Source organism: Plecotus auritus, assembly GCF_963455305.1.
Source record: "Plecotus auritus genome assembly, chromosome: 9".
NCBI lineage: Eukaryota > Metazoa > Chordata > Mammalia > Chiroptera > Vespertilionidae > Plecotus > Plecotus auritus.
In genome coordinates, this window is record NC_137783.1 from 109,878,470 (window position 1) to 109,950,558 (window position 72,089).

A 72,089-nucleotide genomic window follows, 5' to 3' on the forward strand; every position below is an offset into this window, starting at 1 on the left:
CAAAACTACAACTAAAAGACAGAACGGACACCATCCAGAACCACAGGAAAGCTGGCTGAGTGGAAATTCTACAACTAGAAGGAAAGAGAAAAGCTCACAGAGTATTGGAGGTATGGCAAAGGGTCTTTGTGCGCGCAGAGAGGAAGGGCGGCTGAGAGCCTGGCTGACTTTCTCTGGCGGAAGGGGGAAGGAAGCCCCCGACGGCACTGAACCCCAGGTCCAACTGCACTGAACCCCAGTTCCGGGCAAAACCCCATGGACCCAGGCTCATACAGGGGGAGTCTGGACTGTCAGCTAGAGAAAAAGGCACCCGGAGACTCCGAGACCCGGGGGAGCCCCAGCAGGCAGGGGTCTGGAGGCGCACGTGCCAGTGTGCACAAAGCCTGCGGAGGTTGCCACAGGCTTTCCCTAGCAGAAGGGAGTCAGAAGCTCCTGACTGCACTAAACCCCCATTCTGACTGCACTGAACTCCAGTTCCAGGCGAGCCCCTGGGGACCCACGCTCTTACGGGGGAATCTGGACTCTCGGGCGGAGACTCGGGAGCCAGGGAAGGCAGAGGTCTGGAGGCACATGCGTGCCAGTGCACACAAAGATTGCGGAGCTTGCCACAGGCTTTCCCTAGTGGAAAGAGTCAGAAGCTCCTGACTGCACTGAGCCCCAGTTCTGACTGCACTGAACCCCAGTTCCAGGCGAGCTCCTGGGGACCCACGCTCTTGCGGGGGGGTGGGAATCTGGACTTTTGGGCGGAGGCTCGGGAGCCGCGGAAGGCAGAGGTCTGGTGGCGCGTGCGTGCAAGGGCAAGGCTGACGGGAAGCCAAGACTGTCTGCTCCGCCCTGAGACTCCACCCCATCCAAGCTGAGCACAGAGGCTTTTGCAATTTGGCAAGTCTAATCCTATAAGGCTGTCTCCAGCACCAAACTTCTCCCAGCATAGACACAGCTGATCCTCACAGCCAGCTGGCCTGGAGGTCAATTCCTCCCAGTGATACCAACAACAATTAAGACTTAACTACAACAAGGCTGTACACACAGTCCACAAAGGGGTGCACCAAGAGTATCCACCTCAGGTTAACTGGGGAGGCCGACCCACTGGGCCATATAGGAAACCTAGCACACAAAGCTACCCTACCAACTCAGGGAAGCAGTGAAAATGTGGCAACAAAGAAACAGATCACAAACAAAATAAGTGGAGGAAAACAAACGACTGGATATAGAATTTAAAACCACAGTTATAAGGCTTTTCAAGAATATCCTAGAAAAGGCCGATAAATATAACGAGACCCTCGAAGATATGAAAAAGGACCAACTAGAAATTAAACATACACTGACTGAAGTAAAAAATATTATACAGAGACCCAACAACAGACTAGAGGAACACAAGAATCAAGTCAAAGAATTGAAATACAAAGAAGCAAAAAACACTCAACCGAAAAAGCAAAAAGAAAAAAAAAATCCAAAAAGTTGAAGATAGTGTAAGAAGCCTCTGGGACAACTTCAAGTGTACCAACATCAGAATTATGGGGGTGCCAGAAGAAGAGAGAGAGCAAGATACTGAAAACCTATTTGAAGAAATAATGACCGAAAACTTCCCCCACATGGTGAAAGAAATAGACTTACAAGTCCAGGAAGTGTACAGAACCCCAAACAAAAGGAATCCAAAGAGGACCACACCAAGACACATCATAATTAAAATGCCAAGAGCAAAAGACAAAGAGAGAATATTAAAAGCAGCAAGAGAAAAACAATTAATTACCTACAAGGGAGCACCCATACGATTGTCAGCTGATTTCTCAACAGAAACTATGCAGGCCAGATGGGAGTGGCAAGAAATTTTCAAAGTGATGAACAGCAAGAACCTACAACCAAGATTACTCTACCCAGCAAAGCTATCATTCAGAATTGAAGGTCATATAAAGAGCTTCACAGATAAGAAAAAGCTAAAGGAGTTCATCACCACCAAACCAGTATTATATGAAATGCTGAAAGGTATTCTTAAAGAAGAGGAAGAAGAAAAAAGTAAAGATAAAAATTATGAACAACAAATACATATCTATCAACAAGTGAACCTAAAAATCAAGTGAATTAAAAACCTGAGGAACAGAATAATCTGGTGAATATAATAGAATCAGGGGCATAGAAAGGGAGTGGACTGATAATTCTTAGGGGGAAAAGGGTATGGGGGGATTCAGGAAGAGACTGGACAAAAATCATACACCTGTGGATGAGGACAGTTGCGGGGAGGTAAAGGCAGAAGGTGGGATGGGAACCAGGTGGAGGGGAGCTATGGGGGGAAAAAGGAGAAACAATTGTAATAATCTGAATAAAGATTTATAAAAAAAAAAATAAAAAGAAAGAAAAAAGAATTTCCCAAATAATAGGAGTGTCTTTGTTATCATGTGCTATTTACATCATAAACATGAATTTCTGCTAAGAGATGAGATGACTCAGGATAGGGACTGGTCACCAGAAAGACCAACCCCACAATTAGAGGGTTGGGGCTTTGAGCCAGCCTGACCTTCAGGGAGAGGAGGACTAGAGGCTGAGTTCAATAACATGGCTAATGATTCAATCAATCATGCCTATTTGATTAAATCCCAATAAAAACTCCTGACACCAGCATTCAGTAGAGCTTCCTGGTTGGAGGAGACATCTGATGTGCCAGAGGGTGATATACCCTAATTTTACAGGGAGAGGTCAAGGAAGCTCTGCATTCAGAACGCTCCCAGACCCCAACAGTGAGTCTCTTCATATAACTGCTCCTGATTTGTATCCTTTATAACACAGTAATTGTAAATATAGTGATTTCCTGAGTTCTAGCAAATTATTGAACCCAAGGGATCATGGGAACCCAAGAATTTGTAGCCAGTTGACAGAAATTCAGGTAGCTAGGGGACCCCCCAAAGTTCAGGTGGCACCTGAAATGAGGACAGTCTTGTTGGGAACTAACGGATATGTACCAAACAACAGAACTGCAAAATATGCGAAACAAAAACTGATAGAACTTAAAAGAGAAATAGCGAAATCCACAATTATGATTAGAGACCTCAACACCCTCCCTTCTATGAACAATTGGTAGAACAACTAGAGAGAAAATCAGCAAGTATGTAGAACTCACCAACACCATCAACCGACATATTCTAATTAACATTTCTTGAACACTGCACCAAACAACAGCAGAATACACATTCATTTAAAGTGTTCACAGCCCGGCCGAAACCGGTTTGGCTCAGTGGATAGACCGTCGGCCTGCGGACTGAAGGGTCCCGGGTTCGATTCCGGTGAAGGGCATGTACCTTGGTTGCAGGCACATCCCCAGCAGGGGGTGTGCAGGAGGCAGCTGATCGATGTTTCTCTCTCATCGATGTTTCTAGCTCTCTATCCCTCTCTCTTCCTCTCTGTAAAAAATCAATAAGATATATTTAAAAAAATAAATAAATAAAGTGTTCACAGCCCAGCCAGTGTGGCTCGGTGGCTGAGCACTGACCCATTAACCAAGAGGTCCCCTGTTTGATTCCCAGTCAGAGCACATGCCCAGGTTGGGGGCTCGATCCCCAGCGGGGGCATGCAGGAGACAGCTGATTAATGTTTCTCTCTCATCCATGTTTCTAGCTCTCTATCCCTCTCCCTTCTTCTCTCTAAAATCAATAAAAAACATTTTAAAAAATAAATAAAGTATTCACAGTACATATACCAAGATAAACCATATACTGAGCCATTAAAAAAAAAACAAATTTAAGAGAATTGAAATCAAATAGAGTGTATTTTCAAACTAGAACTCAGTTTGAAATAAAAAATACAACATACTTAAAAATAATCCAAGGGTCAAAGAGAAAATCTTGAGGGAAATAAAAAATACATTAATTAAATGTAAACTCAGAACATATCAAACTTTGTGGTATACAGATAAAGTCATACTGAGCAGGAAAATTTTATGGCACTAAATACATACACTAGCAAAGAGTAAATATCGCAAATCAATTATCTAAGCTGCCACCTAGAAAACATAGATAAAGAAAAACAAAATAAACTCAAAGCAAGCAGAAGGAAATAATAAAGATAGGAACAGATATTAAAAACATTAAAACAAGAAGAACAATGGCCCTGTCTGGTTTGGCTCAGTGGATAGAGCGTTGGCCTGTGGACTAAGGGTCCCGGGTTCGATTCCGGTCAAGGGCATGTACCTTGGTTGCGGACACATCTCCAGTAGGGGGTGTGAAGGAGGCAGCTGATAGATGTTTCTCTCTCATTGATGTTTCTAACTCTCTATCCCTCTACCTTCCTCTCTGTAAAAAATCAATAAAAAAATATATATAAAAAAAAAAGACAGAGAGAGAGATAAAAATAAGCAACATCAGGAATAACAAAAAGGACATTGCCACAGACAATGTAAACATCAAGAGGATAATAAGTGAATACTATAAACAGCTCTTTTTTTTTTTTTTTTTTTTTAGTTTGGTGATGACTTGTTTAAAATTTTTTTAAATGTATCTTTATTGTTTTTTAAAAAATATATTTTATTAATTTCTACAGAGAGGAAGGGAGAGGGATAGAGAGTTAGAAACATCGATGAGAGAGAAACATCGATCAGCTGCCTCCTGCACACCCACTACTGGGGATGTGCCCGCAACCAAGGTACATGCCCTTGACTGGAATCGAACCTGGGACCCTTTAGTTCGCAGGCCGACACTCTGTCCACTGAGCCAAACCAGTTAGGGCTCTTTATTGTTGATAGTATTATAGGTGTCGCCTCTGTTTTTGTTTTTTCCCCATTGATACCCTCCACCTTGCCCCGCCCCTCCCAAACCTTCACCAGACAGTTGTCTGTGTCCCTGGGCTATGCATATCTATATATATAAAAGGCTAAGTGACCGACCATCGGGCCAACCAACTGGCTGGCTGGTACATATGACGTGAACTGGCAATTTAAAAATAAACATTGACTCACGCATGCGCAATACATATAAAGTTCTCACTGGTGCCAATCTCATGTATACAGGGAGCTATTAGAATAAGTTTAATCAATTTATCAGACATTGTTTTTATCAATGTTGTTTTTATATAATGTTTTTATTGTTTTTATATCATGTCTTTGTTGTTGTTATATCATGTTGTTATTGTTTATTTATTAATCAATTTATATATTATTTTCATATACATTTTACTATTTTTTTTTATCTCTGACACTTCTATTATGGAGAAAGGGTGAACAGCGATATTAAAATATTTCTTCTAATTAATTTCCTTTCAATGTGCATGAATCCGTTCACTGTGCCACTAGTATGCATATAAATTCCCCGGTAAATCTCTCCCTCCCATCTCCCCACCCCGCCTTTCCTCTGAAATTCATCAGTCTGTTCCATACTCTATACACATAAACTTGACAATTTAGACATAATGAACCAATTCCTTGAAAAGCACAAACTACTACAACTCATCCAATATGAAATGATTTAAATAGCCCTGTAATTGTTAAGAAATTGAATATATAATTTTAAAACTCCCAAGAAAGAAATCTCCAGGCCCAGATGATTTCACAAAGAATTCTACCAAATGTTTTAAAGGATGAAAACAATCAACACAATCTCTTCCAGAAAATAAAAGACAAATACTTCCTAATTCAATTTATGAATGTATTATTACCCTATACCAGAACTAAAGAAGCACAAAAACAGAAAACTATAAAACAGTATCTCTCATAAACTTAGATCCTCAACAAAATTTAGCAAGCCAAATACAACAATGTATAAAAAGAATTATATACCATTACCAAGTGGGATTTATCCAATTCCACTATGCAAGGCTAGTCAACATTCAAAAATCAATTAATGTAAGTTACCACATTAACAGGCTAAAGAAGAAAAATCACATGATCATATCAATGACTGCAAAAAAACCCCATGTTTTTGACAAGATTCAATACCCTTCATGATAAAAACTCTCAGGAAAACAGGAATAGAGGGAAACTTCCTCAACTTGATAAAGCTCATCTACAAAAACCTACAACTAACTTAACAGCAGTGAAAGACTGAAAGCTTTCCTCCTAAGCTTGGAAAAAGACAAGGATGTCTGCTCTTACTACTGTTATTCCACATAGTATTGGAAGTTCTATTCAGTGTAATAAGGCAAAACGAGGGAATTAAATGCATACCCATCAGAAAGGGAGAAATTAGAACTATCTCTCTTTGCAGATGACAAGATGGCCTGTGTAGAAAATTCTAAGGAATCAGAAAAAACACTCCCAGAACTAGGAAGTGAATTTAGCAAGGTATATTATAGGATGCAGGATGAATATGCAAATATCAGTTCCATTTCTATATATTTGCAATGAACATATGGAACAGAAATTAAAAATGCAACACCATTTAGAATCACTCAAAAAGAAATACTTACATATAAATGTAACAAAATATGTGTAGATTTTATGCTGAAAGCTACAAAACACTAATGAAAGAAGTCAATGAAGATATCAATAAATGGTGAGATATACCATATTCATCAATTGAAAGACCCAATGTGGCAAATATGTCAATTCTCTACAAACTGATATAGAGGTTTAATGCAATTCCTATCAAAATCCCAAGATTTTTAGATATAGACAAGACTTGATCTAAAATTTATATGGAAAAGCAAATAACTAAAACAATTTAGAATAACCAAAACAATTTTGGAAAAAAAGAATAAAGTGGGGGAAATAAAACTACCTGCTTTTAAGATTTATTATTTAGTTACAGCAATCAGAATTTGTGATATTGGTGGAGAGAAAGACACAATGGAAGAGAATCCTGAGATTGGTCCACACAAATATGCTCAACTGGTTTTTGACAAAGGTGTAAAAGCAATTAAACAGAGAAAACACAGCCTTTTGAACAAATGGTACTGGAGCAAAGGGACATCCATGGGAGAAAAAAAAAAAAAAAAAAAGAGCAAAGTCTCAGAACTTAGGGAAAAACACAGGAGAAAGTCTTCAGGATCTAAGGTGAGGCAAAGACTTCTTAGACCAAAAGCATGATCCATAAAAGCAAAAGTGAATAAATTAGACTTGATCAAAATTACAAACTTTTGCTCTGCAAAAGACCCTGTTAAGAGGATAGAAATACAAGCCATTGAGTGGGAGAAACTATTTACAAACCACATGTCTGACAAAGGACTAGGATTTAGAATATAACTCTCAAAATTAGTAAAAAAAAACAAACCAAAAAAACAAACAAAACAAAAAAACACACACCACACAATCAATTAGAAAACTGACATGAACAGACATTTCACTGAAGAGGATACACAAATGGAAAATAAGCACATGAAAAGATATTCAACAGATTACCCATTAGGGAAATACAAATTAAAATAACAATAAAACATCACTATACACCTATCAGAATGTCTAAAATAAAATAAAAAAAATGACAATGCCAAATGCTGGTGAGAATGCAGAGAAACTGGATCATATATATGGGCATATATGTACATTGCTGGTGGGAATGTAAAATGGTACAGCTATTCTAGAGAGCAGTTTGGCTGGTTTTTGAAAAACTAAACATGCAGTTACTATATGACCCTATTATATACAATAGAATAAATGCACTCCTGGGCATTCATTTCAGAAAAATAAAAATGCATGTTCATACAAAATACCTGTACATGAATGTTCGTTTATTCAGAATATTTGAAAACTGGAAGTAACCTAATTATTTTTCAGTGGATGCACATTTAAACAAATTGTGGCAAATCCATACCATAGAACACTACTCATCAATAGTTAAAAATAAATTAACTATTAATACGTGTGACAACTGGATGAGTCTACAGAAAATTATGCTGAGTAAAAAAATTCCAATTCCGAAAGTATACATACTGCATAATTCAATTTATATAATAGAGGTAGGTGTTTGCCAGGAGTTAAGTAGGAGTGTAGATATAAAAGAGCAACAAGAGGGATGCTTGTGATGGTATCAACGTTCTGTGTCTTGACTGTATCAACATCAATATCTAATTGTGGCATTGGCAAGACACTACCCAGGGGAACCTGGGTAAAGGGTACACAAGATTTCTCTGTATTATTTCTTATAATTGCAATGTGAGTCTACAATTTTCTCAAAATAAAAAATTTAATTTAAAAAAATTATCTATATGTATGCCCGTGGTTTGGCTCAGTGGATAGAGTGTCGGCCTGGGGACTAAAGGGTCCTGGGTTCAATTCTGGTCAAGGGCACATGCCCAGGTTGTGGGCTCTGTCATCATGATGTCTCTCTCTCTATCTCTCTCTCTCTCTCTCTCTTCCTCTCTGAAATCAATAAAAAATAATTTTTAAAAAATAAAATAAAATGAATATACTTAAAAAAATTACCTATATAGTTTCTCTCTCATCTGAAGCCTGATTGATGTAATATCCTTCATCACATTTGCTGAGAGTTTTAGTCAGAGTAGGTGTTGGTTTTTAGCAACTGCGTTTTCTGCATCTATGGAAAATAGTCATATGGTTTTTCTCCTTTATGATGAATTATATATTTTTTTAATATATTTTATTGATTTTTTTTTTGTTTTTGTTTTTTTTTTACATAGAGGAAGAGAGAGAGATAGAGAGTTAGAAACATCGATGAGAGAGAAACATCAACTGCTTCCTGCACACCTCCTACTGGGGATGTGCCCACAACCAAGGTACATGCCCTTGACCGGAATCGAACCTGGGACCTTTCAGTCCGTAGGCCGACGCTCTATCCACTGAGCCAAAGCGGTTAGGGCGATGAATTATATTTTTTATTTTAGAATGTTAAACCAACTTTGCATTCCTAGGATAAATACTACTTCATCATGATTTATTAATCCTTTTATACAGTGCTGGATTCAATTTGCTAATATTTGCTTAGGATTTCTCTTTTTCTTTTTGTTAATTCTCACTTGAGAATATTTTTTTTTCCCTTTGATTTTTAAGAAGAGAGAGAGACAGAAAGAGAGAGAGTGAAACATCAATGTGAGAAAGACACATCTACCTGTTGCCTCCTGCCCACACCCCTCTGGGGCCAGGGTGGAACCTGCAACTCAGGTAGTGCCCTTGGCAGGGAATGGAACCTGAGATCCTTCCGTGCTGAGCAACACCGGCCAGGGCTGCTTAGGATTTTTATGTATACATTAATGAAATGTCTTTCATATACCTGTAGGAGTGATCAATGTTACTAGTTTCTAAAATTGTAAAAGACATGAGCAAACATTTTTAAAGTATTAAAATTTGGCAAGTCTAGATGGTGAGTAAACAGTAATTTGTTAAGTTATTCTCCATACTTTTCTGCTTTCTTCATTATTCTTTCTTTTCAATTGAATGATCCTTGGCTGCAGCTTGGAAGACTGATACAGAAGATACACTGAGGACATAAAAACTGGGTTCTAGCTCTAACTGGTTTGGCTCAGTGGATAGAGTGTCAGCCTGCAGACTGAAAGGTCCCAGGTTCGATTCCAGTCAAGGGCACATCCTGGGGTTGCAGGCTCGATCCCCAGTGGAGGACGTGCAGGAGGCAGTCGATCAATAATTCTCTCTCATCATTGATGTTTCTATCTCTCTCTCTATCTCTCTCCTTCCTTCCTCTCTGAAATGAATAAAAATATATTTTAAAAAACACATAAAAAATAAAAATAAAAACACATGCAGTGACTCTTTAAAAAAAACACAACAACTGGGTTCTATTAGGATTACAGGGGTGGGATGGCCTTGTGTATCCTCTTCACCTAGCAATGGGCCTCACACATCGTTGGTACTCAGTAAGTTATTGAGTGAATTTAGACCTGTCATTTAAAATAGCACTCCAATACATCATGAATACTGTGGTCCACATCTACCTTCAGGACTTAGCCAGTCCTTTCCCCAGTTTCTGGGAGTAGATTGCTCATGGTTCATAACTCCTTTCTGGGAATTGTCCTCCACGGAAGGAAACAGCCTTCCTCAATTACAGCGCCTCTCCAGATACAGCCTCTATCTATCACTGGTCAGTACAAGAATATAAATTTCTGGCCCCTTCTTTAAGTTGGAACAGCTCTGGAAGGTCCTCCCAGGCTCAGAGCATACTTTGGGATTGGCTGAAGCCTATGCTGAGATTGTGTGTGTGTGTTTTTTTAAAATATGTCCTTATTGACTTTTAGAGGGAGTGGAAGGGAGAGTGAAAGAGAGATAGAAACACTTACGAAAGAGGAACATCATCAATGCACAACCCTTACTGGGGATCAAGCCTGACATTCGGGCATGTGCCCTGACCAAGAATCAAACACTGACCTCTTGGTTCCTGGGTCGCTCAATCCCTGAGCCACACCCTCTGGGCCCCTGCTGAGATTGTTTAGCTTCTCCCTCGGCCTGATTCTGCTTCTATACGCTCTTCACAGGCGTGGTCTTGAAAGTATCTCCCCCATTCCCCACTCCACCCCCAAAAAATACCTCCTGTACATTAACCTTCTTTTGAGACTCTTTCTCAGGAATGACACATTACCCTATTTTGTGTGGGGTTTTTTCATGCTTTAATGCTTGCTTATTGTCTGCTGCAAGAATGTAAGCTTCCCAAGACAGTTCTTTTCTTTTCTCCTTGTACACTGTGCAACCAATGTACCAAGCGCCTATTGCACACGCGGGCCCTAAATATTGGTTTCTGAAATGAATGAATGGAAGAGACACACCTTATTGGATCTTGGGATCACAGCCTCTCAAGAGCCTGTTAAAAGCACTTTGGAGTTGCAGCTCGACTTGCTCCCTAGGCCCCGCCCCCCGGCACGCCCCGAACCTAGGCAAGAGGCGGGGCCGCGCGGGCGCCGGCGGGCACCATGCTACTACCCGCAGTAAGGCTGGTGCGGCTGGGTCGGGTGCCGTATTCCGAGCTACTGGCGCTGCAGGAGCGCTGGCTACGGCGGCTGCAGGCGGAGCCAGGCACCGAGGACCCGTCGAGGACTGAGGCGGGCGCGCTCCTGCTCTGCGAGCCCGCGGGGCCCGTGTACACGGCCGGGCTGCGCGGCGGCCTGACGCCCGAGGAGGCGGCGCGGCTGCGAGCCTTGGGCGCCGAGGTGCACACTACAGGCCGCGGCGGCCTGGCCACCTTCCACGGCCCGGGCCAGCTGCTCTGCCACCCGCTACTCGACCTGCGGCGCCTGCGCTTGCGCCTGCGCACCCACGTGGCGGCGCTGGAGGCGTGCGCCGTGCGCCTGTGCGGGCTCCAGGGCCTGCGGGGCGCCCGCGCGCGGCCGGCGCCCTACACCGGCGTCTGGCTGGGGGAGCGCAAGATCTGCGCGATCGGTGAGCGTCGCGGGACCGGGCCTGGCGGGGCGGGGCGGGACCCATGGAGGTGCATCTGGCGCGGGCTTTGAATCGAACTACCCGCTTCGCTGAAGAGTTTTTAAGCCTCTTCACTGATGTAGTGTATTCAGAGCCAGAAGGGCCCTTAGAAGTCATCTTGTACAACTTTCCAAATGGAGAGACACGAGAAGTGAATTGCCAGGTTACTTCACAGTGTCAGGACAATAAAGGGCACTTAAGTAGTTATCACGCCTTTTTTTTTTAAGCAACAATCTCTGTGTTGAAGACATTTTCTGTAATCGCCATAATAAGTGCAGCATACCACTTCCCTCACTTTGTACCCCTCTCCGATCTGTGCACAACCCCTTGGGTGCTCCAGACACAGTTGGAAAATCAGTGCTCCTGTCCAGTTTCCTAAACACACTGAGTGGGATCCTGCAGCCTGGGGAAGGAGTGTGTCGCCTCTAACAGCCTTTGGCTTGTCTTGCAGGAGTCCGCTGTGGAAGGCACATCACATCCCACGGCCTGGCTCTGAACTGTTCTACAGATCTCACGTGGTTTGAGCACATTGTGCCCTGCGGGCTGTTTGGGACAGCCGTCACTTCCCTGAGTAAGGAGCTCCAGAGGCACCTCACTGTGGATGAAGTAATACCGCCTTTCCTGGAGGCCTTTAAGGAGACCTACAAGTGCACCTTGATCTCAGAGGACAGTTCTAACTGAAAGGCATTCATGTTATCAGCCAGGAGGTCCTACCTTGGAAAGCACCAAGCCTGACTTGGAGTCACTGAAACCCAGATTGTGGATGTCGTCTTGTCATTCACTCAGGATGAGACTATGGGCAAATCAAGAGCTCTTAGCCATTGTTTTCATGTGTAACCTGGTTTATTTATATCTTCCCCACCTACCTCAGATATAGAAGTGAAAACTTGAAAAGTAACACATACTCATTCAATACAATGTATTAGCCCAGCTTGCGTGGCTCAGTGGTTGAGGGTTGACCTATGAACCAGGAGGTGATGGTTCGATTCCTGGCCAGGGCATAGGCCCAGGGTGCCGCCTCGATCCCCAGTGTGGGGCATGCAGGAGGCAGCTGATCAATGATTCTCATCATTGATGTTTCTATCTCCTTCATTCTTCTCTGAAATAAAAATATATTAAAAAAATAAATACAGTGCATTAGCACTACTATTAATACCACTTTCTAAGCTTACAGTGTCATTTCTCAATTATTACTTCCTCAATACTGTATTTAATTGGGCAATTCTAGGCTTCCAGTTCCTTTAATTTTGTAGGAGTCATGTCTCTGGTTGACCCAGGAGAAGGTGATGTGATGCGGTGCTTTCTGCAATAAAGGGAAACCTCTAAAGAATAGGATCCTGTCTTCCTGGGTTAGACTCCCCAAGCCTGATAGCTACTTTTAGTTAGGTAACCTAAACTAGGCCAAAGCCTGGGGGAAGATAAGAATATTTCCTAAAAATAGAAGATTGCCTAAATGAGATCTCTTAAGTATACAGAGCTGTGTATTAGTTACTTATTGCTGCATAACTAATCACCCCAAAACATAAATCATTAAACATTTATTATCTCCTATATAGTCTATGGGTCAGGAATTTTGGGGAAACATAGCTGGGTGGTTCTGGATCAATGTCTCTGATGAGTTGTAGTCAAGATGTCATCTGGGGCCGCTGTCATCTGAAGGCTTGATGGGCTGAAGGATCAGCTTCCAAGATGGTTCACTCACATCCTTGGTTGGTGCTGGTTGTTGACAGGAAGCCTCAGTTATTCACCATCTGGGCCACTCCATAGTGGCCACTGAAATACCCTCATGACCCAACAACTGGCTTCTCCCAGGAATTACATGGTAGTTATTAAGGTAATTCACCAAATATTTCACGTACATGGCAGGATTGTGCTTTGTGGCCCCCTTGGTGGGGCCAGGTAACCTGGTCAATGAGTTAGGAATGGAGGTGACATGTCACCTCTGAACTGGAACAGTGAATTGATGGTATCAGACCCCTTATAGTTTCGTTCTGAAACAGTGACCAGCAACATTCAGGATGGTGGCTTCTTTCCGGGGGACTGCAATGAGCAGAGCTACCTGCTGCTGATGGATATGTAGTGGAATTAAGCCACCAAAATGTGGGGGTTGTTCATCACCACAGCATAACCTCGCCTATTCTGATTGACAATGTTTATATTAGGACTCTCGTATTTGCATGTGTAGAAACCCAACTCCAACTAACTTAAGCAAAGACTCAAGAACAGAATTAGAGCATGTAGCCTTTTATGAATCCTGATAATCTTTTCTCTCCTAATCTCTGCCAGGCTTCTTGGTGTGTTTGCTTCATTTTTTCTTCCATTAGTTTTCTGTTTCCCAGGCGACATGGTGGAAGATGGGTGCTGCTGCTGTTACCCATGAGTGTTGGTGTAGAGACACGGAATATCTCTAGGTTGCTGGCTTGAGCAATTAGGTGGACGCTACAAGTATTGTTGGGATGGAGAACACTGGATAAGGACCAAGTTTGGAGAGGAAGAGAGTTCAAGTTTAGATAAGGTTGAGATGCTTGTGGGAGTTACAAGTGGAGAGGATCAGTTGGGTGTGTGGATGTGGAGCATGGGTGAGTGTGAGTGATGGGTTAGGTTTGGGAGCCCAAGGAGAGAAGAGGGCAGAGGACTGATAAATGTGATGCACAATCTGAGGAGGAGCAGGCCAAGGAGACTGAGAAGCAGTAGGCAGAAAAATAATGGGCCTAGAATGAAACAACATGACAATCTTAGTTACTCTCTGGCAGCACGGTGAGATAGTAGGATTGTTTTATGGATGAGAAAACTGAGGCTCAGGGAGGCTAAGTGAGTTGTATGAGGTCATGCACTTAGGGGCAGAGTCAATCCCTGACTCCCAATCTGGGTCTCTCCACTCTCCCACAGCTGCCTCTGAAGGGTGAGCGGGGCAGACATCCTGGAAGAGACATGCCTCCAAGAACAGGTGGAGCATGGGTTGTCAGGGCTGGGAGGATGCAGAGCAGCAGGCTGGAGTTTGGCTGACTCTTCTTCCTGCCTGGATAGAGCCCACTTCCGGTTTCCCACGGGAGCCCTTACTCCAGGAAGGAAGCTGAGCGTATGAAGGAGGATATTTAACACTCTGGCTTTCCCGCCTCCAGAAAGCCTCTTGTTTGTGCAGAGCCTTGTCTCCATAAATAAACAGATTGTCCAGGGTCAGGTGAACCAGTGCTGAGTGTGAGGGTGTCACCAACTGCAGTGACTGGCCCAGCATCTTGTTCCTCCGCGAGGCTAGCAGGAAACCAAACAGAACCAGCTCTGGCAGTGTGACCAGGTGCACCTCGCTTCGTGGAAAAAGCCTCTCTCTGAAAACCCTAAGGAAATTAGATTTTTGTGATCTAAATCTGATTTTTCTTTTTCCTAAATTGTAATTTACCATATGTATTAACATATCCTATTATAACATCTATAAAGTTTTTTAAAAAACAGCATTTGCACTCCCAACTAACAATACATCCCTTTCATTTGTATGTGTATCTAGTTGTTGATCATGAACAGACATATTGTATGTATATTTAATTATCATGTGGGTAAAATTTTGTATACTCTTTAAAGCATACATATTATAGATATTTTCCCATATAGTCTTTATATTTTTAATGTTAATTTATTTCTTTTAAAATTAGGTTGTGTTTCTTTTATATAGGTAATACATGTACATGGAATAAAATTAAGAAGATACAAAATGGTAGCATTGAAATGAAAGTCTTGTTCCTATCCCTTTAAAGTATATATATAAAAAGTATATATATACTTTTTAATCCTCACTGATTTCTAGAGAAAGTGGAAGGGAGGCAAGAGGGGAAGAGAGATGGAAGGGAGGGAAGAAGGGGAGAGAGAGAAACATCAACGTGAGAGAGATACATCCATTGGTTGCCTCCCACATGTGCCCCTACTGGGGCTGGGGAACCTTCAACTGAGGAATGTGCCCTTGACCAGGAATCGAACCCATGACACTTCAGTCCATGGGTGGATGCTCTAACCAGCCAGGGCTATATATTCTTTTTTATATAGTTGCATACTATACAGACAGCACTGCACTTTGGAGATTGTTTCAGATCACTATGTAAAGAGCATCCTCATTTTAAAAAATGACTATGGAGTATTCCATTCAGTGAATTTACCCTGACTTATTTAGCTAGTACCCTATTGAGGACATTTAGGTTACTACTAATCTTTTCCTTTTACAAACAAGGCTGCAATGAGGATTTATATATAGATATATGTGTATGTGCATGTGTGTGTGAGTACAAAGATTGCATTTCTAGAAGTGATTTTCTGAGTTAAAGGGTATGTGCATTTAAATTTAGATAGTGTCATATTGCCTACCATAAAAGTTATTCCAATTTATACACCCATCAGCAATCCATAGGGAAGATGCCTGGATTTTAATATTCCCACATCTTAGTGTTGTTGTTTTTTCATTTTAAAAGGTTTTTTATTATAAATATGTTTTTAACTTTAATGAAACCTTATTTTATTTTGTATTAAATTTATTGGAGTGACATTGGTCAACGTGAATATATAGAGTTCAGGTGTGGGTTTCTATGTTATAAGTCTGTATATTGCACCCTGTGCCCACCACTCAAAGTCACATCTTCTCCTGTCACCATATATTAAGACCCCCTTCTTTCCCCAACCCCTTCTGTCTGGCAATCACCACAATGTTGTTTGTGTTCAAGAGTTTCAGTTTTATATCCCACTTATGAGTGAAATCATATGGTTCTTAGCTTTTTCTGACTTACTTCACTTAGCATAATGTTCTCAAGGTAAAATCTTTTAACCATATAACAATGAACCCCTGTGTATCAGTCATGTGGCTAAAACAATCATCAACTCATAGTCAATCTTCGTTTATCTAAACCGGTACCCACTTCCTACTTCCTCTCTGGATTATTGTGAAGCAAATCACAGATACCACATTATTTCATTGGTAAGTATTTCAATATGTATTCCCAAAAGATAAGGACTATTTATTTTCATTTATTTTATTATTTTTGTTAATCCTCACCAGAGGATATTTTTCCCATTGCTTTTTAGAGAGAGTGGAAGGAAGGGAGGAGAGAGAGAGAGAGAGAAACATTGATGTGAGAGAGACACATTGACTGGATGCCTCCTGCATGCACTCTGACCACGGCCAGGGATCAAACCTGCAACCCAGATGCATGCCCTTGACCTGGAATCAAACCCACAAGCCTTCAGTGCAGGGGCCAACGCTCTAACCACGGAACACACTGGCCAGGGCTGCTTGTTTTATAAAATAGTCCATATCTTGCCCTGGTCAGTTGGCTCAGTTGGATGAAGCATCCTCCCATACACCAAAAGATTGTGGATCCAATTCCAGTCAGAGCACATATGCCAGTGTGGGTGCTTATGGGAGACAACCAGTAAATGTTTCTCTCTCATCAATATTTCTCTCTCTCCTCTTTCTCTCTCTCCTCCTTCTTCTTCTTCTTCTTCTTCTTCTTCTTCTTCTTCTTCTTCTTCTTCTTCTCTCTCTCTCTCTCTCTCTCTCTCTCTCTCTCTCTCTCTCTCTCTTCTTCCCTCTCTCCCTCCCTTACTCTCTCTCTCTTAAAAAATCAATGGGAAAAATATCCTTGGGTAAAAATTAATTAAAAAATAAAAATAAAAAAGCATAACTATAATCATAATATCATTATCACACAGAAAAAATTGTTTATTTGATATCAACAAATATTCAGAGTCCTCCAATTTTTTTTTACAGTTGGTTTATTTAAATCAGGATCCAAACAAGGTCTGCACACTGCATTTGGTTCACGTGTCTTAGAAATGCCTCATAGTCTCTTTTCATCTATAGGTTTCCTCTCCATCTTTTTAAAGATCATTTTCTCCTATATTTCCTGTAGATTGAAAGGTAGATTCTCATGCTTGGTCTGACCCAGGTATGTTTTTTTTGGAGGTTGGAGGGGGTGGAGATGAAGAGGGGATTAGGACTAAAAGTTCTAACCTTCTAACCACATGGTTGGCTCCCCTGGCAACCAAATCTCAGGTGGGTGCTTTCCAAAAGTCACCTCTTTAAGATAACAAAAGACACCTTAGTCACTTAGGAAAACCCAAAGGTTTTAGGAGCTCTTTGCCAGGAACAGGTCAAGAACAAATATACACTGAGTGGCAAGATTATTATGCGTTCAGAGATCATAATAATCTGGCCACGCAGTGTATATTTCTTATTATAAATCACAACATCACACCATTTCAGTGCTATAAACCTACTTCCAGCTACCAGCATCTATAGTTTTTATCTGAGGACTTTATGTGGGGGTAAGGGGTGGGAACTGTTCGCCCATTTATCAGGCTGGTTGTGCTGGGAACTAATGTCGCTGGGGAACAGCCTTGACCAATGACTGACTCTACTAGGGTCCTTGCCTCTCCTGGGTTCCAGAATAACCGCTTCACCCCTTGCCCTCTCAGCCTAGCAGTAGTTTCCCTCCCACTGATGCCAGCCTGGCATACCTGCACTTTTCCTTGTTGGTTTCCTAAACCCTCCTCCACACTTTCTTCAAATTACCCAGGTTCAAGGTGCCACCTGCTTCCAGTCAGAACCATGACTGACACAAGGCCTTAATCTTCAGGCAGAGGCTGGACTAGGGTGTGCTATGCCCTGTGAAATGCAGGGTGCTTCCTGCGAGCTACTCTTATTCAGCTTAACTCAACTCCAACACACTCACCCCTCTCCAGCCCAACTCACGAGGGTGCACAGCGGTTCTAAGTGCTTTACATACATTATTTAATCTTCACAGCAAATAACAAACCTACAAGGTTGAATTACTGACTATATTTTCAGAAGAGGAAATGAGCTCAGGTGAAGATTTGCCCAAGTTCATGTAGTTAGAGGCAGGTCCATGGCTTTGAACTCGAGTCTGGACTCAAAGCCTTGTGCATTAAACAGCACCCCACAAAGCTGTGCGTTAAACAGACTCCCACTCTGCTTTCCCCACAGGTCAGGTGAAAGGCTCAAATGAGACAGCAAGTGTGAAGGTGCTTTTGAGACCCTGAAGAGCCAACACACCTGGGTGGCCTGAGGACTTTGGTGTGTCCTATCCCTCCCCAGGAGTCTTTGGCAGAGCTGGCAGGGGCCCCAGAGAGGATAAGCAGTTCCCCTAAGGTCCCACATTTGCTGTAGGAGCCAGGATTAAAATCCAGATGGTCTCAGACACCCATAAACGTATCAGTGAGAAAGATGTAGCATCCCCCTTAGAGAAGAGTTTAAGAGAGAGAAGAGGTGGGGACCAGGATGGGGGCGGGGAGAGCTGATTCCTGGCTATAGAATTTCAGATTTGGGCAATGCAAAGGGTCTCAGAGCCCATCTAGACTGCTTCTCTGATAACCACTCTGACAAAGAAGCCCATTCCCACCAGAGACAGCCTGTGAGAGGAGATCTGGATCCTGTGACTCCCCCATTGAAGTATGGTAGCAATCATCTCAGGTAGAAACTGCAGTTTTAACTTTAACTTTAACCCTGCAGTTTTGGGTTCTGTACTTATTTGCTTGCTAAAACAATAGAAAAGTTATTTTGATTTTTTGAACTTAAGTATGCTATCCCAATCGATTGAATACTCCATGGATGGTGGTTTGAATATCCCATTGATTGTGATCTTACTGGTTATCGAAGCACATTCTTCTGTACCTGGGAACCAGGACAGCACAATTACCCTAAATTGTCTCAGTAGCTACAGATAATGCATTCCGGTTGACTCAGTGGTCCCAAGACCAGGACAGCACAATTATTCTAAATTGCCTCAGTGGCCCCAGATAATGTGTTTCTGTTGATTCAGTGATCCGTAGACCCAAAATTATACTTAATTTTTATAGATAACTAACTTGCTCAATTTGCTTCTGTAACTGCTTTGTGCAAACCAGGTTCCTCATTCCAAACCCAAAGATGTAATTGATACCTTTGTGATATTCTGCATACAAGCCAGATGTGGCGGACCTTTCGGGGCTGCGAGATCTGGAGCATGTTGCCCCTCGTAGCCGCCGGCCTTTAATAAATGACTCCATAATTCGACTTTTTGAGGCATCCTTTGTGAGATTCGGGGTACAATACAACACCATCCCCAAGCCCACTTGGTCCCAAGTCTTCTCTCCAGGACTGCACAGAACAAGCCTGCTTCCTCTACCTCAAACGTGTGAGTCCTGCTCACAGCACATTATTCCCCTCTTCTCCCTCTTGCTTGGCAGGGAATCTCTGGGGTATCTTCCTCCCTCCTCGCTGTCTGCCCAAATCATATATGTTTTCCAAGGCCCACTTAGAGGATACTTGTTTCAGCCTGTACAGCTACTCACCCTATTTCTATAATAGCATCCAAATTTTCCTCAGGGAATCATGCCCCCCACCACCCATTTCAAGTTTGTGAGTTCGTTTGTTTTTAATTGAGGTGTAATTGATATATAACATTATATTAATTTCAGGTGTACAACATAATGATTTGATATTATTATATATTGCAAAGTGATTACCACAATAAGTCTAATTAACATCGGTCACCATACACACACAAAAAGTTTTTTTTTCCTTGTGATGAGAACTTTTAAGATCTCTCTTAGCAACTTTCAAATTTGCAATACAGTATCATTAACTATAGTCACCTAGTCACTATGTTATACATTATCTCCCCATGACTTTTTTTTTTAACTGGAAGTTTGGCCACCTTCACCCATTTCTCTGACCCAAGTTTATGTGGTTTGAATAGAGACAGTGTCCTGCCATCTTTTCCCCCTGACTTCTGTGATTAGTGTAGGGACAGGCACTGGGCCTATTTCAGGACAAGAGTCTGACCAGGACTTCTGTTGGGAGGATTGTGGGGAAAGAAGCTCTTTCTATTGGTTTTACTAACAAAAGAGTGTATACCTAGAACTCAGCCATCTTGTCACCACAGAGTGGAATCCTTCCTGAGAATGGAGCAACAGTCTGAAAAGCAAAGCCCAAAGATGCAAAAAAAACCCCAGCTTCCTGAAAATAACCTCTGAGCTCCTGGATCCAGCCATGCTGGAAGTCAGTACCTCTGGATTTTGTAATTACATGAGCCAATAAATTCTTTTTTCTACTTAAGTCAGTTTGAGTTGGGTTTTCTTCTGTTGCAACTAAGATTCCTCACTGATAATACCCACCTCTTCTGCAAACCCTAGTCTTCTCTGACCCCACTTTCTTCTGCATTCCAATAGCCCTTATTGTTCAAACCATAAGAATCAAAAGTCTGTATTTACACAACCATGAACACACATGCCCTCATTAATAGTTATTCTTTATGGAGTTATTCTTTATGTGCCAGTCACCAAGTGAAGCACTTTACATATAATATCTTACTGTAACCCACACAACCAGAAAATGTAGGTATTTTTATCCCCATTCGACAGATGAAGAAACTAAGACTCAGAGAGGTTAAGCTCTCACAGCCAATAAGTGGCAGGGCTAGGATTCAAATACAGCTCTGTGGGACCCAAGGGGCCGTGTTCTGAACCACTGTGGCACATTGCCTCCCAGGACACAACATGTGTGATTGTGAAGTGAGGAGAAGAGGTCACCAAGATCTTGTCCCCTGACACCACACCGTCCCACCCATGGTCCACCTCCTCCAGTGCTCTCTGCACTGTTCTGTACTGCCTGCAGGGCAGGAGAAGGGTGAAGCACAGAATGATAAGACAAAGCGTCCTGAGGGTCACAACTGACAAACCAACTGGAGACAAGAGTACGGAAGCACAAACTTGGGCTCCTGATGAGTAATGGAATAAAATAACTTGATGTGATCATTAAACTTCCTCTGTGGTTCCCGCTGTATTTCCCCTAGTGACCCAAGCTTCTGAGACTCTTAACAGACACCATCCATGCTCACCCTACCTCCCAATCCTTCTCCCCCACCTACTAGACAGACATTGGGTTGTTCTATGGTGAAAAGACACACCTGGTTCTCATAGTGCTTACAGTGTAATGGCAAAGGCAGACCCTAAATCTGTACACAGAGAAGTAGATGACTGGGTTGAGATCTATGAAGAAATCAGAATTGGATGGATGATGGTTCCATTTACTGAGAGAAGGCTGAGGGGAGCCAGGGAAGGAAGTCAAGAGTTTCAACCCCAATACATTATTCCAACAGAGATGGAAAGTATGTAACTAGATATGGGAGTCTAGTGCTCAGAGGAGAGGTCTGGTCTAGAGCCTAAAAAAGCATCCTGTTATCCTTTCAGGCTTTTTCAGATTTATCTCTCCTTGGAAGCTTTCCCAAGTGATCTTTTCTTTCATGACATTCATTCATTCATTCATTCATTCATTCATTCAACAAGTTCTCAGTAAGATTTACTCTGTGTTGGATTAGTGTTGGCTTAATGCCCTCAAGAAGCTTATGTTCTAGGTATGGTGTCAACAAATAGAGTAGACAATTATAAAACAGAATGGTAAGTGTGGTTGTCAAGGGAACAGCAAGGGGCTATAGGAGAATGGGCCTCTTATCAGCCAGGTCTAGGAAGCAGATGGTCATCTCATATCAACATGTTTTGAGGAGGCTGTATTCAAAAAGGTGAGCAGGGAATAGGGCAACCAGAAGGGGCGGTGAAGTACCCTTGGGCTTGAAACATTTGGGCATTATTACCTCCCCAGTCCTGAAAGGGAGAAAAAAGAGGATGGCTACAGGAATCCAGAGTTGGGGAATAGCAGAGAGCATTGAGCTTGGACTGACAGACTGGACTTGTGAGCTTCAGCTGAGGGATGCAGCAAGAGCAACAACAGCAAAAGATTTTTAAAGAATAAGTTAAATATATAAAATGATGTTAGGTGTTATGAAATAACATGGCAGGGAAGGTGGTTAGGGAGGACAGAAAAGAGAGAGATTAGCATTTGTAAATTGGATGGTCAGGGAAGGCTGCACAGAGAAGGTGGCACTAAAGCAAAGACTTAAAGAAGTTATATCTCTAGGTGACTCTTCCACTGACCCCTTCAGTTAGTCCCCACCTCTCCTCCTCCTCCTTGTCCTAAGGTCAGGCTCTGAATTAGAGAGTTCCCTGAAGGTTCTTCTCTCACTATGGTCTCCCCAGGGCAGGAAGTGTTTCATCCTACCTTTTGTCATCTAATAACAACAGAAGCTGCCACTTTCCAATGACCCCTTGGCCAGCTGCCTTCCCTAACAGGGTTCCTGCCCCATCCTCACTCCAGAGAAGGGGAAGTAGAGGATATCCTAAGTTTCTGAAGAACTGAAAAGGGGAACAAAGATGATGCATATACTTTGTCTCCAAAAGGCACAGGAACCAAAAGGTAGAAGTCAATAGGAGGCAGTTTTTGTCACAATGTGAGGATATCCTAATAATCAGAACCTTAGCTGCCTCGGAAGCAATGAGATTCTTGTCACGAGAAGTGAGCAAAAGAAACTGCACAATTTCATGTCAAAATGGAATATAGGGGATTCTTTTTTTTTTTTTTTAATATATTTTATTGATTTTTTACAGAGAGGAAGGAAGAGGGATAGAGAGTTAGAAACATCGATGAGAGAGAAACATCGATCAGCTGCCTCCTGCACACCCCCCACTGGGGATGTGCCCACAACCAAGGTACATGCCCTTGACCGGAATCGAACCCGGGACCTTCAGTCCGCAGGCCGACGCTCTATCCACTGAGCCAAACCGGTTTTGGCAGAATATAGGGGATTCTTAAGGAAAGGATTTGACTAGATAACTCCAAGTTCTTCCAACTTAGGTTCTACCACTAAATAATTCTAGAACTGTTCAGAAGTGTGAGTCTAAGACTATGATTCTAATACTAGTATTTTATTAGAACAAGAGATAATCCCTATATTAAAAGAATTTGCAAGCTAGTAGATGAGGTGGGGAAATAGTTACTTTTGATAACTGTAATAAATATTCCTATAGAGTAAACTGAAGGCCCTGAGCAGGATGTGGGAAGGAGCCCTAACTGAGCCAGGGCTGTTTCCTCAAGGCTGTTCTCAAGAACCACCTTGCACCAGAATCATTTGGGCATCTTTAAAAAAAAGTTAATTTCTGGGCTACATTCCAAATCTCCTGAATCAGAGCCTCTGGAGTGGAACCCAAAAGTCTATTTTCCTAAAATAAGCTCCAAGGTGAGTTTTAGGCAGAATGAAATTTGAGACCAGGCTCAAGATGACTTCCCTGAGTGGTGATTTCCAGACTAAAAGTTGTATTTGTGTCAAAATACACACCCGCAGAGATAAAACGGTAGTAACATGTTTTGATGAAGATTCAACACTCCCTCCATGTGGTAGGTCTTTCTAAAATGATAGCACTTCCTAGATGTAGTCTGTGATTCTGTGATTGAGGGTATGTGCCTTAGATGTCCCGGAACAGGTCTTTGCAAGGGAGCAAGAGCTGGCCTGTTTGTTATTAATTATTTCAAGGCCATAGGCTGATAAAGAGGAATCTGATAAGGACTCCCACAGAGTCCCTGAGAGGCTGTTCCCAGCCACTGTCCACTCCCCTGCCCTAGCCCCCTGGCTGTTTCCCAGCTGTCCCTAGCTGCTTCTCTTTTCTGGAGCCTGCAGAGTCACCAGACAGTAGTTTGAGTGAGCTTGGTGGCCAGAAAGTGAAGGGTGTTCTGAGTCAGGGACCAGTGAGGTGTGTGGCTGGACACCAGTTGTCTGGACTGAGACGAGCCACTGAGTCTTGGAGGAAGGAGACATCAGTTGGGGTGAAGGAGAGAGAGTGCTGTCCTGGGTTCTGAGTCTAAGTGCTGCCACAACTTCCTTGGTGAACCTGGGCCATTGTCTCCCCACCTGGGCCTCTATGTTAGAATCAGACTTCCCCAGTGACCATTCGGCTTTAATACTTTGGATTCTAAGATCTCATCTGACCCTAACCATCACCCTGTGAAGGATGCATGCAGGATTGTAGCCATTTTATGGCAAGGAAGCCAAGACCCCGTGAGAAACAGTGACTTGCCCACCACCACGCAGCCACTAGGAGCAAAGCCTGCTAATACCAGCACCCAATGTTCAGCTTCATTTTCTGGAGACTGGCCTCAGGCTGGGCAAGCTCAGCAAAGCGGGAGGCTTTCCACCGCAGGTCCAGGAAGCAGGCGCTGCAGGGGACGGAAGGGTAGGCGCCCACAGTGGGGTGAGGCCATGCAGCTGGGCGGAGGCGCCCGAAGCCAGCGCGGGGAGAAGGGGGTGTGCTGGGGGGCGGGCGGGGCCGGAGGAGGGGACGCCCTAAGGAAGGAAAAAGGGAGCCAAGTGCGGGTCGGTAAGCAAAGCTGAGGGGGCTCGGGGCGGTGTTGGGTAGGGGCTGCACACGGAAGGGCCATCGGAACGAAGGGTGCAGTGCGGCGCACCCTCCAGCACAGGGCGCGGTGTCCCACAAGCCGACCCACGTCCCTCGGAGCCTTGGACCCTTCGGGAGAGACAGGTAAAGCGCACCCGCAGGGTTGGGAAGGCTGAGCTGGCGCGCGGCGGGGTGGGAGGGGGCGGGTAGAAATGAGGTATCTTCTCCTCTCTTGAGATCAGCTCAGAAACGAGGCTGATCCGCCCCAGGACAGTGCAGCGGGGTTCCTGGGCGCACGTGGGAGTGCGGAGTTGGGCTCCTGGCCCTCCCCGCCGCGACACCGTGGGGGGCCTGTGGAGGGCGGCAGGAAGGCTTCTTCCACATCCACAGATATGCAAGCGAACACCTGCGGGTGAGCAGCGAGTGCCACACGGAAATGGCACTCCGGGACCCAGAGTGGCCTTCTTGCTTGGTCGGAGCCGCTTGCTCTGCAAGAGTTGATGTGCCTCATGGCTACTCCCTATATGCACCCCAGTCCTGGGAAATGCCTAGGGTAAGAGTCCGGAGCCAAGTTCTAGTTTATGCGTTTTAAACCTGTGCCAGTCGCCCACCTGCTCTATGCCTTGTGCTTTCTTTTCCTGGGTCACCACCCATAAAATGGACCTCTGGGCCCCGCTGCCCATGCACTCCATGTGACATGAGGGGATAGGGGTCTAGACCTAGGACTCTCTTTTCTAAAAGGTAGATGATGAGTTCAGACCCTGTGTGATGGCCCATGGAGAGTATATCCTTCTCACAACCTATTCCTCACCAATTTTATATGTGGAAACTGAGGCCCAGGGGGAGATGACTTGCCCAGGGTCACACCAGGGAACAGAAAGAACCCAAGTCTCCTCACTCCTAGGCCAGGGCTTTCTCCACGTCACCTACACAGGTGCCTTGTAAATGTGTAAGCTCCTCCTGGCACCCAGCTGCTCTTCTCCAAATGGAAGAGACCTGATGCTGGCACCATGGAAACTGCTTTTGCATTATCTTGACTCCTTGAGGTAATAACCAACAACCTTCTTCATCCTCACTCACTCCACACTTCTCAGAACACATTTCTATCCACACGGAATGGGTAGATGCTCAAAATACCTTCTAAGAGTTAGGCAACACAAGAAACCCCATCTTACTGATGGGGAAAATGAGGCCCAGAGTGGAGAAGTGACTTAACCAGGACACATGGCTAGACACATTGGCAAATAGGGGCAGGTCTTTTGATTCCCACTCTAGTGTGTTCTCCATCAATGACAGGACTGTAGAATGGCACCCCTAAATGGAAAGAGACTACAGGACTGATCAGAGAGGATGAAAAACAAGGAAGGCTTCTGAAGAACCAAGAGGAATAATATGAACCTCTGGGCTCATAGAGGACATAGGGATGGCTGTTCTTGGTAATATTGGGGTAGCTGGGTGGGTAAAGAAACAAGGTGACCGGACTGCCCAATAATTATCTCTTATGTTTAAATAATACTTTGTAATTTCTAAAACACATTCCCCACCAATGCTTCCCCGAGTTCCCCTGGAAGGTAATCAGGGGTAATTATCCCCATCCCTTAGATGAGTTTCAGAGAACACAAGTGCAGTGCTCAAGGTCACTTAGCCGAGCATGAAGCCAAGATTAGGACCATGAAAGGAACACTTGAAAGGTAGATCACCGGCTGAGTGACTGGGAGTTGCGTGAGTGCAGTGGGTGGGTGTGTATGGCCACGCCCTGGGTAGGTACACAGGAAAGAGGGTTACAAAGCCACGCCGGTGTTTTGGGGCCAAGAATGTTTGCCCTTTGGATTGAATGGGGTTCAGGTCAGGGAATGTCTGGGTTTCAAGCCCTGACTCACTTCCCCACCGAACTGATATGATTTCTTTCCTTTGAGCCTCCCCTTTTCCACACCAAATGGGATCTGTTTTGGCCTACCCTTGAAGTTGTTTCTTAAGTAATGTAAGCTGTTTGCATGAATGTGCATGGGTGTACTGGAGAGGGATGGTCTAATAAGAAAAGGCATTGATTAATTTATTCTTCAATGCCTGCTATGTGCTCAGGCCCAGGGAATAAAGAAATGTATGGCAGCCCTGGACCCTGTGGCTTAGTTGGTTGGAGCATCCACCGAAAGGTGGTAGTTTGATTCTCTGTCAGGCGCATACCCAGGTTGTGGGTTTGATCCCTGGTTGGGATGCATGTAGGAAGCAGCTGGTCTATGTTGCTCTCTCACATCAATGTGTGTCTCTCTCTCTCTTTCTTTCTCTCTCTCTCTCTCTCTCTCTCTCTCTCCCTCCCTCCCTCCCTCCCTTCCTCTCTCTAAAGTCAATAAAAATTTAAAATTAAAAAAAGAAGAAGAAATGTATGACAGGTACCTGTCCTCATACCTCACCATGAATAGATAGATAGATTCTATATAGATACTCAGACATATAATTTCAGTACAGCACAATGCTCTAATAGGGTTTTATGCAAAACACTGTAGGAACGAACAAGAAGGAGTGAATAACTAGCTAGAGAGTAGGAAGGGGTGTCTCAGGAGAGAGTTTACAGAGATGACATTAGAGCTATGTCTTAAAGGATATTGGAGTTCACCAGGCAGATAAAAAGAGGAAGGGCATTCCTGCCTACGAAAACAGCATGAGCAAAGGAGAGAGGTGTGCAAGTGCAGGGCATGTTTTGAGAATGGCCCGTAGCTCAGTACCATGGGCTACAGGACACTGGGGAAAGTTGTGGTAAGATGGGACTAGAGCAGGGGTGGGCAAACTTTTTGACTCGAGGGCCACAATGGGTTCTTAAACTGGACCGGAGGGCCGGAACAAAAGCATGGATGGAGTGTTTGTGTGAACTAATATAAATTCAAAGTAAAGGAGTGGAGGGGAGAGCAAGAGAACCCTCCGCTCTTTTGGCTCCGCGGGCCGGATAGAACAGCCGAACGGGCCGGATCCGGCCCGCGGGCCGTAGTTTGCCCATGGCTGGACTAGAGGCAGGGTCACATCCAAAGGAGCTTAAATGGTAGTTAGAGAAGATTAGACTATTCTATAGGTAACAGAGAACTTATAGTGGAAAGATTTATGGACTGGATACCTGTTTCTGGTCCCAGCTCTACCCCTCCTAGGTTATGAGACATTAAGCAAGTGATTACCTCTCTGGGGAGCCCTCTTCACACTGGTTGAATGAGGGGGTTGCACAGTGACATGATTTTTAAGATCCCTTCTAGTTCAGATTTTATTCGTGCATCTCCTTCCAACTACATGAAAAGATCCATTCCTGCAACTCTTCTCTCATCCATTGGCTCCCTAATCCATGGCGGTGACAAGATCTCCAGAAGGACCAGTGGCAAAATTGTGCATCCCAGGAATTATCTCTGTATCCCCTACACTCTGCCTCTATCACATTTCCAGGCACTTAAGACGCTCATTTTTTTAAAAAAATATTTTATTGATTTTTTACAGAGAGGAGGGGAGAGGGATAGAGAGCCAGAAACATCGATGAGAGAGAAACATCGATCAGCTGCCTCCTGCACACCCCCTACTGGGGATGTGCCCGCAACCAAGGTACATGCCCTTGACCGGAATCGAACCCGGGACCCTTCAGTCCGCAGGCCGACGCTCTATCCACTGAGCCAAACCGGTTCGGGCAAGACACTCATTTTTAAGAGTAGCTGAGCCCAGCTGTGGTGGCTCAGTGGATTGAGCATTGTCCCATGGACCAAGAGGTCCTGGGTTCAATTCCCAGTCAGGGTACATGCCTGGGTTGTGGGCTCGATCCCCAGAAGGGGCATGCAGGAGGCAACAAATCCATGAGTCTCTCTCATCATTGATGTTTCTATCTCTCTCCCCCTCTCCCTTCCTCTCTGAAATCAATAAAAATATTTTTTAAAAAAACAGAGCAATGGGTAAACCAAAAAAACCAATGGTGGTGGTTCACTTTCCCCCAGAAAAATCTGAAAGAAAATGTCACTAAGATACCCACTTAATCCTTTAGATCACAGCTGTATGCCTCCACCTCCAAGATAGAGGTCAGGTGAGTTCAATTTCAGAACATTTAGGGAGAAACTGTTAATGTGCAGGAAATAATAGTAATAGTCTGTGGAGGAAGAGAGTGTGTCTGGCTTGTTCAGGGGACCAGGAGTAGGTCTGGAGCAGAAAGGGCCATGAGAGAGGAGACTCTAAAGGAAGGTTAACTCCTCCAAAACTTACCACCTTTGCCCCCTTACTGGATCCTCAATTAAGGTGGGCGGGAATCTGTAGTGCAGGAAAAAGCAGTAGTCATGGAGTTAGAGGAGATGATGCCCAGAACACAAGGAGGCTGTGTTTGGTGTGATATGCAGCTCAGATGTCAAGGAATGCTGTCATTAGTAGTAAAAAGAGCATCGAACAGCATTCCATGGGTCACTTTACCTACTGAGCTTCAGTTTCCCCATCTACAAAATGCAGGGGTTGGCCTAGAATCTAGATGCTGAATGATCTTTTGGTTGTTGTTAATCCTCACCCAAGGATTTCCCCCCCTTTGATTTTTTGATTTTTTTATTGTATTTATTTATTTTATATTTTTATTGATTTCATAGATGAAGGGAGAGGAAGAGAGAGATAGAAACATCAATGATGAGAGAGAATCATTGATTGGCTGCCTCCTGCACAACCCCTACTGGGGATCAAGCCGACAACCCGGGCATATGCCCTTGACCAGAATCGATGCTCTATCCATTGAGCCAAACAGGCTAGGGCCCCCCTTTGATTTTTTTAGAGAGAATGGAAGGGAGGGAGGGAGGGAGGGAGAGAGGGGGGAAGAGAGAGAGAAACATTGATGTGAGAGAGACACATTGATTGGTTGCCCCCTGCATGTGCCCCAGGGATCAAACCTGCAACCCAGGTACATGCCCTTGATTGGAAATTGAACCCATGATCCTTGGATGTGTGGGCTGATGTTCTAACCACTTAGCAATAACAGCCAGGGCTAAATGATCTTTAAAATCTCTTTCAGCTTGGTCAGTTCCTTCCTAACTGGCCTATCTCCTATTTTAAGTTAAAGACTCTGCAGGGCAATAGCTGTCTCCCTTGTCATTATGAACTTCATAATCAGTGACTATCTTGGAGCCAAGAAGCTGATAAAGAGGAACAAAACTCCAAATGTTGCCAATTGCCAGATCCCCAACTTGGGACCCAGAGGCAGGTCAAAAAGAACCAACCTGTCCCTTTATCAGCTCTCTGCCTCTCCTGACCCAAAGGAGAGGATATCCTTACACCCAGTCCCTCTCTCCCACCCCAATTCAGCACATAAAAATCAGTAACTGTGGCTTCTTTTCTTTTCCCATCAGACTACAAGCATCCAGGTCTACACAGAGAAGTCCTCTCACTGAATCTCACCTCAAAACCTACCCTATTCTCCTATCCCCACTTTCTGCATAGACTCTGTCTCCTCCTGTTAAGAGGAAAAATGAGTAAGTCAAGCAATTTGGTTCTCAGTTTTTCTAGGCTGGAATAGCAAGTATAACTCGGTCCCAGAGCTCAGAATTTTAACTTGTGAGGAAAAAGTCTGCAGCCTTCTCTATCTTGTGATTTGAGAGGCTCTAGAAAGCCCCCAAAATGCTTTTCCCACCAGCCTATCTGATCTCCCATAATCTCACAGTGTGGTTTTGTGATTTGTACCCTCTTGGGATATTAGAGCTGGCTGGAACCTATAATAAAACCCCTTCAATTTATAGATGCAGACAGAAGCTGGGGGCCCAGAAAAGGGAAGTCACATGCCCGAAGTCACACACATAATAGCTGAACCAAGACAGTTCCTTGGGTTTCCATTTCCTTCCCTGTAAAATGAGGGAGGTTAGACTGGATGGACTCTGAAGGCCCTGCCAACCTCTGTTCCACAAAAATAAAACCACCACCATGTCTGTGGAGTGTCTGGTGCCAGACACTAAGTAGTTTTCTTCTTTAATTTTCACAATGAGCTATGCTACAGGTAGTGTTGATGCTGTTACCATGTTTATACCCAGTATATCCAAATAAGCTATTGTGAATATCCTTTGTTCCTATGTAAAATATCAACCCAACTGCCAACTGCCATTCTACCACTTGTATCATTCCCTTGGCTCTCTGGCCCTTTCAGCCTTTCAGAGGCTCCCGCTAAGACACCAGTACCCTTGAAAAAGGGAATGTTTTAGACTGGTCCCTGAGCAGTTCACATGTTAAACTGAGGTTCCTCATGAAGTCACCCAATTGAAATATTGTGGGCCTGGAGTTGGGGAACAGCAATCAAATGTCCCTTGGCCACTCTACAGTTCCTGTAGCTGTAACCCTAGACTGGCCTGGCCCAGCTGCTGCAGGAAGAGGAGGAGAAGAAGAGGAAGGGGTGGTCAAAGGCCACAGGAAGGCTATTGCACAACCCTTGGGGCCCAGTCTTGGGTGATCCACCCTGGTTCTGAAGGTTTTTCTTTGTCTGCTTCCTTCCTTTTCTGCCCCCTCTCCTGCTTTCCAGTTCTGGGCCTCCCAACTCCCGAAGTGAATACTGAGACCGCAAATGTGTCCAGAGACATCCTAAAGAGGCTGAGGGGCTGAGGAGCCTTAGGGCGCCCAGAAGGAGATTCCTGAAGCCAACTCAGAACCAGAGGAATTTGCCTGTTATTTGGTGAGTCTTCCAAAGGACCCTTGTCACTGGGTTTTCTGCCTTAAATCTTGCCCTCAATTCAGCCCACATAGCAGCCAGAGTGTCCTCTGCAAGCATAGATCTGGTCCTTTTAAATACTGTTTCATAATTATTCCCCAACTACAGATAAAGCTCTAGCTCTGCAGATTGGGGTTGCCCTCCCTCTGTCCTGTCAGTTGAAACCCCCCTGTAAGGATATCTAAGAAAGCTGGTAACGGTGACTGCCCTGGGCCACTACAAATAGGGAGACTTCCCCTTCATTGTATGTCCTGTGAATCCATATTTACTTCTCAAAAATGAAAAATCAACCTTCATTTAAATGGAAAAATCACGTTTATATCAAAATATATTTTAAAAATCTTCTTCACCATAATAAAAGTATATGCTCAAGCAAGCCTGGAAGGAGGCAAGGCAGGGATGATAATCTTTTTTAAAAACTTGTGGTTTTAAAAAACCCACATAACATAAAGTTGACCATGTTACCTATCTTTTAAGAGTACAGCTCAGTAGTGTTAACTATATTCACATTGTTGTGCAGTAGTTTTCTAGAACTTTTTCATCTTGCAAAACTGAAACTCTATACCCACCAAATAACATCTCCTTATGTTAATCTTTTTGATAGATGAGGAAACTAAAGCCCAAATGGGGTGAGAAATTTATTTTTCTCAAAGTGGGCTCCTCTGGGCCCTTACACCGCCTGTCTGTTATCTACCTGTAACACTGGCTGAAGTCCCTTCCTCCCTCAACTCTTGCATTAGCCATTTCCTCCCCAAATGCCTCTCACATCCACATCTGTCCCTGCCCCCACCTTGTCATTCCCTAAGTCCCAGCTCAGGACTGAGTGTCTTCCAGCTGAACTATTTCAAGACCCTTGTGTCACTGGGTTTTCTGTCTTAAATCTCGCCCTCAATTCAGTCCACATAGCAGCCAGAGTGTCCTCTCCAAGCACAGATCTGGTCCTTGTATCCCCTTTTTAAGTACTGTTTCATGGCTCTCCCCCAACTACACATAAAGTTCTACATCTGCAGTCTGGCACTCAAGACCCTCCATGGTCTGGTTCAACCAGTATCTCCATCCCACATCTTATCGTAGCCCTCCATACATCTTACACTCTAACCTTCTAATGCTCCTTTCCATTCTTTTAAACATTTTATGTGCTTGCTTGTTGTCATGCCTTTGTTCATCTGTTTCCTTTTCTTGCCTTTTCTGCTTCCTGGAAACCCTTCAAGGTCCACTGGAATGCCTCCATCACTGTGAACACTTTCTGAGTCCTGATAAAAATTCATCTCTTCTTCCTTAAGCCCCAGTAGACCCTGCCTTGTCCCCTGTATTATAGAAGAGCTGGCAATGTGCCTACAGTACAGGGGCTGGGTCTGAGCCTACCCAAGAGTGAGCCTTCATAAATGATGACTGGTTGAATCATTGGTTGAGCCATTAATTTCATTGTGCTGTTCCTGATTTCCATTGGCCTATATGAGGGAAAAAGGCACAGATTTGTTGCCTGACAAGTGGGGTAGTAGATGAGAACTTATGCCTCCTGGGTCTTAACTCAGCAAGCCCTTGTTCTTTTCCCCTTCTCCATCCAGATAAGGTAGCCCAAGTGCTATATAGCATGGGGCCCCAAAGGCCTTGTATGAAATGTGGGCCAGTCCTGGGCTGTATTATTTAGATTCTTTCCCCACCCCCCAACTTCTGCATTCTTAGAGTTGGTGATGAATTTTATCATAGTCATAACTAACTGTCATCTTCCGTCATCTAGGAAAGAAACCTTATGGTTAATAATCAAGTTTGTTAACTTTGGTTGGTTGACAGCTCTACCTAGATAAAGGAGGGCTTTAGAACCAGTCTTTACTAGTGGCCATCTTTACTCAGGACTATTGAGGAAAGGAGAACACCCAGCCAGTCTCAGGTTAGAGCACCAGGGAAGGAGAATTCCCAGCCAATCTCAGGATAGCCCTATAGATGTAGGGGCGAGACACAGCTCTGCTGACCAGGAGCATGTGGTCTGCTGATACATTTATCAATAACAAGAGAATAGCCACACAAAGCCTTATATGTAAGTGCTGGGCCAAGGGAAGGCTGTGATGATAAAGCTTGTGGAGTATGGTTAAGGGATGGGGAATACTCAGTGAAGATTTCCAGAAGGAAGTGGGTGTAGAGCCTTGTTTAAATGGAATGACATGGTTTTTTAGAGACTAGGACACAAGGCTGTCTTCGGATGATTTTCTATATTACAGACTAAGGGTCTCCAGAAGAAGGAAAAGGAACATCTACCATCACCTATCATATGCCAGGTATGCAGTGACTGTGTCAGAAGGCAGGATAGTTGAGGTGCTGTGTCTTCTCTCTCTTGGGGGCAGGTAAAACCCCAAACCAGACTGAGTGCTCCTGTCACTCCCCATCCTCCAGCCCAACCCTATTCTCTCCTCCAGTGCCTGCAGGGGTTATCAGCCTCTCCCTGCTTCCCCAGCCATTCCTTTCCAATAGAATTTCCTACAGAATCCTTCTCAGCAAAATCCTAAATAGGTAAGAATACCCAGAGTGCTTGGGACATAGGATGCTTGAGAGATCAAATGACCCAGTTTCGGGTTCTAGGTAAGGTGAAATCTAAGCCATCTCCATACATCTCAATGGTACCTGTGGAGTATAAAAAAGAACTGTGCTGAAGGAGAGTCCTGGGGAATACTTCCAATAATGCCACACAGTCCTGCCAAGAGCTGGCATGAGAGTCGAGAAACTCTGAACTAGCCATCAAAAAGCAGGACTCTGTCTAAACTCTGCCTCTAAATATTCTCTGGAATCATGGTCAAACCACTTATTCTCTCTGTTTCCCTGTATGTATGTATGACGGAGTTGGATTAAATAATCCCTAAATTTCTTCTAGCCTAAAGCTCAGTGACTTACAGAATAAAAAATATAAAAAAAAGACAGATGGGTTGCAATGGCCAAGGAAGGCTTTATTCCAGAAGTACTTATTGAGCATCTACCGAGTGCTGTCATGAGGGCTTGTATATAGCAGTGAGTAAAACATAGTCCCTGCCTTAATGGAGCTTGCAGTCTAGTGGCGAAACAGACAAGTAAACAAGTAAAATAAACTGTGATGTTGGGATTTTAGCTGGGGTCTGAAGGAGTGAGATCAGTCAAGCTGCAGGTAATGGAAACTATCCTTCCTCTTTCTGTTGCCACCAGAGTGTCCTCCAGTTCTTCCCCACTTAAATCCCTGTTGCTATGGAGACCACCAATGGGACTGAGACCTGGTATCACAGTCTGCATGCTGTTCTGAAGGCTCTAAATGCCACTCTTCACAGCAACTTGCTCTGCCGGACAGGGACAGACAACCTGACTGAGGAGCAGCGGGCTAAACTTCCTGGCCGCAATGACAACTCCTACATGTATATTCTTTTTGTCATGTTCCTATTTGCTGCCACTGTGGGCAGTCTCATCCTGGGATACACCCGCTCCCGCAAAGTGGACAAGCGCAGTGACCCCTACCACGTGTACATCAAGAACCGTGTGTCTATGATCTGATGTTAGGAACTGGGGTGGCTGAAGATCAAGACAGCTGAGGATTGTCTTCTAGGGCCGCCAGAACTCTGTCATGGATCACATCAGGCCTCTGTTCCTTTCTGTAAGATCAACAAGAAACAGTGCTAAGGGATGCCATCATTGGGCTGAGAGGAGAGGGGCCTTGTGGAACAGGACTTTTGGCGGAACAGGACTTTTTTCCATCAAAGATAGACTTGATAAACAGTGGGAACTATGAACAATCATACAGAAGTAGTAAAAGATAATAACCAATGACTGGTCCTGTGGCTGGAGTATTGGGGGCTGGGGGTTTTGGACTTGAGGAAGAAGAAAAGGAAGTTGCAGCAGAGGGAAATAAAACAAGAAGATGTACTAAGGACACATTTTTGTGTGTGTTATCTTCAGTGACCATGAGAAGCAGCAATTATTATCCCATATTACAGATAATACAATGTTGCTTACTTATTTTTGTTCACATTTTATGTTTTTCAACCCATTTAACATTTGTGATTTTACCCCCCTGTGAGGGAAGCAGGGCAAGTGCCATGCTGTCCATTTGGACCAGAGCAGTGCCATGAGTGGAAGTCAGAAACTCTAATCTCCTTGCCCAGTGCTTCTCAAAGCACTGTGCTGTTCAGGAGTAGACCAAAGCCTAAAAGTCACACAATTCTGGGGGCCCTCCTTAAAAAGAACTCAAAAATATCCTGCTTATGCAATTATTACAAAAGTATATTACCACTAGAGGCCCGGTGCATGAAATTCATGCAGTCAGTGGTTGGGGGGGGGGGGGGTCCCTCAGCCTGGCCTGCGTCCTCTCACAGTCCAGGAGCCCTCAGGGGATGTTCAACTGACAGCTTAGGCCCGCTCCCATGTCAGCAGTCGGACATCCTTAGCGCTGCCACGGAGACAGAAGAGGCTCCCGCTGCCACTGCTGCGCTTGCCAGCCTCGAGCCCAGCTTCTGGCTGAGCAGCGCTCCCCCTGTGGGAGGGCACTGATCACCAGGGGGCAGCTCCTGTGTTGAGCCTCTGCCCCCTGGTGATCAGTGTGTGTCATAGTCACCAGTTGTTCTGCCATTTGGTCGATTTGCATATTAGCCTTTTATTATATAGGATGTTAATACATTCTTAGGACCCCTCCTAAGACCTAAGAAGAAGCCATGCATGTACAGGGCTCTGAATATTAAGCCTCATTAGCTCCATGGTTCATGTGCCTCTCCAGCCATGTCACAGTGGTGCCCTTCCCAGCCACAACTCCAGCATTGAGGTTTCACGACCTCTAATGCACCCTCTTCCATTTTGATTGAGTTATGTGAGAAATTTTCTGATACTAAGTTGAAATCTGCTTCTACAAGATTATTATCATACCTGGAAGGCTATCCTATTAAAAGAAGCAGGGTGTGCAAGGCCGGGACCTGGTTCAGTGGAAAGAGAACCAGTCCTGATTCTACCGCTAATGTGGTATGTGACACTGTCTGGACACTTCTCTCTGATCCTTTTTCCTCTTCAGCACAGTGAAACTGTTAGACTTGAAAGTCTCTAAGAGCTTTACCAGTTCTGACATTTTAGGCTTTATGTACAGTAGGTTGAACCATATAAAATTGCTGTGTTTGTGAGCCAAAAACAGCCAAATATCAGCAGGTGAATACTTTACAAGCTACAAACCACAGGCTAGAACTTTCCACTGTTGGGTTTGATTTCTATTTAAGAAATCTCACCCTAACTGGTTTGGCTCAGTGGATAGAGTGTTGCCTGTGGACTGAAGGGCCCCAGGTTCGATTCCAGTCAAGGGCATGTACCTTGGTTGCGGGCACATCCCCAGTGGGGGGTGTGCAGGAGGCAGCTGATTGATCCCCAGTAGGGGGTGTGCAGGAGGCAGCTGATTGATGTTTCTAACTCTCTATCCCTCTCCCTTCCTCTCTGTAAAAAAAATCAATAAAATATATTTTTTTAAAAAAAGAAATCTCCATGGGGTTCTCCAAAAGGCCCTATTGAAGCATATATTTTCATGTATAGCAAAAACCTGAAAGGCTATTTTGATGTCAGTTTTCTTTGAGGAGAAGGATTATGGGTGATGTTCCCTTTCTACTTAAAAATTTTATGTACTATTTGTTTCATTTGACCATAAGTATGTTACTTGTATAATAAGGGGGAGGGGCTCCTTCTATTTTGAAAAAGTAAAAATAAATGCCTATGTGTTTCTCTTTTTTATTGTTGACACTATTACAGATGTCCCTATTTTGTCCCCCTTTCTCCCTTTCTACCCTTCACCACACCCTTCACCACATTGTTGTCAGTATCCATGGGCTATGCATATATGCACGTATGTTAATGCCTATGTGTTTCTCGCATGGAGAATCACAGAACATGTTTGCTCCCATGAGCAATTATGTTCACTCCCTGAAAATCTGTGCTAAACCCATATGTGCTCAAGCCTTTCCTTATCTCTTCTTGAGGGAGAAGGTGGAGACCTGCTGAAGAAGATGTGGCAGATGGGAAAACAACAGACTCAAAGTCTATAGCTGGATGGGACTTTAAAGACCACCCAGCCCCAAATCCCAATAAAATATGGAAAGGCAGTCAAGTGTAAGAATGAATGGGCAGGTGATAGATGCTTGAAGAGTTTTAAGAAATGAGATTGAGTAGATCTAGGAGTCAGAGAAAGGTAGAATTTGAACTAGGCTTTGAAAGATAGGGCAGAATGAGTGAAGGGAATAAGACAAGGGAAGCTTGGAGACAGAAATGGGGCAAGACCACCCCTGAAGAGAGAAAGCAGGCCCAGTGTGGCTGCTCTGAATTTCAGTGTCCCCATCCAGGGAGGAGACTCCCCTTCACACAGTCTTTACACTCACAGGGCTTAATTAATAAAATAATACAAAGTCTTTTGCAAGTTGCAGAAACCCAATATATATTAGCAAAATCACAAAGGAGGATTTATTAAGAGCAGTTAGGGTGTAGTCATAAGTTCAAAGAGAGGCTGCAGACAGTAGGGCAACTCCAGGGATCTCCTGGCCTAAAACTACTTACTTGTCTGAATTCACAAAGTAGGGGCTAGGTATATCTCACACTCCCAGGGTTGGACCAAATAAAATTCTAGGATTTTACGGTGGTGTAATGTAAACACTCTAATAGTCTATGATATAGTTAGTCCCCTCAGCCCTCCCTCCCTCTATCCCACCCCAGTTGTCTGGGAGTGCTATCCCACTCTTCCCTCAGCCCACAGGCTCTTTTGTCTGCACTGGGTCTGCCCTCTGCTGGCCAGATCCAGCATATCACTTTGAGCCCTAAAAGCGAAATTTCAGTAATCACTCATTCAACAGATACTTACTGAATGCCTACCATGTGCCAAGCGCTCATTTAGGCACACACAAGATACATAAGTAAAGAAAAAAGATCAAAGAAACCTCCACCCAACAGATAAGAGCATTTTCTACATGTTAGGCAGTGGTCTAAACATTTTACACACATTAACTCACTTAACTTTTAAAACCTTCATAACAACCCTATTTAGTAGATTCCTTAGAATTACTTCAATAAAACCCACTTGTTCTTCATCTAGCCCCTTCAGTACCTTCAACCCAGTATCCACACGTTGGCACACCCAGCCCAGAGCGTGGACCTGAACAGTCCCAGAAATGAATGGGAAAGTGATTTGGGGAAATGATGGTAGAGTATTGGCACAGGTAGACAAGTTGGAAGCAGAGATTGAGATAGGCATTTACTGAGGGAGCACTTTTCAGGGAGAACCTGCAAGGGAGAGAGTGAGGTAGAAATAAATAAAGGGGAAAAGCCAAACAAGGTGTGTCTCAGGTTATGACTAGCCCTGGCCTGATTGACAGGGAACTGTTATACTGGTACATGGCTGGGGCATAAACCACATGACAGGATTACACCCCCTTGAGTTAAGGGGGCCGGCCTTTGATGCCCCCATATCAGTCAGTCATTGGTTGAAGCCCATCCATGTAGGGAGCAAGGACAAGCGGAGGGTTGTGAGGAGGTTCCATCAGCTGAGAGCGGTTTTCTGGAGAAGGGTGGAACCTGTGAGCTAGTGCAGGCTAGAGCAGTGGGAGAAAGCTAAGCAAGGAAGTTGTCTTGATTGGAGATTAACAACAGCCTGGTTCTTCAGGAAGGTTCTAAAGCTCAATTTCCATCACAGAATTGGCCCCACCTTTTGTGACTATCTTCTTCTACCCCATGTCAGTCATCATTGGCTGCTGGCCGCCAGAGGAAGCAATTAACCTCCTAGTAGGCTCACATTTTGCTGAGGCCAAGTCTTTGGAGAAGGGGCATCTCTGAGCTGATGGCAACCAAAACACACAGCAGCTGGGGAAATGGGTCTGTGTGGGGCTCTGTCAGCATGTACTTACAGCTGTGCTTTGGGGAAAACGAGCAGAAGCAAGAGTGTCACATTTTGAGAGTTCCTTCTAGTTTAAGAGACAAGAGGCACACACCAAAAAAAGAACAAAACAAGATAACACCTAATCAATAAAAACATATTTTTAAAAAACTGGTAGGATTTGATTAGGATGCTCTATTCAGTCATTCGGGGACTCAGAATAATGATTACTGTCCTCAACATGTAGCTTCCAAGTTCACTATGGTGTAAGCATGTCTTTCTTTTTTTCCTTATATTTTTATTGATTTTAGAGAGGAAGGGAGAGGGAGAGAGAGATAGAAACATCAATGGTGAGAGACAATCATTGATAGGCTGCCTCCTACACTCCCCCCACTAGGGATCGAGCCCACAACCTGGACATGTGCCCTTGATCAGAATCGAACCCGGAACCCTTCAGTCCGCAGGCTGATGCTCTATCCACTGAGCCAAACCAGCCAGGGTGGTGTAAGCTTTTCTAATTAGTGAAGATAAAGAAAGAACAGAAGTCCAGCGCCAGAGATTTACTCTTAAACAAGCAAGGTAAAAGCTGCATAAAGCCTCTTGCCCACATCCATTGATGAGGGCTTAGTAACACGGCTACAACTGTCTGCGAGGGGCACTGGCAAATGAGGCTCCAATCTGGGCAGTCATGTTCCAGCCAAATCTCTATTACTATGGAAGGAACTAATGGATTTTCATGGACAGCTAGTAGTCTTCACCCCATCCTTCTCACCCTTCCCCCAAAATTGGTCATGATAAAAAAATGTACAGCCCTGCCAAGAAGGAAGAAGTGCTGCTACTCTAATTCGAACTTTTGGTTTGTTTTTTATTTGTTTTTGTTTTGTTTTTGGCAGGCGGGGGTGGGGGAGGATCTTGTGGATATAACTAAACCTGTTCTGGGAGTGTGACTTTTACTCATTTTTTTTTCTGGCACTGGTCTCTCCTCTCATTGGTAATGTCTAAGACACTGGTCTGGGCATGGGAGAAACAGACAAAGCAAGGCTTTCAGCCAACCTTGTATAGGAAAAAGACTCCTCTTTCAGGTGCCACTGAGAAACCAAAAACGTGATCTGCCTGCATGAAATCAGAGAACTCATCTGTGGTTGTGGTTAAACTGACAAGAGAATGAGCTCCTGGGAGCAGGAGAGTCAGAAGTTAGTGAGCAGGAAAGAAAAAGGGAAGAAAAACTAATATTTGATGAGCAATCAATCTCTGCCAGGCACTGTGCTGGGAATTTACATGTTACCTTATTACATACTTTTAAAAACTCTTGAGGTAATTATTTTTTATCCCCATTTCATAGATGAAGAAACAGAAGCTCAGAAGTGAAATAGCTTAACATTCACTTAATACGTGAAGCTCTCTAGATTTTTAACACAAACTTGCCTGAATTCAAAAAGCCCGTGTTCTTCCCACTAGAGCTTTGAGAGTCACATTTGATCCTTTCTCCCAGCAGACTTTGTGGCTGGCCTCTCTGTTCCCCTTCAGGGACCAAGTAGAGTAGTAAGAATCTCATCCTTGCCTAGCTCCTTCAACCCCCAGCCAACTGCCATAAAAAAAAAAAAAAAAAAAAAAAAACAGGTTTGGCTCAGTGGATAGAGCGTCGGCCTGCGGACTGAAGGGTCCCGGGTTCGATTCCGGTCAAGGGCATGTACCTTGGTTGCGGGCACATCCCCAGTGGGAGGTGTGCAGGAGGCAGCTGATCGATGTTTCTCTCTCATCGATGTTTCTAGCTCTCTATCCCTCTCCCTTCCTCTCTATAAAATATCAATAAAATATATTTTAAAAAATATATAAAAAGATGGCATTGTCACAATACTTATGGGAATTGTAACTAACTGGCACACCTCTTGTGGGAGGGTCCCTGAGTCCCTACAGCACCGACTCAACATTGGGAACAAAAGGAACAAAGAGGCCAGCCACAAAATTTGCTGGGAGACTGGGAAGTTTTACTCTCTAGAAAGGATCTAACATGAATAATTGTTTCATCTCCCTCAATTGGGGAGAGATTATTTAAATTCATCTCAAAAAAGCTCTGTGGGAGAGTTGCAGGCTTACAGTTCTGTTGATTTACTATTCATTCATTCATTCAACAGATATTAAATACCTAGATGTCAGGCAATTGGTTTGGCTCTAAGAATATGGAAGAAAACAAGATAGGCACAATCCCTACCTTCATAGGGCAAGGATTGCCTCACCAACTTCCGTTTTTCTACTTATAAAAATCTTCAACTTCTATAAAGCTTTATGTTGCTGCGCTCCCTCCCCCCCTTTGAGCCCCCTCTCTAAGTGAAAGGGGCTTCCTTTATTCAACTTACTACCCTGTTTATAATTCCATGATAATTTATATCACATTGTACTCTTTTGGCAGATCTTTTCTCCTTCCTAGAAACAGTGTAAGGGTGCAGGCAGGGACCAGGTCTAATGAATCTCTATGCCCCCATCCAGTAGGATAAGACTTGGCACAAAGTGGATGTTTAATTAATATCAGTAGAATGAATCAATGTCATCATAAGTATTGTGCAACATAATCTCTCATATGTGTATTGTGCTTCCAACCCTTCAAAGTATTTCTATCTCAATTATCTCTTTTGATTTAGAGAGTTTGGTCCAGTGGATTCAATTAAAAGTGGATGTGAGCCTGGCTGATGTGGCTCAATGGTTGAGTGTTGACCTATGAACCAGGAGGTTAAGGTTTGATTCCCAGTTGGGGCACATGCCCAGGCTGCAGGTTCAATCCCCAGTGTGGGGCATGCAGGAGGCAGCTGATCAATAATTCTCTCTTATCACTGATGTTTCTATCTCTCCCTCTCCTTCCCTCTCTGAAATCAATAAAAGTATATCCTATATAATAAAGAGGTAATATGCAAATTGACCCTCACACCCTCATGTCACAACATGGCCCACGTTGTCACAAGATGGCCGCTCCCACATCATCACAAGATGGCCGCCCCCATGTCATCACAAGATGGCCACCCCATGTTGTCACAAGATGGCCACCCCACATCATCACAAGATGGGTGCCCCATGTTATCACAAGATGGCCACCCCCATGTCATTACAAGATGGCCGCCACAAGGTGGCCACCCCATGTCATCACAAGATGGCCACCACAAGATGGCCGCCCCCACGTCGTCACAAGATGGGCACCCCCATGTTGTCACAAGATGGCCGCCCCCATGTCATTACAAGATGGCCACCACAAGGTGGCCACCCCCACATCATCACAAGATGGCCGCCCCACGTTATCACAAGATGGCCACCACAAGATGTCCACCCTCACATCATCACAAGATGGCCGCCTCCATGTTGTCACAAGATAGCTGCCACAAGATGGCCACCCCCACATTGTCACAAGATGGCCTGCAGGGGAGGGCAGTTGGGGGCAATCGGGCTAGCAGGGGAGCAGTTAGGTGTCAATCATGCCGGCAGGGGAGCTGTTAGTCGTCAATCAGGCCGGCAGGGGAGCAGTTAGGGGGCTAACAGGCTGGCAGGCAGAAGTGGTTAGGGGCAATCAGGCAGGCAGGCAGGCAAGTTGTTAGGAGCCAGCAGTCCCGGATTGTGAGAGGGATCCCAGATTGGAGAGGGTACAGGCTAGGCTGAGGGACACCTCCCCCCCACCAGTGCACAACTTTCATGCACCGGGCCTCTAGTTTTAAAATAATAATAAAATAAAAAAGCATTCTGGGAGCCCATGAAGTGATTGCAAACTCCCAGGAGTGAAGACAGTGGTGCTGTGCTCAGATACTTGGGGCCATTGCATCCATTACCCAGCTGCTGGGAATATGAGCTGCTGACAGCTCACAGCTGCATCCCTCACTGCGCATTGCCCTGGGCCACAGGGACCTATTTTACCCAAGGTTATACCCTCTCCAGAGGACAGCTCACAATGACAGACTGGTGTAGAACTACAAAGGTCTGTTTTCATGGCCTCAATTTGAGACAACCTTGAGTGGCCATCTCAGCTCCTGAACTCCCAATAAGATCAGCTGAGGCTTCAGTTACAACCACATTGTGAGTTAGCTTCTCCCTCTGCCCATTTCTACTTCCCCACTTTCCTACTGGTGTATCTCCTAAGAGCACTCCACAAAAAACCCTGCATGCACCTCTCCCTCTCAGTCTGTTTCCAAGGTAATCAATTTCTTCCTCAAGAACTGTGCCCTAGTTACTAGGCCTGTTCCAAAGTTGGTGTCGGTAATAATAAAAGAATGGAATGATAGAATATGGATGGAGGCAGTTAGGAGTTCTAGCAAAACCAAAAAGAAGACTCGCCATGCAGAAAACAGCCAGTTATGGTCATTGAATAAGAAGTAGCCACTAGAGGGCCCAGCACTACAGATTCACAGCTCAGCTGCTACATCGGAGCAGAATTCTAATTTTGCCTTTGACCTGGCAGGCACCAGAATAACTGTCTGCACTGGGGCAGCATGGGGTGGGGTGGGGGGGGGGGGGTCGCGGGATATTGTTGGCCCAACACTTTCTTCTCTTTTACCTTTGCCATGGACATCAGTGTCCTATCCTGTTCCAACACCCTGTCACCAAGCCCTCAGTGCCATTACACATCAATGTATTTTAAAAAATCAAGGCTTCCAAAGACTGCGGGTTTTCATCATCAACTGCTCTCTTTGTTCTCAATGGGTTCTGAAGATGAGAAATGTGAAATTCCAAACAGTTGGTTGTGATGATTCTCGCCCAAAATGGAGAGAATCAGCAATATAATCTGTCCAGTCCTATCACTTTCCCCATGCCCCTTCGCTTCCCTAGTTTGTAGTAAAGATAAGACATGCAGGCTTAGATGGGAACTATAGTGGCCAAGGGAGAAAGAGGTCATGGGAGTCTTCACAAAATATGAAAAAGTTTGAGAACATTGTATAACTGAGTGAATTAAATCAATTAAGTTTTTCTGCTATGCACTTGGTAAAAAGACAAAATTTGTTTTTCTCGGTACCCTTTTGGAAGGACAGTGTTTTGTGAGTTGGAAGTCTTTCTTTACCTCAGGAGGAAAACATTTAGAGGTCTCTGTTTCCAACACATACATTCTTGATGGGACAGAGCTGGATTATTTGAGTGGATAAAGCTCTGAAGACTAAAGGGGAGAAGAGTTGAATTCTGAAAAACCAGGAGGATGGCAGGGTGGTGGGAACCTGCACTTGACTCTCTCCCAGTATCTCTGGCAGTGATAACTACAAGGACACCTAGGGAATCAACGCCAAGCCATGACTTTGGGAGCCATATAGGAATTGTTGGTGGCCAGATTTAGAATGGAAGGAGTAAATGCCTTAAGCAACTGGGCCAGATACATCTGACTGGAACATGCCGCCTTGGACAATGAGCCACAACTACAATGGATTGAAGACAGTTCCTCAGATTTTCCAGACTGGGTACACCCTGGGGTGTTTGCATCCCTACAAAAGCTCTGAAATTGGATCGCTCACCAACCTGGCAGGCAGGGGTAAAGTTAAATTAAATTTTATTTTATTTCAAAAAACAGTAAAGAAATCGAATGTTCTTGTACTTGCTATTGAACAAATCAAATGATTCTAATACCTGAAGCTCTCATATCACAATAGTAAATCTAACCTGGCCACATTAATAAAATAACAGTAATAATGTTTTGAGGTATTATCACGTTAGGCAATGTATTATTTCACGTAATCCTCACAACACACCTGTGAGGTAGACTGAGACAGGGAAGTCAAGAGGGTCACCCAGGTCACATGGTTAGTTAATGTCAGAATCAGGTGTGTTGGACTCCATGTCCAACTTCTATAGCCATTCATTCACTGACATCTAGCTCATCATTCACTAACTCATTTAGCCAAATATTCACTCAGGCAGTGAATGGGATTAATACATTTATTGAACAGTGAGATAGATCTAGTAGTAGTTTGAAGAACAAAAGACACTTAAAATCATAGAACGTTTGCACTGGCAGCTAGTCTAGTGGAGAAGAGCAAAAATGTTAGAGCCAAATAGACTAGATTGGAATAATGGCTCTCTGTTGTTAGCAAACATACCTAAGGGACCTTGAGCAATTTATTTAACCTCTTTTATTATCAGCTTCTATATTGTGTGTCACAAATAATAATGCACATACATTCTCATTAGACTGATGTGAAAATTATAGCTAATATTAGAGATAGTATCTATCTATCATATATCTATTTATCTATCTATACAAAACCAGTTACATAATTGGGGGGGGGGGGGAGGTCCAGTACAAAATAAAAATGCAGGACTCCTTGTTTAAAAGTTATTAAAAATTTCAAGATGGTGACAGCAGAGGATTAAATCAAGTATGGAGCCCTTTTAAATATGTGGTCCTGATGGTATATCAGTACCTGGCACAGAAGAAGTATGCAAAAAAGGTAATCCCTTTTTCTCTCTAGGTCATTGATTTTAACCCTCTTTGCATGTGAGAAAAATGAAGTCCAATGAAGAGAGAAAAATGCAAGCTGGTAGCAGAGCCAGGACCAGAACCCATACTCCTCTATTCCCAGTTAGTAGTCTTTACCTCAACATTTCCCAAGTGTGTTCTATATGATAATAATAGATAGTCCATGTACAAAAGTTTCCACAAACAAGCAAATTTGCAAAACATTAGATTAAGATTAAATAGACATCTTTTGCAGAGCTCGTCAGAGACTTTCCTATGTGCAACATGAACCTCCAAGGACAGAACATGGAACATCGGCAGAGTATTGATATGGAATCCTTTCTCAGGAGCACATTAAGTATCTCCCAGAACTCGCTCAGAAATGCTGCTCTGTACACTGCTGCAGGGCAGTGGAAGTTTCCATGGGTTTTGATCTACGGGGTGTGGTTGTTCTTATTCTAAATTAGAAGCAAACATATTCCTTCCATTAGGCCTTTTAGTCGGAATCTCTGCCCTGGTTGACTAGCTAGCCTGAGGATAAAAAATAATAAAAACCAGACTACAGGAAAAACATACTTGTTTAGAGTCATCCAGCTGCATCCAAAGGCGAATGCAATCTACCCTCTCCCAGGAATAGAAATATAGAGAAAAACATGACTATGACCCCCAAATTCTTTCCAGTCTGAGTAACTTGCTTACAGCCACCACATTACAAAAGTAGCAGCTAAAGTCCCATACACACAAAGGCACACAAGAAGCCATAAAATCATGATTTTCATTTTAGCTCCTCCATTTATTAGCCATTTGGCCTCAACTGGTTAATTCATCTGCGCATCCCTTTACTTTACTGGAAACCCTCTTGCATCAAATTAACCTCTCCCTTATTTGAACTACAGACATTTATATTTCATCTGCAGCACTCCTCCCCCAGGACCTTGCGAACCTCTATGGAACATAGTTTAAGAACCAGTGGACTAGAATCTAGTCACTAGATGATTCCTTTCAGCTCTGATAGTCTGCGATTCAAATTTGTATCTAGTCTTGCAAGCTCTTGCCTCCACATTAATAAAGGACCCTAGCTCCTTGAGAAATGCTCCTCTGAACTTCTGGGAGTCCCAGAGAGTGATTCTCACATGCTGTGCTATTGAGATGCCGGGTGACACTGACCCTTCTGGAGTGCCTAGTACACAATGCCCATGATATGGATTGTGCAAAGGGGAGGATACTATACTTTCTCCCCCTATTATGCTTTATTTTGTCACATGGGCTTTCAATAGGGTATTATTTAAGTCCTTTGACTCAAGAGTTGTTAGTAAAGCAGCTCTTCTATATTTTTCTGATTCCTCTTCACCCCCACTCCTCTCCAAAAATTGCTAAACGTGAGCCAATGGTGGGGGTTAAGGGTAGGGCTGCATCAAGGCCAGGAAACAAATCTGCATGATAAACCTAATATTGAACTTAGACTCACTCCTCTCTGATTTTGAAGATTCTTTTACTGGACCTACATTGACTATCTTCTCACTTTCCTTAAGATGAGTTCCCTCCCAGGAGAGACCTAAAGCCCTCACAAAAAAATAGACATTTGGTGAGCTGGGCCTACTAGGTTGGAAGCGCCTGTTTGGGTCCTCCAGGAAGCAAATGCCAAGACAGAGTAAAAAGGGCAAGAGATTTATTGGAGGAAATACCTGTGAAGGATAAAGAAGAGAGGGAACAGGAGAAGGTGGGAGAGACTCAGCCTGCAATGCAATCCTGACACCTGTGAAAGAAGAGGGGGAAGGAAGGAGGATTGAGCAGGAGGAGGCTCAGACTTAAGTGCAGTCTTTGAAAAAGTCTCCGATGGGCTAATGGAGAGTAGCAGAGCAAAGACTGCCCATTAGAAGAGCCCCATGTTGGGCAGGAATGACCTGGCTCTAGCATGTCTACAGTGCTCAGTCATTGGTAGGGAGAAGGACAGGAAGAACATGTCTGTGATGTAAACACTGCAGTAGATTCCGAAGGTGCTTCTGCTAAAGGCAGTCAGCTAACTCCACGGCTCTCAGCAGGCTCTCCATGCGGGAGATCTGAGCAGCACACTCCCCATGCCTGACACACTGGATATGCCCACACCTGTGTAAATTCAAAAAGTGGACATAATTTAAGCTCAAGTTGAGTGCATATTTATTACAAATACTATGGAGCCTGTAAAAGGTATTGTACTTGGCACTACAGCAGTTCCACCCTCTTCAGTGGAATGACTGAGTCTGAGAAGGTTTCAGATAATCGGGTTTTTATTACCACTATTGTCAACATCAGGCATGTTTTAATAGCCTCTGTTGTATATTAATACTGTGACAAGCTTAGTACAAAAGAGAACAATCCTTAGGGAGCTCAAGGTGAGTCTGTAATAAAATATTCTTCCATAGTTGGAGAGCTCAGAGGAGGCTATTGAAGATTTTCTTAATGCTAATCACTGGACATGAAGGAGGAAGGATCCTTTTAGAAGACTTGGCCTTGGAGGTAACCAGAGAGACCTTGAAACTGATCTGCTAGCAGACTGGGTGGCACAAGGACATGCTCCACCCCCAGGACCCTGCCAGCCAAACTTCAGGATTTGCTGAGAAGCAAGCCTAACACCTGTTGTGGCTCCTGGATCAGAGCCAAAATTTGAGAGGGAGAAAGGAGGGAAGAGGAAGAAACTGGGAAAGAAGGAGTTGTAGTCAGAGAGGTAAGACAGCAGGATTTTCAGAACCGTGCCAAAATTCGTCCCAACCTAATCACCTGGCAAAGGAGAGAGTGTCAGTGGTAGAAAGAACACTGGGCATGATACCTAAGCTTGGCCTCTAACTCCCTGGCTGACCTTTGTCACTCATTGACCCTCTGGGCCTGTGCTTCTTGACTGTAGTCTGAAGAGCTAGAACAAACATTCTTTAAAGTTCTTCCATTTGAACAGTCTAAGATTCTAGCGGCTCCCTTAAAACAATCTTTTAGAGCCTGCAGAGAGGCATGACAAAGAGTGAGTGTGGGATAAAAATATTGTCCAGTGAGTCCAGGAATAATATAACATAATGTCATATAACATACATAGTATAACATAACATAACACACAACCTAACACAGGCATTAGAGCAGGGTGGGGGGAACATCCTCGAAATCATTAGCTCTGGCCCTGCCAAGGGATTAGGCGTGAGTTAATTAAATGTTTGACCAAATATAGCAAGCTAATTTTTAAGTTGATAATTTTGCATGGCCCTCGAATGATATTATAAATACCCAAATGGCCCTTGGCAGAATAAAGGTACCCCACCCCTGTACGAGAGTGTGGGAATATGGAGCTCATTTCATGATCGAGACATCCAAGGCATCTAAATGTGACTCTGTTCTATCTTTATATAGAGGTGCAGATGATCCGGGAAGGAAAATAGTTCCACCTGTCAGCTGGCCCTAAAAGGTGTGAGATTCGTATATATTCCATCTACAATGAACTCTCAGTGTTACCGAAGCAAAGAAGATGGAACTGTTCCTGTCCTTTTCTGAACTCTTTCTCAAGTTTTCTCTGGTAAAGACAAGCCTTTTCTATTCCCCTTTAAGTCTGCATTTGCTGTTAATTTTCACCTAGATAAAAATGCTGGGAGGAGAAAGCATATCATAGGATTTTTCCAGAGCTAATATTTTAGGACTCTAAGAACAACAGGGTTCCATGCTCCCTTCTCATTTATATCTCCTATTTGAGTTAATAAAATACCACAGTTAAAAAAAAAGACACCAAAAAACAAAACAAACAAACAAACAAAAAACCCACAATCCAAGGAATGGCATAATTAGCAGCCAATAGGAGAAGGTCCACAATCCCCAGGCATTTGATATTGTACCTTCTAGGCTAGCCCCTCCCAGAAAGGATCAGGTTTTCTCTTGGGGTTTCTTCCTTTTTGAATAAAGCATCACTAGGGGCTAAGGTCTGGAAACACAAACCCTTATCTTAGTCTATGGTAGACAAACAGGTCTAGGGAGATTAAATGACCTGCAGGGAAAGAGCGCTCTGAGCTTCCTGGGAGACCAGACTGAAGTGAAGGGGAAAGGATGTGGCATCTGTGAAGACACAAGAGGAGCCACAGGAGGGCTGTGCTGCCTAAATAATTAATGGCATATTAGGCAGCAGACCCAATTCTCAGACATGCCTGGGGCCTTCAGGTAGGGAATCTGCTAACTCACTATCACCCTTTGGATCTCAGCTTAAATATTATTTCTTCTGGGAAGCAAGGTGCCACACAGTTATGCCAGTTGCACACTGCACACACTTAGGGTATGCCAATCGCAACATAGATATTAAAAATTTACATATTCTTATGACAATTTTTCAGCAGTTGGCAGTTAAGTGTTTTGAGGGAAAAGCACCTTTATTTATTTATTTATTTATTTAATCTTTTTTTTTTTTTTTTTTTTTTTTGATTCATAAAGTAGTGCTATATGAGCTGGCAATGGCCCTGCCCAGAAGCCTTTCCCGACTCAATCAGGTTTGGTCCTGTCTTACCTGCTTCAGAAGGACCCTGTCCTCTTCCTACCATCACATTTACCACAATTCATTCTAATTGCCTACTTGCTTGTCTGTATTCACACTGGATTATCAGCGTTGTGAAGGCAGAGACTGTGTTTTGTTCAACACTGGGCCTGAGAATGGTACTTGGCCCTAGCACAAGCTCAATGATATTTGTTGAACAAATAAGCAACATAACCTGAGGCAGTCCAATACCTTTCTGAGTTCCCTATAATCGAAGGAGGAGAGCAGAAGAGTGACAAGAGCAGAGAGAGGGACGGGCAACCAAATAAAAATCAGTCCACTTTCCTCTGCAAACCTTTAATAAGTAATTAGAGAAGAGAGCCACAAATCTACAAAGGTAAGTTCCCTTTCTAGATCTGATAACTACTGACTTCCCCTTTAGCATCAGATCCTAAAATCCTCTGTGCATTGGCCAGGTTGTGGCTCAGATAACAATGTTACTGACATGGAAAGCTATGTGCTAGTCTGACCACTTTCACTTTCTATTCTGTTGAGTTCATTTCTTGTTTCCTTTCAAATAGACTAACCCACAATGTTTACAGATGGAGAAACCAGTATCAGAGAGGGAATATTTCTTATCCAATATCACATACTAAAAGTTAATGGCCAGACCAAGATCAGACTCCGTGTCATCCGACACTTGTTTTTCCCATTGTAACACCCTTTATTTTTCTGCATATTTATGACCTGAAAGATGAGCTATCTCTTAATCTCACCTTCTTCCCTTCTTTTGTCTCTCTGGGTCATCTATTGAGATGACTTAGTTAGGTCAGTTTTACTGTTTTACTGTTTAGTCACCTCTAGATCCCAGTCAACTACCTGTTGTCTTATCCTGGCTGTCAGGAACAAAATTCTGATACTGGAGACACACACACCCTAGTTACGCAGTATTCTTTTCACTGCTCCTCAACTGAACTATCTTGACTCCTGGCAAAATTTCAGGCATCATCTTGGCTAACTCCTGCTTATCTCTTAGATATCCATTTAGATCACATTATTTCAGGAAATGAAATACATTTTTTTTAAATTTAATAAATCTTTACTGTTCAGATTATTACAATTGTTTCTCCTTTTCCCCCCCATAGCTCCGCTCCACCCGGTTCCCACACCATCCTCTGCCCTAACCTCTCCTCCACTGTCCTCATCCATAGTTGTATGATTTTTGTCCAGTCTCTTCCTGCACCCCCATACCCTTTCCCCCTGAGAATTATCAGTCCACTCCCTTTCTATGCCCCTAATCCTATTATATTCACCAGTTTATTTTGTTCCTCAGATTTTTAATTCACTTGATTTTTAGGTTCACTTGTTGATAGATATGTATTTGTTGTTCATAATTTTTATCTTTACCTTTTTCTTCTTCCTCTTCTTAAAGAATACCTTTCAGCATTTCATATAATACTGGTTTGGTGGTGATGAACTCCTTTAGTTTTTTCTTATCTGTGAAGCTCTTTATCTGACCTTCCATTCTGAATGATAACTTTGCTGGGTAGAGTAATCTTGGTTGTAGGTTCTTGCTATTCATCACTTTGAATATTTCTTGCCACTCCCTTCTGGCCTGCATAGTTTCTGTTGAGAAATCAGCTGACAATCGTATGGGTGCTCCCTTGTAGGTAATTAACTGTTTTTCTCTTGCTGTTTTTAATATTCTTTGTCTTTTGCCCTTGGCATTTTAATTATGATGTGTCTTGGTGTGGTCCTCTTTGGATTTCTCTTGTTTGGGGTTCTGTGTGCTACCTGGACTTGTAAGTCTATTTCTTTCACCAGGTAGGGGAAGTTTTCAGTCATTATTTCTTCAAATAGGTTTTCAGTATCTTGCTCTCTCTCTTCTTCTGGCACCCCCATAATTCCGATGTTGGTACACTTGAAGTTGTCCCAGAGGCTTCTTATACTATCTTCAACTTTTTGGATTCTTTTTTCTTTTTGCTTTTCCAGTTGAGTGTTTTTTGCTTCTTTGTTTTTGAAATCTTTGACTTGATTCTTGCATTCCTCTAGTCTGCTGTTGGGTCTCTGTATAATATTTTTTATTTCAGTCAGTGTATGTTTAATTTCTAGTTGGTCCTATTTCATATCCTTGAGGGTCTCGCTAAATTTATCGGCCTTTTCTAGGATATTCTTAAAAAGCCTTATAACCGTGGTTTTGAATTTTATATCCAGTCGTTTGTTTTCCTCCATTTCTTTCGTTTGTGATCTGTTTCTTTGTCTCCACATTTTCGCTGCTTCCCTGAGTTGGTAGGGTAGCTTTGTGTGCTAGGTTTCCTATATGGCCCAGTGGGTCAGCCTCCCCAGTTAACCTGAAGTGGACACTCTTGGTGCACCCCTTTGTGGACTGTGTGTACAGCCTTGTTGTAGTTAAGTCTTGATTGTTGTTGGTATCACTGGGAGGAATAGACCTCCAGGCCAGTTGGCTGTGAGGATCAGCTGTGTCTACGCTGGGAGAAGTTCGGTGCTGGAGACAGCCTTATAGGATTAGACTTGCAAAATTGCAAAAGCCTCTGTGCTCAGCTTGGATGGGGTAGAGTCTCAGGGCGGAGCAGACAGTCTTGGCTTCCCGTCAGCCCTGCCCTTGCGCACACGCCTTCAGACTTCTGCCTTCCGCGACTCCCCTGAGTTTCCGCCTGACAGTCCAGATTTCCGCTGTAAGAGCGTGGGTCCCCAGGGGCTCGCCCAGAACTGGGGTTCAGTGCAGTTGGAACTAGGGTTCAGTGCAGTCAGGAGCTTCCGACTCCCTTCTGCTAGGGAATGCCTGCGACAACCTCCACATTCAGCTTTCTCTGCGAGCACTCGTGTGCGCGCGTGCACCTCCAGACCCCTGCCCACTGAGGTTCCCCCAGGTCTCCAAGTCTCCATGTGCCTTTCTCTCTACCTGACAGTCCAGACTCCCCCTGTATGAGCCTGGGTCCATGGGGTTTCGCCTGGAACTGGGTTTCAGTGCAGTTGGAACTGGGGTTCAATGCAGTCGAGGGCTTCCTTCCCCTCCCACCAGAGAAAGTCAGCCAGGCAGTCGCCCTTCCTCTCTGCATGCGTTTCCGTACCTCAGCCCTTTGCCGCTCCTCTGATTCTCCGTGAGCTTTCCTCTTTCCTTCTATTGTAGAATTTCCACTCAGCCAGCCTTCCTGTGGTTCTGAATGATGTCCGTTCTGTCTTTTAGTTGTAGTTTTGAAATTGTTGTGTGAGGCAGCAGTTTAGGTGCTTACCTATGCCACCATTTGGTTTCTCTGAAATACATTTTATTTGGTCTGTCTCCCCAGTCTGGGTAAGGAATACTCCTATAAGCATCCAAATTTCCCCAACAAACATTAATCACCCTGAACACTAATTGCCTGCTCACTTTGTCTCTATTCCCAACTCTACTGTAACTTCTATGAAAACAGAGACTACTCCTGTTTCCCTGTAGCATTATTTCCTCTAGGACCCAGCAAAGAGCCCAACACATGGCAAATGCTACATAAATACCTATTGAATGGATGACTAGAACTCTGACTCCATGATTCCTAATTAAATGCACAGTAGTGATCAAGTGACAAAAAGATGTAAGTACTTTATAGTGGAACATATTACATAGATGTTAAGGACGTATTATGTTAAAATCATTAATTAAGCCAGCTATCACTACAATAAAAATTTCCTCTCTTTCTGACATGGAGATGCAAAAATAAATAAATAATTTAAAATTTAGCAGTCTATCCACAAGAGTTTCCAAGACTTAAATGTTAGATATGCCCTGCCATAGGCAAATATCATCACCAGACTCAAGCACTGCCTTTGTGACAGTACCCATACCTCAAGGGCAGGCTGGACTCCTTGCCTCTGTTCTCTTCCTCAGTCTAGTTGGTGTCCATATATTGACTGAGTGTTCACTGCGAATCCGTCTCTATTCTAAGTTTTTACGTGCATTATCTCATTTCATTCTTGCAACAACCCTGGAGGAAATGTCTATTTTTATTGCCTTTTAATGATGGGAAAACCAAGACACAAAGGTTATATGACTTGCCCTAAATCACAAAACTCAAGTGATGAAGCTAGGATTCAAACCCAGCTCTTACTCTTTTTTTTTTTTTTAATATATTTTATTGATTTTTTAGAGAGGAAGGGAGAGGGATAGAGTTAGAAACATCAATGAGAGAGAAACATCGATCAGCTGCCTCCTGCACACCTCCTACTGGGGATATGCCTGCAACCAAGGTACATGCCCTTGACCGGAATCGAACCTGGGACCTTTCAGTCCACAGGCTGACGCTCTATCCACTGAGCCAAACCAGTTAGGCTACCCAGCTCTTACTCTTAATCACTGTGCTATCAGACTCTGCTTCCTGCTACTTCTTCTACAACAACCTTCCACCTTACTTAGATTGGCCTCCTCCTAATACCCAAACACACATTGGACTTTTTGAACTCCATGCATCTGGAATATAATTCTATTAAAAATTAAAAAGAGTCATAGATTATTTTGTAGAATATCAGCTTAGGAACAAAGAAGACCTAAATTCAAAGCTTGGCTGTTTCAGTTATCTATGGCTGTGCATGTAACAAACCACTCCATAACTTAACAGTTAGATCAATAGCAATTTATTTTATTTTTTAAGTATATTTTATTGATTTTTTACAGAGAGGAAGGGAGAGGGATAGAGAGTTAGAAACATCAATGAGAGAGAAACACTGATCAGCTGCCTCCTGCACACTCCCCACTGGGGATGTGCCCACAACCAAGGTACATGCCCTTGACTGGAATCCAACCTGGGACCCTTCAGTCCACAGGCTGACGCTCTATCCACTGAGCCAAACCAGCTAGGGCAATAGCAATTTATTATTTCTCATGATTATATGGGTCAGCCGGGAAGTTCCTATGATAGCTTCAAATGAACTCACTCATGGGGCTGCACTGAGCTGGAGGGTCTGAAGAGCTAGAAGGTTCTCCCTAACCTCATATGTCTGGCTTTGCTGGGGCACCTTCTATATGGCCTCTCATCCTCTATAAAGCTAGACCAGCTTCCTAGTATGGTGGACTTAGTGAGGGGAGCTGAACAGAATTTGTGGCCATATTTAATCTAGCTCACTTCCTAGCTGGTTGACTAAGCAATTGACTTTTTCTCTCCTGAGATCAATTTCTTTATGTGGAATATTGAAAAAAGTAATCCCAATCATCTTGCATTTTTATAATTATTAAATGAGATAATATATGTCAAGTACCTAACACATTCCCTTCCATATAACTGTTTATCCAGAGTTAGTTTTCCTTGCTCCAAGTCATATAGTTACTTGACATTTCTAGGGCCTGGAATGATCCTTCCTCCCACTCCCCATAATCTCTCTAACAGTCTGCTTAAATATCATTCTTCAATCAAAGTGCAGCTCTAGTCTCATCTTCTTTACAAAAATGTCCACAATCACTAGCCTTCAATAATTGTCTATATTCAGAAATTCCAATTTTCTGTGTATAAATTAACTGTTCTCAGCCTTTTCCCCATCCCCAAAGAAAAACTTAGTAGATTAAGTTTACCTGTGAAATAATTTATTGTTATGCACAATTTATAATTTTTGGCTAGTTGCATGTAATTCTACCCCTCTCTCCTCAACTTAAGAAAGCATTCTGAAATATGAATAAGAATATCTTTATTATCCTTATAATCTGCTCTAATTTATTTTTTTTAATATTTTATTGATTTTTTACAGAGAGGAAGAGAGAGGGATAGAGAGTTAGAAACATCGATGAGAGAGAAACATCAATCAGCTGCCTCCTGCACACCTCCTACTGGGGATGTGCCCGCAACCAAGGTACATGCCCTTGACCGGAATCGAACCTGGGACCTTTCAGTCCGCAGGCCGACGCTCTATCCACTGAGCCAAACCGGTTAGGGCTCTAATTTATTTTATAAAGGTAAAACATTTGCGAAATTTGCTTCATTATTAGCAACAAATTACTTGTAATGCTTCCCTGGTCTCAATCACTCATTTGGCACTAAGCACATGCGTCTTTATTTTTAGATCTTTTAAAGAATATGTCCTGTCTTCCTAACTAGATGAAAAATACTAATAAAAACCAGGGACCTTGATATATAGACACACATATATAAATATATGCATATATATTTAATGTGTCTTGTAGTTCTATCATAGTGCACTGAGCATAATAAAAGGGTAATACATATTTCCCAAATGCCCCCTATTGAAGTTTATGTCCACAACAGTGGAAAAGAACAGTGGATTTAGAAGCACAAGCTTACGTGCTGGCTCTGGGGTTCTGGACCACACTTCTCTGCTACAAAGGGAGAAAACACTGGATGATGAGGGTGGGGATCCCTCTTCAGAACTCATTGTCTTCGACTAGTGGGACTCAAAGGTGGGGGTGATCACTTTTTATCAAAACACACAGGCCTGATTCTTCCTTTCCCTTACTAACTGAGATACTCTAGTATGGGAGGGCAAGTGAGATGTATTTTGAAAACATTTTCCTGGTGAGAATCACTACAGCATTAGATTCTGAGATTATTCAGTATACTTAGCTTGAACCATTGCAGAGAGAAAGCATCTTTCTCCATATTTCCATGATTACTCTGATTACTAGAGCTATTTTTATTAAACTGAACCCAGGAACTGTTTTCTCAAAGTAGAGTTCTCATCACCATGGGACCAGAGTGGAAAACAGATTTATAGGCAACCTAAGCTCTCTACAGTCTATTTAACAAAACCCACCTTGCCAAATTCCTAACCATATCATTCTTTCCTTTGATGCTTTCCTCCTTATCACCATCAATTCGTAAAAACTCTGACACTGCCCTAACCGGTTTGGCTCAGTGGATAGAGCGTCAGCCTGCGGACTGAAGGGTCCCAGGTTTGATTCCAGTCAAGGGCACGTACCTTGGTTGCGGGCACATCCCCAGTGGGGGGTGTGCAGGAGGCAGCTGATCGATGTCTCTCTCTCATCCACGTTTCTAACTCTCTATCCCTCTCCCTTCCTCTCTGTAAAAAAATCAATAAAATATATTTTTTTAAAAAACCAACAACTCTGACACTGATAAGAATTTGAATAATGTCTGGAAAGTAACACAATAAGTGTTTGCTGCTTGACTAATTTCCAGCTGCACTGAGGGCTGCTCTCTCCATAATAATTCATACAATTACTTTGTTGTGGTTATATTTCTACCTAGTACAGTAGGAGACACCAGAAGGTGCTTAGTAAGTACTTTTGGATTGACTAGAAAGACCTATACATCTTGGTTCTTTTCCAGGGCAGTGGAGAAAACCCTCTAATTTAATCCAACTCTGGCTCTTAGTAACTCAGAAGTCTCTCATGGAAAGAGATGATAAACCTTAGGGAGGTTGTTAGCAATTTAGCATTTCCGAGTCAGGTGAGAGTGTTTAATTTGCTCACTAAAGAGAGCAACATGATCTCCAGGTTATGGCAAGAACAAAGCTACTGCTAATAAAGAACCCTCACATTTGCTTAGCCCTTTATAGGTTACAAAGTGCTTTTATATCTCTCACCTCATTTGAGCTCCCAGCAAACTTATCAGGCAGATACTATTCATCTTAATTTTACAGAAGCAGAAGCTAAGGCTTCGAAGACTTGTATGACATGCCCAAAGTCACACAACTAGGAAATGGCAGAGCTAGAACTAGTGCCAAGATATTCCTAATTGTATTAACCAGGGCTTTTTCAAGAGAAGAAAAACAAAACAAAAACTTAAAATACGTTAAGCAGGAAATAAAGTTTAGGCTTACACAAAAGCTGGGAAGTATAGAAGATATTGTGATTATCTCCCCAGTATCTGTTATTTTTCTCTTGGTATCTCTCCTATTTGTTGTTCATTATCCACTCCTGCCTCCTTCCCCACTGTGGAGCCCACAAGCTTTTGGAGAAACTGACCCACCCTGCTTCAAAGAGAAGGGCTTATGCTCATATTTACACTAATCAGCATAATCCCACCTCCAGCCACAGTTATTGGTTCAAAAATGGGCATGTGATACTAAATGGACCAATGAGAAGCAAGGAGAGGTGTGCTCAAAGTTTCAGGGAAAGAATCTCCTAAATTTTCTGGAAAAATATCTGAAGTCAACTGTCTCCCACCAGATGTGAGGAGAATGGATACAACTGCCATTTTACAACTATGTAGAAAACCAGCTTTAGGATGAAGTTGACACTTTGGATGGCAAATAGGGTTTTTGATAACATAGCTAAACTACTAAATCAACAACATCTGAAGCACAACCTATCTCTGGATTTGGCAGTTAACTAAGCCACGAGTTACCTTAGTATACTTCATGGTAAATAACAGAAAACTTAACTCAACTAGACACTAATAGGTTTCCTGTTACTGGCCTGTTGGCCATGGAGTATACTAAGGTAACTGAAGGAATGGAAAGAAGAGCTGCAGACCCGAGGGCTTCCGTGGCACCAGGACTTTCCTCTTAATCTTGTACTCTCATTCTCATTCTCTTCAACAGCAGACACGCCTTTTCCACTAGGTGGCAAGTAAATCATCACCTGTCACCTTATTGTTATCAGTGAGCATGCTGACAGGAAAGAGAGGCCTTTCAGATTGAGTAATCTGAGGAGAGTTTAATAAAGAGATTATGTATAACCTTATGAGTGGAAATACCACAAAGGATAATGGAGTGCCCCAGGGCTAGAAATAGCCTGGTAGGGAGATGTTGCCTCTCTGAAGTCTGAGGGGATGAGGGGAAGTAGCACTTCCCCTGGAACCAGAGACCCAAAGGGCTGTGTGGAGAGGGTTCCGGCATGAATTGTGTCAAGGGATAAATCGGGTTGCATTCCAACTTCATTTTCCTCCTTCCTTGAGTTACCTGCTGGGTTCTTCATCGGCCAACTAGACTGGAAGCAGGAGAGAAGGAAGCCTGTGGATGAACCGCATACAGGTCACCCTCCGGAGGCACAGAGTGGGCTGCAGAAGGGTAGAGGGTAGATTTAGAGCAATGTGTGGAAGACATCCAGTACACTAAATGGGCAACCTCGCAGAATGAGAGCGTTCATTTTCCAAGTCATCTGAATGTCAACACCAGTAAAAGGATCCTGGTCCTATTTGGTACAGTGGCTCACTTCTTAAACCAACTGTATAAACATATAAATAATTCCTTACTCCTAACAAATACTTTATAAAGTTGATCTTGGAAGAGTATATCAGGGAGAGGCTTATTATAAAACATAAATATCACCATGAATTGGCAGAATATTCAGATCTTACCAGATTTTCCTCTGACCTTTTTAATTTATGAAGTTATATTCAAGAATAGGGCTATCATAAAGCATCTCAGATCAATGTAGCAGTGTTATGATGGGCAAGGACATTATTATTTTCATTATGATAGAATTGTTTTTATTACTGTTAAAACAAAGCATTATTATAAAATTATAGCTTAATGATTAGAAGCAGGACCTTGCTCATACAGCAAAAATGAAAAACCTAAATTTTCATGTTATGCTCTCACAATGGAATATTTTATTATTGTTATTTAATCCTCACCAAAGGATATGTTTTTATTGATTTTTAGAGAGACAGAGAGAGAGAGATGAGAGAAACATCGATCGGCTGCCTCCCATATACACCCCAACTGGGGATCGAACCAGCAACCCAGGTATGTGCCCTGACTGGGAATAGAACTCACAACCTTTTTGGTGTACAGGATGACACTCCAACCAACTGAGCCACCTGGCCAGGGCTCACAATGGAATATTAATCAGGAATGAAAATTAAGTGACAAAAATTTAGTAAATAGAAAATCCCAGCAGATAACATAGATTATTAAAATCTTTTTATGAAAATAAAAAATAAGTAAAACAAACAATGCATGTGATAAAACACCCACTTCCCCTTAAGTAAAGATAAAAACAAAATTCAATGGAGTAAGTGTTTTTGAGGGGAACAGGGATGGAGAACATAGGAAGATGTAAGTTATTTGTTCTTAGCTTAGGCGGAAGGTTCATGGGTGTTCCTTTTAATAGTACAGGTAAATAAATGAAAAGAAATATTTTAATAACAGGGTTCTGCACTGCACCAATGATGGTAGCGTATCATAAACTGAGGATTATATTTAACTCAATACTCTCTACTTAGGAACAAGAACATTCTTCACCAAGAATTATATTCATAACAACTTTAGTGTGATGGAAAAAAAACTGAAAATCACCCAAATGTCCAACCCAAATAACATCAACTGAAGTTGGTGAATGGTTAAACAAAAACTGGCACATCCATACAGTGGAATACTACTCAGCAATAAGAAGAAACAAACTAGTGATAAGCACAATAACGTGGGTAGATACCAAGGACAGTATGCTTAGTGAAAAAAACTAATTTCAAAAGGCTATTTACTGCATGACTCCATTTAAAAACATTCTTGAAATAACACAACTATAGATGTGGAAAACAAATTAGTGGCTGCCAGGAGCATGGCAGGATGGGATGAAATATAAAAGGGTAACACTAGGGAGTTCCTTTGTGTTTATGGGACAGTTCTGTGCTTGAATATGGTAGTGGTTACATAAATATACAACATGGGATAAAATTGCTAGACCTATGCATATGTGCGTGTACACGCACACACGAGCGCGCAAACACACACACACACACAGACACACCACAAAACAGCGCATTATAAAGATACAGTATTCTAAGCATGTTGGTAAAGACACATGAATGGACAAAATAATCAATGAAATGGAAAAAACACCAGTTACGGATCCAAATACATATGAAAATTGAGTATCTAATATGATGGAATTTCAAATCACTGACAAAAAGGATGGGTTATCTAATTAAGATTGTCTGTCCTAAATAGATCGAAGATATCTGTAAGTCAAAAAAGCAAACTAAGTGCGAGGAGAAAGCATGGGGTAACTTTTTTAAAATAATCAAGGAGAATCTCAGAAAACAAAATGTTTACATAGAAGACTACATAAAACTTAAAAATAATGCACAGTAAACAATGCAATAAATAAAGTCAAAAGATAAGTGACAAGCTGGAGAAAATATTTACTAGACATATGACAGACAAAAAAATGATTACCTTAATATAAAAGAGCTCTTACAAATCAATAAGAGACAATCTACATAAAAATTGGAAAAGACACAAACAGAAGTTAATAATAACTAAAAAATGGCTGCAAAATATCTAATACATATTATGTACAATCTCACTCACAACTTTAAAAATATAAATTAAAATTTAAAACTTTTTAAAAGTTTAACAATAAATTGTATTGGCCAATGTTTAAAGAGAAAAAAAATGAACTAATTGACATCTTAGGAAGTGAGAGACCCTAAACATTACAGATAATTATCAGTTCATTCATACATTTACTTTATTCAAAAACTAACCCTACTTAGCATCTACATGTGTCAGAAATTATTGGTGCTGAATATACAGCAATGAATAAACTAAATAAAAGTCCCTGCCCTCACATTCATTTGGGTAAGGAAGAGGGAGGCATACTGGAAGCAAGCTCTGGATGAAAAGAGAGGAATAAGATGAGAGAGACAAGGATATTTCACATCTCTACATACAAAATCTACTCCCTCTCAATTGCCTGGCAATATCCTACCCATCTACTTCAGGGTTCCTCTCTAACAAATCCTACCTCCTCCCTGACTACTTCCCACCCACCCCACATTTTACATTTTTTTAATATAAAAAAGTATACAATATAATGTTATTTTTTTTACATTTCCTGTAATGTGTACAATTGTGCCTTGGCTATATCAGATGTTTGGTAAATGAATAAATACAATTTTATCAAAGGCAGCATGTGGAGTATATAAGCAGTAGCTTTATGAGAGAAAGCAGATGGCCTGCAGGAAGGGGGTAGGAGGACAAATGACCAAATTGCTACTCAAAGATGCAAAATATACCTCATATTAATTGTGCAATACATGTGAATCATCAAAAGTTTATCAGCCAAGATGAAATTTTTAATAGTTATAATGTAGCTAAAAGAAATAATGAAATACAGTAAAGGCAGCCCAACATGCACATCCATTTTTGTTTGACTATTTGAAAATAAAGTATTAGTAAGGCTATAAACACAATGAAAACATACTTAATTAATAACTAAATAAAAATACTATAGGGTCAAAGAATTACTTTTTAGGCTTTCCACCACCCTAACTTTAATTAACTAGAATTCTTCTAATGTAGAACCTATTCAATCTTTTCGAAATAAAATATTTCCCCAATGCTATTATTTATAAATCTGGGACACAGCTTTAGCATGTAATAAAAGCCATCTCTTGTATGTGTACTTACAATTCCAGCAAGAGAGATTGCAGAACATTCAGGAATAAAAACTGAGAACAAGTGGAAAAGAAATATAATAAAAAGCCAGGATTATAATGTTCAAATAACATGGTGCTAAGAGCCCTAATGAATACACTTTTCAGGTTATACATCACCAAACTCTCTTTTCACCAGCAAGAGGTCAGGGAAATAGAGGAAGTAACACAAAATGTAGACTTAGACTAAAGATGTGACATAATTCAAGTCAAAGATTCATTAGGAAATAGTTCCTGAGGGTCAAATGACTCATTAATTGTCATCAGTAAAAGTTTTCAATTCTTATTTTGGGGAACAAGTACATTGCTCTACCCCTACTTGGAATCAGTACTGCAACAAGTAAAAAGTAATAAATAAAAATATAAAATGTATTTTTAAAATACATTTAACAAAATTTTAAATAAAAAAACCGAGGGAGTTATTTTGCATTGTGATGGATAGAAACCAGAATCAATTCTGAAATTGTCCCTGTGGCAGCTGGAGCCTAAGAGGTGGCTGTGCCCAGGGCAGAAGAGAACAGACTGAACTATTGCCAAGACGGGCATCCTGTGTGAGGAAACAGTCTTTACCAATATTTACCAAATTAGGCCAGGTCCAACTTGGGAACAACAGAGAATCCCAAACAAGATGAACCCAGAGGCCCACACCAAAACACATCATAATTAAAATGGAAAAGTTAAAGACAAAAAGAAAATTGTAAAAGCAGCAAGAGAAAGACAGTTACCTACAAAGGAGCTCCCATAAGATTGTCAGCTGATTTCTCAACGGAAACCACACTACTCAGTCTCTCCCTATATGATTCTAACCTCTCACCCCCATAGTCATCCCTTTGCTGGAACCCAGGGTGAGCGCCTGCAGGTGAGAGTTTGCATGCTGTCCTTTTAACTGGACGTTTGGGCTTTCAGCCTTCCATCTAACCCAGGTGGACAAAATCCCCACTGATTTTCACAGCCAGATATTATGTGGGTTCCTCTTCTCAGCACTGATGTTCCACGCTGGGGAGTCTGGTGGGCTGAGACCCCTTGCTTCTCAGGGGGGGACCTCTTCAGCTGACATATCCCTCCAGATTCTCAATCGCCATATGTGGGTGTGGGGCCAGCCAATTTTGCATCTCTGCCCCTCCTACCAGTCTGGACAGGGCTTCTGTATATCCTTAGTTATAGAACTGCATTCTGCTAGTCTTCAAATAGTTATCCAGGTTGATTGTCCTATAATTTACTTGTACTTTTGAAAAGAAGGAAGTCATGGGAAGATGTTAGTGCAGCTTCCGCCTACTCCAGCATTTTGACCAGAACCCCCACATTAATTGATTTTTGAATGTTGAACCAGCCTTGAATACCTGGGATAAATCCCACTTGGTCATGGTGTATAATATTTTTATACATTGTTGGATTGGATTTGCTAATATTTCTTGAAGATTTTTACAAAATGTTTAGGTTCATGAGAGATATTAGTCTATAGTTTTTGTTTCTTGTTATGTTTTTGTTTTTGGTAATAGGGAAATGCTGGGCTCATAGAATAAGTTAGGACTTATTCTCTCCCCTTCTATCTTCTGGAAAAAATGGTATAGAATTGGTATAATTTCTTCCTTAAATGTCTGAGAAAATTCAGTAAATCCATCTGGACCTGGTGCTTTCTGTTTTGAAAGGTTTTAATTATTGATTCAATTTCTTTAATAGATTTAGTGCTATTCAGATTGTCTATTTCTTCTTGTGTAAGTTTTGGCAGATTTTGTCTCTCAAGGAATTGGTCCATTTAATCTAGGTTATCAAATGGCAGGCATAGAATTCTTCATAGTATTCTTTATTATACTTTTTAAAATATGTTTTTATTGACTTAGAGAGTGAGGAAGGGAGAGGGATAGAGAGACAATCATTGATTGACTGCCTCCTGCACGTCCTGCACTAGGGGTCAAGCCCACAATCCTTGGCATGTGTCCTGACCAGGAATAGAACCGTGACTTTCTAGTTTCATAGGTCGATACTCAACCACTGAGCCACGCCGGCCAGGCTGGGCACTTTATTATACTTTTATTGTCCACAGAATTTGTAGTTATATCCTCTCATTTCTGATATTAGTAAATTTTCTCTTTTTTTTTTCTTAGCGTGGTCATGGCTTATCAATTCATCTTTTTTAAAAAACCCAGCTTTTGGAATTGTTGATTTTCTTCTATTGTTTCCTGTTTTCAATTACATTGATTCCTGCTCTAATTCTTATTATTTTCATTCTGATTACATTGGATTTAATTTGCTCTTCTTTTCTAGTTTCCTAAGATTTTTTATTGATTTTTTTTTTAGGGAGAAAGGGAGAGGGATAGCGAGATAAAAATATCGATGAGAGAGGAACATCATTGATCATGTGCCCTGACTGGGAATCAAACCAGCAACCTCTTGGTTTCTGGGTTGACACTCAACCACTGAGCCACACCAGCTGAGCTCATCTTCATGCTTGAAGGAGCAGTATGCAAGGAACAAAACTCTAGGTTGGTATTTTTCCTCTCAAAACTTTAAATATTTTACTTCACTCCTCCTGCTTGCATGGTTTTTGAAAAGACATTTTAATTCTTATCTTTATATGCATACTAGGGGCCCAGTGCATGAATTTGTGCACATTGAAAGGAAATTAATTAGAAGAAATATTTTAATATTGCTATTCGCCCTTTCTCTATAATAGAAGTGTCAACCAAATTTACGATTGACAACAACAGATCGAAACACACACATGTGATTAGCGCCAGTGAGAGCTTTTCTTTATCTTATGTATTGCATATGCACGAATCAACTTAGCCTGTTATATAGAATAAACTTGCTTAATTATACCTGCTTTCTGATGTAGCTAAACTTTTTGCAGCCCAGTGAAGCACCCCAACTTCTCTTTCAGGTAATTGTCAGCAACACAGCAGTAAATATCAACACGAAGCAGATTATTATTGTAGATCACGCAGAGAGAACAAAGGGTAAAATATTTAACTGTAGCAGTGTTTGACTATATTCTGTGCAGTGAGAAAACCTTAAGTCATTTTCAAGGTCCACACATTTCTTACTTCTTTTCAGCTGGGTCAAGTTTCTAAACTTTCTAAATCTCCGTTTTCTGGCTAATGAAAAGAAAATAGAATTCCACCAAATCTCCTATCTACCTACTCCAGGGCTTCTGTGAGGATCAAATGAGATGAGGCATGGGAAAATGTTTCACAGACATTTGGTTAAAGTGTAAAATGTTTGCACCTGGCTATAAAGCAAGTCGTGTTCCTGGGCTTAAGAAACTCCAAGGAGGCTAGTCACTAGGGAGAGGAAGCCAGGCATTGCTACGTGATGTCATTACCCAGCACCCACAGTGATCATTTCTGGGCTTGGCTGGGCTGGGCTGTGGGCCGCATTTTGTGCCATCGGGTCTCGGCAGTGTTGGCTGCAATTTGGGGGGCTGTCACTCCAGGGTGGTGGCGGGGCCTGTGTCCCACTTGAGGGAAGCCAAGTGTTGCTTTGTGGGTGCCAGGTCTGTGGTGCTGTTGATTGTTAAATGGCCTGTTACTAGGGAGAGGAAGCCCAGTGTTGATATGTGACATAATTACCCAGTGCCCACAGCCACCGTTTCCAGGCTGAGCTGGGCTGTGGGCCACATCTTGCACCATGGGGTCTCAGCAGTGTTGGCTGCGATTTGGTGGGCTGTTGCTCCGGGGTTGTGGCAGGGCCTGTGTCCCACTTGGGGGAATCTGAGTGTTGCTTTGTAGGCACTAGGTCCACAGTGCCATTTCTCTGTAAATGGTCAGTGCATGTCCCAGCAGCTTGTGCATTAAGCGTCTGCCTCCTGGTGGTCAGTGTGCATCATAGCAACTGGTCGGATGGTCAGACACTTAGCATATTAGCCTTTTATATATATATATATATATATATATATATATATATATATATACACACACACTAGTGACCCGGTGCACGAAATTCATGCACATTAAAAGAGGATTAATTAGAGGAAATAATTTAATATTGCTATTTGCCCTTTCTCTATAATAGAAGTGTCAGAGAGGAAAGAAAATTAGTAAAATGTATATGAAAACCTTTCTCCTGTCAGAGTCTGGGGCTCACCACAGGACCAGAGTCAAGTCCCTGCCCACCCACATGCACCTCAAAATCATGTGAGACCCAGACCCAGCCAGCCCCCCCCCCCACCATTGGGCTAGATCCAGACCCAGCCAGTCCCACCCTTGTCAAGCCCTGCTGGGCAGGGGCATAGCCTCAGGTCCCCTTGCCCGGCACCAGGATGGGGGACATGGCCTGAGGTCCCCCAGCCCAGCCTGGGGCGGGAGGCATGCCTTGAGATCCTCAGTCAAGCCCCACCAGGTGGGGGGTGCGGGGTGCAGCCTCAGGTCCCCCAGCCCAGCACCGGGATGGGGGCCCTGCCTCAGGTCCCCCATCAAGCCCCACTGGGCAGGGGCGCAGCCTGAGTTCCCCCGACCCAGCACTGGGGGTGCACCTTGAGGTCCCCCATCCAGGCCCGCTGGGTGGGGGGCATGGCCTGAGATTTCCTGTCAAGCCCAGCCAGACAGGGGGGTGCAGCCTCAGGTCCCCTGGCCTGGTGCCGGGGTGGGGGACATGGCCTGAAGTCCCCTGCCAAGCCCCACCTGGTGGGGGGGCGGAGCCTGAAGTCCTCCGGCCTGCCGCTGGGGCGGGGGGAGCAGCCTGAGGTCCCCTAGCCCAGCACCGGGACAGGAAGTGCACCTTGAGGTCCCCTGTCAAGCCCCACGGGGGTGGGAGAGGGCATAGCCTCAGGTCCCTGCTGATTGCTTGTTAAGGCTCCTTATGGGAACTTGGCCTCACCTGTGGGTGCAGCCATCTTTGTGATGGAGTGATGGTCAATTAGCATATTCTCTCTTTATTAGATAGGATAGATTGGTAGCTGTTTTTTAACTCTGGGTTCTTTCAGGATCTTTTCTTTATCTTACATTTTCAGCAATTTGAATATTACATAGGGTTCTCTTTTTGAAGGGGTGAGGGGTATTTATCCTAGTTGGTGTTCTCTGAGCAACCTGGATCTGTGGATTTTTGTCCTCTGTTGCTTTGAGTCCAGAATGTGTAATTTTTTTTCCAATTCTAGAAATTTCCATGATACATGAGGCTGAGGGCATCACACCATCATAAAATCATAGCTTTCTCTATCACAGCCCAGAGCTGACTCCATGGGATTCAATTTCCCTTTGTCTACAATATACTACACTGTCTTACATCTATACTAATAAAAGGGCAATATGCAAATTGGTCACAATGCCCTCACAGTAACAACCAAACAGCAGGCTGCATGGGTCAACAAGGCTGGCAGGGGGTTAGCAAGGGGCGACCAAACGACTGACCAGCAGGCTGTGTGGGGCAACCACGCTGGCAGGGGGGTTAGCGAGGGGCGACCAAACGACTGACCAGCAGGCTGCATGGGGTGACCAGGACGGTAGGGGGGTTAGCGAGGGATGACCAAACGACTGACCAGCAGGCTGTGTAGGGTGACCAGGCTGGCAGGGGGGTTAGTGAGGGGCAACCAGGCTGGAAGGGGGGGGCACTAAGGGGCAACCAGGCTGGCGGGGGGGCAGTTAGGGATGACCAGGCCAGCAGAGGGGGGCAGTTGGGGGTTACCAGGCTGGCAGGGGGGGCAGCAGTTAGGGGCGATGAGGCTGGCAGGCAGAGGTGGTTAGGGGCGATCAGGCAGGCAGGCAGGTGAGCAGTTAGAAGCCAGTGGTCCCGGATTGTGAGAGGGATGTCCAACCGGCAGTCAGACATCCCCCGAGGGGTCCCGGATTGGAGAGGGTCCAGGCTGGGCTGAGGGGACCCCTTCCCCCCATGCATGAATTTCGTGCACTGGGCCTCTAGTATTATAATAAAAGGTGGATCTTGTATTTCATTAGGAAATGAAACACTGTTAGGGATACGAAATGGACTACAGGTTACAAGTTTTTTCATTGAACAAATAGAACACTAAAAAAAAGAAAGAATTATAGAAAAATAAGGTCCCACACATTTTATAGTCTTCTAGCATCCACAAGCACAAAGACTTGTTATAAATGAAAGCAAAACAATATCTTATTTCAAAATGAGCTATCAGGTATACGGGAAATGAAAGTGAACAAAAACGGGGAAATCAAGGTTTAGAACTAAAGTACTTAAGAACTGAAGTATAAAATACTTCATGATTTTTAAAGTTTAGAATGACACATATATATCAAGTGGCTCAATTTCCTTTGCTGAAATGCCAAGCCATATGCCCTTTCTCTGCCTAACTCCTATTTACTCTTCAGTTTCATATTATGTTATAAAATGAAACCATTCACATTTGCATAAAGACAAAATATTTAGAAATATGTTTAAGACTTATGCCCAGCTGGTGTGGCTCCGTGGTTGAGCATCGACCTATGAATAAGGAGGTCATGGTTCAATTTCTGGTCAGAGCACATGCGTGAGTTGTGGGCTTGATCCCCAGTGAGGGTCATGCAGGAGGCGGCCAATCGATGATTTTCTCTCATCATTGATGTTTTTATCTCTCTCCCCACCTCTTCCTCTCTGAAATTAACAAAAAAAATGACTTACAAGATTTCTACACTGAAAATTACATAACATTGCTGAGAGAAATTAAAGAAACTCTTTAAAAATAGAGATATACCATTTTCACAGATTAGAAAACTTAAATTTGTTAAAATGTCAACTGTCCTCAAATTGACCTAGAGATTTAACATGTTTCCAATCATAATCTCAGCAGGCATTTTTTTCTTTTGTAGAAATTAACAAGCTTATTCTAACATTTATAAGGAAATGCAAAGGACCTTAAAAAAAATCAAAGAATCTTGAAAAATAAGGACAAAGTTGGAGAACTTAGGCTTCCTAACTTCAAGACTTACTATGCATAGCTATTCCTTTCCCTAGGATACCTTCCATGGTCCTCCCAGTCTGGGTTAAGTGCCTCTCTACTCTCATAGTATTCTGCACTACTGTCATCAAAGCGTTTATAACAGTGTATTTCAATAATGTGTTATTTGTCTGTGCTTCTAAATTAGGTTCCTGGACCCAATTTCTGTGTGTGTGTGTGTGTGTGTGTGTGTGTGTGTGTGTGTGTGTAGTGGTGGTGGTGGTGGTTGTTGGGGAGACTTCTCCAAACATAACACTAAGCAATTCTTAGACATGAGGAGGATGTCCAAGAATTCAATTCAATTCAACTTAATTCTGACACTATCTACCTGGAGACAATATCAAGTTCCACAGACTAAGGGTTCAGTCCTATAAGACTACCCACCCCCTTTCAGATGCCAGTCACAAGCTCAGATTGGGTCCAGATTGGAGCTTCCAACAACCCCCTCCAACTCAGAATGCCAATTGCAAGTTCAGGTTGTTACCTGTACTTCTGACCACGTGGCTAAGTCAGGTAGCCTAGAGGTTCCCACAACCTCCTTGAGTTCAATTAATTTGCTAGACAGAACAGCTCACAAAACTCAGAGAAACATCTTACTTACTAGATCACCAGTTTGTTGTAAAAGGATATAACTCAGGAACAGCCAGATGGAAAAGGTGCATAGGGCAACATATGTGGGAAAGGGCAAGGAGCTTCCATGCCCTCTACAGGTTCACCAGTCTCTCCTAAATCTCAATGTGTTCATCAACCTGAAAGGTCTCTGAACCCAGTCCTTTAGGGTTTTTATAAATGGTTCATTACATAGGCATGATTGATTAACTCATTGGCCATTGATGACTGATTCAACCTCCAAATCCCTTTCCTCTTCAAAGGTCAGGGAATGGTACTGAAAGTTCCAACCCACTAACCTTATGATTGGTTCCCCTGGCAACCAGCCCCTATTGTTAGTTGCAGCCTAAAGTTACCTCATTAACAAGAAGACACCACTGTGGCTCTCATCACTTAGGAAATATATTTTGGTCATCATTATCATTCAGAATGATGACCAGACAATGATGACCAAAATATATTTCCTATAAATCCCAATATTGCAGCTCCCCACCTTAGATTTCATAAGGGCATGAACCAGGATCTATACTGTTTACCACTGTATCTATACCATCTAGAAGTGTGCCTATATACTCTAGAGATGCAAATATCTGCTGCATTGATTTATGTAAAGATATTTTAGCCCTAGCTGGTTTGGCTCAGTGGATAGAGCGTTGGCCTGCAGACTGAAGTGTCCCGGGCTCGATTCCAATCAAGGGCACATGCCAGGTTTCGGGCTCAATCCCCAGTAGGGACATGCAGGAGGCAGCTAATCAATGATTCTCTCTCATCATCATTGATGTTTCTGTCTGTCTCTCCCTCTCCCTTCCTCTCTGAAATCAATAAAAATATATTTTTAAAAAGAGTTGATATTTTAAAAGAAAACTAATAAAAGTCCATCTTTTGCCTGAGAACTATTTGCACAGGTTGCCAGGACTAGTTTACTGGTCTTAACTTGAAAATACATCAATATTATGATGACAGAACTAAAAAGATTACTATCATGCAATTTATTCAAAAGAAATTAATTCAACCCTTTGGAAATCAAATGTCCTAAACATTTATACTGTATTCTCCCAAGAAGTTAGATGTAAGGAATAATGCAGATGTTTGGAATAATGCAGAAAAACAGCTTTATGCACAAAGTTGCTCACTGTTATTTTTATGGAAAAAATGGACACAAGCTAAGAGTCCTAAAAAATGAGATTTGTTTTAAAAAAATAGCATGGTAGATCAACTTGATGTATTATTTTACAGAAACAAGATGATTATGAAAGAAGTAGGTTTCCCAAATTGGCTGACTAGGTTATTTATGTTAACCTTCCTGCTACAACTAAATAACAAATGCAAAAATTTTTGACCTTTTTTTAAATTACAGAGGAAAGGTGACCAGTATACAAAAAAATTACCAAGCCAAAAATGAAGGGGAAATGTCATCTCAGAGAGGTAACCATGGAAAATGAGGCTTTTGCCCTAAAATATTTGCCAATGCTGAAAATTTTGAACTTTAATTTAAAAACCCTTGTGGGCCAGAAAGACAGAAAACAAAGCCCAGGGCCTACAAAAGGTTGAGTCTAATGGGAGGATCTTCTCCCAATATGTTGGGACCCTACAATATTTTAGTACCTCATGACCAGAGTAAGGATAAACAAGAAGATAAACATCGTACATAGAATTATAGGCTAAATAGGTTCACAAGAGTACCAAAGAATTTCAAGTCTTAAAGTAGTTGAAGTAGGCACTTGGCAGAAACAAATGCAAGTCCTAGCTGAAGAAAAGTTTTTATCGCAAATAAATTTTATTGCAAATCTAAATTTATTCCCACAAATAACTTGTCAAATACAATGTCCAATGCACACACAAACACAAGGCTTACAACAAACCCAAACCCTATGAGCAAGAACTAGCAAAATGATAGACAATAGAAACAGATGCACACAGATTTCAGATGTTTAACAACTCTGCTAACTATAAAGGAGGAAAAGACAAGATTAAAGATCTCTAGAGAATAGGAAACCATAAAAAGTGCTATAGAAAATTTGCAAAAGAATTCTAGAAATAAAAAACAGAATAACTGAAATTAAACCCACAAAAGTGGAGCTTCTGGGTTTGTGAACACATCCAGGTACTAGGGAGGGTGACACACCCTAAGTAGTCACGGAAGTCACACCCCTGCCCCCATACTTTGGCATATGCATCTCTACCATTTGGCTTTTCCTGAGTAGGAGGAGAAGGCCATGTGAAGACAGAGCCAGAGATTAGAGTTATGCAGCTACAAGTTAAGGAATGCTTATAGCCACC

The 72,089-nt window shown here is 42.8% G+C and overlaps 2 protein-coding genes across 4 annotated transcripts; both read left to right on the forward strand.

Moving 5' to 3' along the window:
* The first annotated feature begins 10,786 nt into the window (after positions 1–10,786).
* On the forward strand, positions 10,787–12,459 carry LIPT2 (lipoyl(octanoyl) transferase 2). Its single transcript, XM_080640770.1, has 2 exons — positions 10,787–11,263; positions 11,754–12,459. Exons 1-2 carry the CDS (start codon positions 10,798–10,800, stop codon positions 11,981–11,983), a joined length of 696 nt encoding a protein of 231 aa, XP_080496896.1. The 5' UTR covers positions 10,787–10,797; the 3' UTR covers positions 11,984–12,459.
* An 11,951-nt stretch (positions 12,460–24,410) lies between these two features.
* On the forward strand, positions 24,411–36,966 carry KCNE3 (potassium voltage-gated channel subfamily E regulatory subunit 3). 3 transcript variants are annotated; one of them, XR_013959002.1, is made up of 4 exons: positions 24,411–24,706; positions 29,902–30,024; positions 31,059–31,208; positions 34,416–36,966. XR_013959002.1 is itself a non-coding variant. In XM_080640773.1 (2 exons), the coding sequence occupies exon 2, from the start codon at positions 34,455–34,457 to the stop codon at positions 34,752–34,754; it is 300 nt and encodes a 99-aa protein (XP_080496899.1). In that variant the 5' UTR covers positions 31,071–31,208; positions 34,416–34,454; the 3' UTR covers positions 34,755–35,125. The 3 variants fall into 3 exon arrangements, 1 of the variants encoding a protein (XP_080496899.1); XR_013959003.1 differs by lacking the exon at positions 29,902–30,024 and having other exon boundaries at positions 24,513–24,706; positions 34,416–35,131; XM_080640773.1 differs by lacking the exons at positions 24,411–24,706; positions 29,902–30,024 and having other exon boundaries at positions 31,071–31,208; positions 34,416–35,125.
* Positions 36,967–72,089: the final 35,123 nt, after the last annotated feature.

Bases quoted from the DNA above. Each gene is read 5' to 3' on its own strand.
- KCNE3 (XM_080640773.1), top strand. From the start codon at position 34,455: ATGGAGACCACCAATGGGACTGAGACCTGGTATCACAGTCTGCATGCT.
- LIPT2 (XM_080640770.1), top strand. From the start codon at position 10,798: ATGCTACTACCCGCAGTAAGGCTGGTGCGGCTGGGTCGGGTGCCGTAT. The intron at 11,264-11,753 runs GTGAGCGTCGCG...CTTGTCTTGCAG, and splicing joins GCGCAAGATCTGCGCGATCG to GAGTCCGCTGTGGAAGGCAC.